At 36.0% G+C, this 72089-nt stretch overlaps 4 protein-coding genes and 1 long non-coding RNA gene across 7 annotated transcripts; 2 read left to right on the plus strand and 3 right to left on the minus strand.

Moving 5' to 3' along the window:
- Positions 1 to 14444: 14444 nt before the first annotated feature.
- LOC117343819 (zinc finger protein 239-like) lies at positions 14445 to 19920 on the minus strand. Of its 3 annotated transcripts, none has more exons than XM_033906336.1 (2): positions 19735 to 19920; positions 14445 to 15819 (listed from the first exon to the last, which is right to left on the minus strand). In XM_033906336.1, the coding sequence occupies exon 2, from the start codon at positions 15798 to 15800 to the stop codon at positions 14895 to 14897; it is 906 nt and encodes a 301-aa protein (XP_033762227.1). In that variant the 5' UTR covers positions 15801 to 15819; positions 19735 to 19920; the 3' UTR covers positions 14445 to 14894. The 3 variants fall into 3 exon arrangements, with proteins under 3 accessions (XP_033762227.1, XP_033762226.1, XP_033762228.1); XM_033906335.1 differs by having other exon boundaries at positions 19709 to 19919; XM_033906337.1 differs by lacking the exon at positions 19735 to 19920 and adding an exon at positions 19361 to 19702.
- A 7779-nt stretch (positions 19921 to 27699) lies between these two features.
- LOC117344303 lies at positions 27700 to 30116 on the minus strand. The gene is made up of 3 exons (XM_033907007.1): positions 29924 to 30116; positions 28530 to 28893; positions 27700 to 28125 (listed from the first exon to the last, which is right to left on the minus strand). The coding sequence occupies exons 1-3, from the start codon at positions 30086 to 30088 to the stop codon at positions 27857 to 27859; spliced, it is 798 nt and encodes a 265-aa protein (XP_033762898.1). The 5' UTR covers positions 30089 to 30116; the 3' UTR covers positions 27700 to 27856.
- A 3490-nt stretch (positions 30117 to 33606) lies between these two features.
- On the plus strand, positions 33607 to 36436 carry LOC117344400 (perlucin-like protein). The gene is made up of 5 exons (XM_033907144.1): positions 33607 to 34019; positions 34692 to 34783; positions 35469 to 35562; positions 35862 to 36091; positions 36320 to 36436. The coding sequence occupies exons 1-5, from the start codon at positions 33968 to 33970 to the stop codon at positions 36350 to 36352; spliced, it is 501 nt and encodes a 166-aa protein (XP_033763035.1). The 5' UTR covers positions 33607 to 33967; the 3' UTR covers positions 36353 to 36436.
- A 9844-nt stretch (positions 36437 to 46280) lies between these two features.
- On the plus strand, positions 46281 to 50741 carry LOC117343503 (perlucin-like protein). The gene is made up of 5 exons (XM_033905876.1): positions 46281 to 46420; positions 47037 to 47128; positions 47963 to 48060; positions 50208 to 50430; positions 50709 to 50741. Exons 1-5 carry the CDS (start codon positions 46369 to 46371, stop codon positions 50739 to 50741), a joined length of 498 nt encoding a protein of 165 aa, XP_033761767.1. The 5' UTR covers positions 46281 to 46368.
- A 12053-nt stretch (positions 50742 to 62794) lies between these two features.
- Positions 62795 to 65367, minus strand: LOC117344056. The gene is made up of 3 exons (XR_004536113.1): positions 65062 to 65367; positions 64431 to 64622; positions 62795 to 63882 (listed from the first exon to the last, which is right to left on the minus strand). It is a non-coding gene; the product is annotated as an uncharacterized LOC117344056 (long non-coding RNA).
- Between the last annotated feature and the right edge of the window lie 6722 nt (positions 65368 to 72089).

Genomic DNA, 72089 nt, shown 5'->3' on the forward strand with positions numbered 1-72089 from the left:
TGATACCCTCTATTATATAGTCCACCTGACGATGATACCCTCCATTTAATAGTCCACCTGAAGATGATAACCTTTATCATATTGTCCACCTGACGATGATACCCTCCATATTTGGGACTGGGGGTAACTGAAAAAGTCTCCACATAGAACTATATTTGGATACCTCCGAAAACCCTTCTGTCATCTTTTGATCAACATATTTCAGCAATTTGTTCAAACTGTTTCTTGCTCAACATGGAAATTTCATCTATTATCAGTACATCAGTTCCTTTAATTCTCTCCAATGTGTCTGTATACTTAGTGTTTGATTTGATAACTGAAATAATCTCTGATGTGGAATAACGCCCATCATCTATACCACTCCACCTGTGGATTGTACATGGTTTTAGTTCACTAGGAAAAATTGTGCACGCAATCCCTGTTGTGCATGTCAAACTAACCTTTTTTCCGATGCTTCGTATGACAATAATACCCCCATTATATAGTCCATCTGACAATAATACCCTCCATTATATAGTCCACCTGACGATGATACCCTCCATTATATAGTCCACCTGACGATGATACCCTCTATTATATAGTCCACCTGACGATGATACCCTCTATTATATAGTCCATCTGACGATGATACCCTCCATTATATAGTCCACCTGACGATGATACCCTCCATTATATAGTCCATCTGACGATGATACCCTCCATTATATAGTCCATCCGACGATGATACCCTCCATTATATAGTCCACCTGACGATGATACCCTCTATTATATAGTCCATCTGACGATAATAACCTCCATTATATAGTCCACCTGACGATGATACCCTCACTTATATAGTCCATCTGACGATGATACCCTCAATTATATAGTCCATCTAACGATGATACCCTCTATTATATAGTCCACCTGACTATGATATCCTTCATTATATAGTCCACCTTATTATGATACCCTCCATTATATAGTCCACCTGACGATGATACCCTCCATTATATAGTCCATCTGACGATGATACCCTCCATTATATAGTCCATCCGACGATGATATCCTTCATTATATAGTCCACCTGACTATGATATCCTCCATTATATAGTCCACCTGACTATGATACCCTCCATTATATAGTCCACCTGACGATTATACCCTCACTTATATAGTCCATCTGACGATGACACCCTTTAATATATAGTCCACCTGACGATGATATCCTCCATTATATAGTCCACCTGACGATGACACCCTCCATTATATAGCCCACCTTAAGATAACACCCTCAATTATATAGTCCACTTGACGATGATATCCTCCATTATATAGTCCACGTAACGATGACACCCTCCATTATATAGTCCACCTGACGATGATATCATCCATTATATAGTCCACCTGACGATGATATCCTCCATTATATAGTCCACCTGACGATGATACCCTCCTTTATATAGTCCACCTGACGATGATACTATGACACCCTAACTTATATAGTCCACCTGACGATGATATCCTCCATTATATAGTCCACCTGGCGATGATACCCTCTATTATATAGTCCACCTGACGATGATACCCTCCATTTAATAGTCCACCTGAAGATGATAACCTTTATCATATTGTCCACCTGACGATGATACCCTCCATATTTGGGACTGGGGGTAACTGAAAAAGTCTCCACATAGAACTATATTTGGATACCTCCGAAAACCCTTCTGTCATCTTTTGATAAACATATTTCAGCAACTTGTTCAAACTGTTTCTTGCTCAACATGGAAATTTCATCTATTATCAGTACATCAGTTCCTTTAATTCTCTCCAATGTGTCTGTATACTTAGTGTTTGATTTGATAACTGAAATAATCTCTGATGTGGAATAACGCCCATCATCTATACCACTCCACCTGTGGATTGTACATGGTTTTAGTTCACTAGGAAAAATTGTGCACGCAATCCCTGTTGTGCATGTCAAACTAACCTTTTTCCGATGCGTCGTATGACAATAATACCCCCATTATATAGTCCATCTGACAATAATACCCTCCATTATATAGTCCACCTGACGATGATACCCTCCATTATATAGTCCACCTGACGATGATACCCTCTATTATATAGTCCACCTGACGATGATACCCTCCATTATATAGTCCATCTGACGATGATACCCTCCATTATATAGTCCACCTGACGATGATACCCTCCATTATATAGTCCACCTGACGATGATACCCTCCATTATATAGTCCATCCGACGATGATACCCTCCATTATATAGTCCACCTGACGATGATACCCTCTATTATATAGTCCATCTGACGATAATAACCTCCATTATATAGTCCACCTGACGATGATACCCTCACTTATATAGTCCATCTGACGATGATACCCTCAATTATATAGTCCATCTAACGATGATACCCTCTATTATATAGTCCACCTGACTATGATATCCTTCATTATATAGTCCACCTTACTATGATACCCTCCATTATATAGTCCACCTGACGATTATACCCTCACTTATATAGTCCATCTAACGATGATACCCTCTATTATATAGTCCACCTGACTATGATATCCTTCATTATATAGTCCACCTGACTATGATATCCTCCATTATATAGTCCACCTGACTATGATACCCTCCATTATATAGTCCACCTGACGATTATACCCTCACTTATATAGTCCATCTGACGATGACACCCTTTAATATATAGTCCACCTGACGATGATATCCTCCATTATATAGTCCACCTGACGATGACACCCTCCATTATATAGCCCACCTTAAGATAACACCCTCAATTATATAGTCCACCTGACGATGATATCCTCCATTATATAGTCCACGTAACGATGACACCCTCCATTATATAGTCCACCTGACGATGATATCATCCATTATATAGTCCACCTGACGATGATATCCTCCATTATATAGTCCACCTGACGATGATACCCTCCTTTATATAGTCCACCTGACGATGATACTATGACACCCTAACTTATATAGTCCACCTGACGATGATATCCTCCATTATATAGTCCACCTGGCGATGATACCCTCTATTATATAGTCCACCTGACGATGATACCCTCCATTTAATAGTCCACCTGAAGATGATAACCTTTATCATATTGTCCACCTGACGATGATACCCTCCATATTTGGGACTGGGGGTAACTGAAAAAGTCTCCACATAGAACTATATTTGGATACCTCCGAAAACCCTTCTGTCATCTTTTGATAAACATATTTCAGCAACTTGTTCAAACTGTTTCTTGCTCAACATGGAAATTTCATCTATTATCAGTACATCAGTTCCTTTAATTCTCTCCAATGTGTCTGTATACTTAGTGTTTGATTTGATAACTGAAATAATCTCTGATGTGGAATAACGCCCATCATCTATACCACTCCACCTGTGGATTGTACATGGTTTTAGTTCACTAGGAAAAATTGTGCACGCAATCCCTGTTGTGCATGTCAAACTAACCTTTTTTCCGATGCGTCGTATGACAATAATACCCCCATTATATAGTCCATCTGACAATAATACCCTCCATTATATAGTCCACCTGACGATGATACCCTCCATTATATAGTCCACCTGACGATGATACCCTCTATTATATAGTCCACCTGACGATGATACCCTCTATTATATAGTCCATCTGACGATGATACCCTCCATTATATAGTCCACCTGACGATGATACCCTCCATTATATAGTCCATCTGACGATGATACCCTCCATTATATAGTCCATCCGACGATGATACCCTCCATTATATAGTCCACCTGACGATGATACCCTCTATTATATAGTCCATCTGACGATAATAACCTCCATTATATAGTCCACCTGACGATGATACCCTCACTTATATAGTCCATCTGACGATGATACCCTCAATTATATAGTCCATCTAACGATGATACCCTCTATTATATAGTCCACCTGACTATGATATCCTTCATTATATAGTCCACCTTACTATGATACCCTCCATTATATAGTCCACCTGACGATTATACCCTCACTTATATAGTCCATCTAACGATGATACCCTCTATTATATAGTCCACCTGACTATGATATCCTTCATTATATAGTCCACCTGACTATGATATCCTCCATTATATAGTCCACCTGACTATGATACCCTCCATTATATAGTCCACCTGACGATTATACCCTCACTTATATAGTCCATCTGACGATGACACCCTTTAATATATAGTCCACCTGACGATGATATCCTCCATTATATAGTCCACCTGACGATGACACCCTCCATTATATAGCCCACCTTAAGATAACACCCTCAATTATATAGTCCACCTGACGATGATATCCTCCACTATATAGTCCACCTGACGATGATATCTGCCATTATATAGTCCACCTAACGATGACACCCTCCATTATATAGTCCATCTGACGATGATACCCTCCATTATATAGTCCACCTGACGATGATACCCTCTATTATATAGTCCATTTGACGATAATAACCTCCATTATATAGTCCACCTGACGATGATACCCTCAATTATATAGTCCATCTGACGATGATACCCTCAATTATATAGTCCATCTAACGATGATACCCTCTATTATATAGTCCACCTGACTATGATACCCTCCATTATATAGTCCACCTGACGATGATACCCTCAATTATATAGTCCACCTGACGTTGATATCCTCCATTATATAGTCCACCTGACGATGATACCCTCCTTTATATAGTCCACCTGACGATGATACTATGACACCCTAACTTATATAGTCCACCTGACGATGATATCCTCCATTATATAGTCCACCTGGCGATGATACCCTCTATTATATAGTCCACCTGACGATGATACCCTCCATTTAATAGTCCACCTGAAGATGATAACCTTTATCATATAGTCCACCTGACGATGATACCCTCCATATTTGGGACTGGGGGTAACTGAAAAAGTCTCCACATAGAACTATATTTGGATACCTCCGAAAACCCTTCTGTCATCTTTTGATAAACATATTTCAGCAACTTGTTCAAACTGTTTCTTGCTCAACATGGAAATTTCATCTATTATCAGTACATCAGTTCCTTTAATTCTCTCCAATGTGTCTGTATACTTAGTGTTTGATTTGATAACTGAAATAATCTCTGATGTGGAATAACGCCCATCATCTATACCACTCCACCTGTGGATTGTACATGGTTTTAGTTCACTAGGAAAAATTGTGCACGCAATCCCTGTTGTGCATGTCAAACTAACTTTTTTTCCGATGCTTCGTATGACAATAATACCCCCATTATATAGTCCATCTGACAACAATACCCTCCATTATATAGTCCACCTGACGATGATACCCTCCATTATATAGTCCATCTGACGATGATACCCTCCATTATATAGTCCATCCGACGATGATACCCTCCATTATATAGTCCACCTGACGATGATACCCTCTATTATATAGTCCATCTGACGATAATAACCTCCATTATATAGTCCACCTGACGATGATACCCTCACTTATATAGTCCATCTGACGATGATACCCTCAATTATATAGTCCATCTAACGATGATACCCTCTATTATATAGTCCACCTGACTATGATATCCTTCATTATATAGTCCACCTTACTATGATACCCTCCATTATATAGTCCACCTGACGATTATACCCTCACTTATATAGTCCATCTAACGATGATACCCTCTATTATATAGTCCACCTGACTATGATATCCTTCATTATATAGTCCACCTGACTATGATATCCTCCATTATATAGTCCACCTGACTATGATACCCTCCATTATATAGTCCACCTGACGATTATACCCTCACTTATATAGTCCATCTGACGATGACACCCTTTAATATATAGTCCACCTGACGATGATATCCTCCATTATATAGTCCACCTGACGATGACACCCTCCATTATATAGCCCACCTTAAGATAACACCCTCAATTATATAGTCCACCTGACGATGATATCCTCCACTATATAGTCCACCTGACGATGATATCTGTCATTATATAGTCCACCTAACGATGACACCCTCCATTATATAGTCCATCTGACGATGATACCCTCCATTATATAGTCCACCTGACGATGATACCCTCTATTATATAGTCCATTTGACGATAATAACCTCCATTATATAGTCCACCTGACGATGATACCCTCAATTATATAGTCCATCTGACGATGATACCCTCAATTATATAGTCCATCTAACGATGATACCCTCTATTATATAGTCCACCTGACTATGATACCCTCCATTATATAGTCCACCTGACGATGATACCCTCAATTATATAGTCCACCTGATGATGACACCCTAACTTATATAGTCCACCTGACGATGATATCCTCCATTATATAGTCCACCTGACGATGATATCTGCCATTATATAGTCCACCTAACGATGACACCCTCCATTATATAGTCCACCTGACGATGACACCCTCCATTATATAGTCCACCTGACGATGATATCCTCCATTATATAGTCCACCTGACGATGATATCTGCCATTATATAGTCCACCTAACGATGACACCCTCCATTATATAGTCCACCTGACGATGATATCCTCCATTAAATATTCCACCTGACGATGACACCCTGAATTATATAGTCCACCTGACGATAATATCCTCAATTATATAATCCACCTGACGATGATAACCTTGATTATATAGTCCATCTGACGATGATACCCTCCATTATATAGTCCACCTGACGATGATACCCTCCATTGTATAATCCACCTGACTATGATACCCTCCATTATATAGTCCACCTGACAATTATACCCTCCATTATATAGTCCACCTGACGATGATACCCTCCATTATATAGTCCACCTGACAATGATACCCTCCATTATATAGTCCACCTGACGATGATACCCTCCATTATATAGTCCACCTGACGATGATACCCTCCATTATATAGTCCACCTGACAATGATACCCTCAATGACTTAGTCCACCTGACAATCATACCCTCAATGACTTAGTCCACCTGACGATGATACCCTCAATGACATAGTCCACCCGACGATGATACCCTCAATTATATAGTTCACCTGATGATAACACCCTCCATTATATAGATAGTCCACCTGACGATGGTATCATCCATTATATAGTCCACCTGACGATGATACCCTCCATTATATTGTCCACCTGACGATGATGCCCTCCATTATATTGTCCACCTGACGATGATGCCCTCCATTATATTGTCCACCAAACGATGATACCCTCCATTATATAGTCAACCAGACGATGACGCCCTCAATTACATAGTCCACCCGACGATGATACCCTCCATTGTATAATCCACCTGACGATGATACCCTCCATTATATAGTCCACCTGACGATGATACCCTCCATTATATAGTTATAGTTATGTCGTATTTGTTATCCATTCTGTAAGTGGACCCCCGGGTCTGTTGAATTGGAAATAAATAAATTAAGCTGACATAATACATAATGCAAAAACAGTTTTTTCAACTTAAGTCAAAATCTATTTAGCTTAAGTCAAAAAACTTTTTAAATGAAGCTACATGTATTATGTATTAAGTATTAAAACGGCTTGCCATACAAAACAGCTACATGGTGCCCTTAGCAACATTGAACAGTCTGAAGAGTTGAAAAATTCTTTTGATCTTAAGGTAAATAAACTTTTGACATTATGGCCAAAGTGTATTTACATTATTAAAAGGTTAAAAAAAATCGTCATTGTTATATACACTTATATTTCTGAATATAAACAATTTAAGAAGCTTGCACAGAGAAAATGAGGAAAGATTGGATTAGTCCATTATGTTCAGGGTACAGTTTGAATCGTGACTTTTGGGTGTATTTTATCCTTAAGGTCAAAAGATTTGACCTTCAGGTCAAATAATGCGACCTTAAGGATAAAATCACATAATGTCAAAAAATAAATTTGACCTTAAGGTAAAAAGACTTTACCTTAAGTGTTTTGAATATTTTATGATAGAATGGCGTGCCATAGTCTTACAAGTCTCCTGATAGGCTTATAGACTGTTATTAAATTAACTGAAAAAGTAAAATCCTGTCAAACTCATCTTTATAATATCCATGCAGACCGCAAATATGAGAGTGCACTTTTTTTTTTTTTTTGCCATCAGGACAGCCTAATCCATGGTACAGTGTATTTGTTTTTTTCTCTCCTCGTTTAATCAAGTTAGAGTGAGAATTAAGATTTCATTTCCATATCGGAATTCTGTTTTTGCGCATTCTTTGTCAAAAGTATCGCTAAATTTTCTGGATTCCCCCCCCAGCAGCTCAAGAACTTGATCTTCCAAGTGGAGTGGCAATAAGGTATTTTTAAAAGCATACACTCGTATTCCATCGAGGTATTTATTTCTGACCTATGTTTTTTCATCTGACTATCATTTTCTTTTCCGCATGCAGCATACATGTATATTAATTTTGATACGGAATATTTAGCTTTTTAAATATAAACGATTCAGGTTATCATTGTAAGGATTCTATATCTTGGTTAAAACATGTATTCCCCTAATACTACCAAGCTTTAAGATGACAAAGACTATGTATTCCCTAATACTACCAAGCTTTAAGATGACAAAGACTATGTGTAGTGACACAACTCAAGGCAACCACAGGGGCATGTCTAGTCTTATATTAAACAAGAGCTGTTGGAGAACAGCATAGCTCGTCTCGCAAATGTTTGTCAATAAATAATTAAAATATATTAATTGGAATGGTTTCGCAAATTTCATTAATAATATTTATATTGTTTACTTGATCAGATTATGTTTTGTGAATTCATGCAATTTTCAAAACCATACCATTTTATATATATATAAATTATTTATTGGCAAACATTCGGGAGACAAGCTATCGGTATATGCTGTTGTTAAATGAATATATTAGATACAAATGTAATTGCTTTTGGACATATTTCTTCAATTTTTTGACAAAATATTATCCTAATGAGAGTTGTCTCCCTTGAAAAATGTGGACCAGTATAAATTGTCTATTGTGAGCATTTCAACATTGTTTTATTTTCAGTTTCACCCCAAGAAGGGATAGTGTAATTCCATAGGGACTCTTTTACCTAATATCAGCACCCTAGTACATCATAAAGTGACGTGTTAATAGCTTTCAACATTTGCACAAAATTTTTTAAAATGTGTTTATTCCCCCAAAAAATCTTTCAGTTTAACTCTGGCAAGGGATAGTTTAACCCCCACAGGGAACCTAATACCATGTATTACTATGGCTTTCAACACTCACAACATAAACTTAACACAAAGTCCAAAGATTTAAAAGCAAAAACAAAAAAAACACAGATTTCAAAAATATGTGTTTTTTCCAAAAAATCTTTGTTTAACTCCGGCAGGGGATAGTTTGACCCCCACAGGGACCATATTACCATAAATTACTTTGCCTTTCAACACTTGCACCAAAAATTTAACATTTGGAAAACCAACGCCGACGCCGACGCCGGAGTGACGACATAAGCTCTCACTCTTCTTCGAAGAGACGAGCTAAAAATCAATTTTTTCTTTTAAAGTTTTACTCCAGGAAGGGATTGTCTTACTCCATATGGACTCTATTGCCAATTATCAGCACCCTAGTACAATTATAAAGTGATGTATTAATACCTTTCAACACTTGCACCAAAAACTTAACGCAGAAATATTCTAAGTCCAAAAATTTGAAAATTCTGGTTTTTTCCCAAAAAAATCTTTCAGTTTTACTCTGGCAGGGGATAGTCTAACCCCAGAGGGACTCTATTGCCAATTATCAGCACCCTAGTACAATTATAAAGTGATGTATTAATACCTTTCAACACTTGCACCAAAAACTTAACGCAGAAATATTCTAAGTCCAAAAATTTGAAAATTCTGGTTTTTTCCCAAAAAAATCTTTCGGTTTTACTCTGGCAGGGGATAGTTAACCCCAGAGGGACTCTATTGCCAATTATCAGCACCCTAGTACAATTATAAAGTGATGTATTAATACCTTTCAACACTTGCACCAAAAACTTAACGCAGAAATATTCTAAGTCCAAAAATTTGAAAATTCTGGTTTTTTCCCAAAAAAATCTTTCGGTTTTACTCTGGCAGGGGATAGTTTAACCCCAGAGGGACTCTATTGCCAATTATCAGCACCCTAGTACAATTATAAAGTGATGTATTAATACCTTTCAACACTTGCACCAAAAACTTAACGCAGAAATATTCTAAGTCCAAAAATTTGAAAATTCTGGTTTTTTCCCAAAAAAATCTTTCAGTTTTACTCTGGCAGGGGATAGTCTAACCCCAGAGGGACTCTATTGCCAATTATCAGCACCCTAGTACAATTATAAAGTGATGTATTAATACCTTTCAACACTTGCACCAAAAACTTAACGCAGAAATATTCCAAGTCCAAAAATTTGAAAATTCTGGTTTTTTTCCAAAAAAATCTTTCGGTTTTACTCTGGCAGGGGATAGTTTGACCCCCACAGGGACCATATTACCATAAATTACTTTGCCTTTCAACACTTGCACCAAAAATTTAACATTTGGAAAACCAACGCCGACGCCGACGCCGGAGTGACGACATAAGCTCTCACTCTTCTTCGAAGAGACGAGCTAAAAATTGCCAGATATACCTATAGGTACATGTATTTCTGGCTATTTCTTTTAATATAAGCCTCTAGACGCCCCTGTGACATATACAGGGCAATGGAAATCTTCCAAAAATCAGGCAAGAGACTTGCACACTATCCAATTTTGACATATACAAATATGTAGTTCATGAAACAGCCATAACTGTTAACAAAAAATGATTAATGCATTTTGTCAGTTTTATAGAATAAAAGGGTGTTGGTGTTAGTATACATAGAAAAGATATTGCTGGTTTGCTAAATCCCAACTGCTCTATTCGCCCCCAGACCCCCGAATGTACAAACGAACTAACAAATGCCAAACTCAAAAACTTTCCATGCATGGATACCAAGATTTATTTCATTTCCATCAAGACAAAGTCAACCATCAATTCAAACAATTACAGTTAAGTAAATAGAGGGTTTACCTGGTATGTTCAATGCACATTTGTAATTTTAAACCTTAAGATACAAGCAGACATTTATCTAGGTACATCTAAGGGAATGTGATAAAATTCAGAAACTGGCTGCTGAACCTACAGATATCAACAGTCCGCTAATTACCATAGATACCATATTACTGATAAATGTCACCTTAAATTTGATCTACAAAAGAGACAAAATATTTTGTTACAAAGTTAAAAATATCTGGTATATATTTTTTTCACTTTTTAAAGTAAATGACACTTCTTTTTCTTTTCATTTTCTTTAATACAGTTAAAAAATACGTTTTTTAAACAGAAAATTCAAATATCATCACAAACCATGAAATTCTAACAATCAATTAAAATAAAATTGACTGTCTGATACATATATTTTAGTTAAAAAAAAGTCAGGACAACTTGAAAATTTGAAATCCTGATCAATACAGTAAATACACATTTAAAGACTGTATACAGTGTATGTATACAATGTTAAGTATAAACCTCACAGTCAATACACTCTATATGGATAATGTATATCATCAAAAACATAAATCTTCATACAATGTCTCCTAAGTAACTGAAATTTATGAATGATTGAAAACCATCTATCTTTTAATAGCATATATTTCAATAGAATACCTTGGTTGAATAATCAGCATTCTCAAACATTTTATTTTAAATATTTGTTCTATATTGCTACCAAATTGTTTTTTCTTTGCACTTTAGAAAGTGGATCAAATACATTGTCAATAAGCTAAACTTCAATCCCAAAACACTTCAAATTGAAATCTCATAAGTTGGAAAAAATGATTATCAAAATCTAAAATGAGAATGTATGTCATAGGCAACAGACGAGAACCATCAAAAAACTTCACATGCATTTCACTTTTATATTGCCGCAGTTTCATCAATATTCCTAAATTTTGTTGTTTTTTCCTTTTTTGTTTGTTTTTATTTTTTGCATATGAGAGCGTTACATAATTTAGATAACTTTCCTTAACTAAGGTTCCTTTTTTTTATCAAATCCAATTTCTGTATGGGAAATTTAAAACTAATGAATTTTGTTAAGTTAAAGGTGCTACACCTTCAACAGATAGTATTTTTTATCAATTAAAAACACAAATAAACTCGTATTTATTTTTGTTCAGGAATAAAAGTTACACACTTGACATTATTACCACCCTCAGAAAGTTCCATCTTCTTATTTATCTTTAAAATTAAAAAAATTAAAATCGCTCCGCCTCCATATTGAATGAAATACTGATTGCACATGCGCCTAAAACAGACAACACAAACTAAAGGTAGTAGGAACCACATGGCGAAGCCAGGAAGGTAGCATGTGTTAGCCTAACATCTTGGGAAAGAAGGAAGCATAAATTAGATTATGAAAGAGAACGAAGAAAGGGAAGGATTTCAATCGGAGACTGCACAGACCGATGGAATTATAAACGACAATGGAATCAGAACTCATGCAGTAATGACACAGCTGAGTTTTTGTTGGAGCGGCAAGTGTGTAACGTACATATGTACGTAGTGTAACGTTCGGTCTGTTGACAGTGTTGTCATCTTTACTGAAAACTCTAAGCATATGATGCAATTGAATCAACGGTAAGGATTTCTTGTGTGATATGTAGTGATTGCAGATTCACTATTTATAGTTCACCAGCTTAAAACTTGTTGATAAATCACACCTGTATCAATTCAGCGAAAGAGGCCAAAGGGGGTAACGCTAAGAAAGCGTTTCGGTTTGTGGGCGACAACAGGCACAGGATCGTGATTTTTTGCTATGGATAATATTGAAATGTTTAATATTTAGTTTTTATTTTCTGTTTCCATTAAAACCTCACAATTAAAAGTTGTAGTTATGTTAGCCAACAGGCAATATATATAATTGTCCCCGCTGAATAGAAATAAGTCCACCATATTTGTTTGTTTTCTTCTGTATGTAAATCTCTCCCAGAATGCACTGCGATCAAGTTCAAGTGTATGCAAAGTAGATATATACATAATGTTCAAAAGTTTGAAGCTTCTTGGCTTCATTCTGACAGTTTTTGACGTTATAACATTTTTTTTTTGTATGTCTTAATATATAAATAGGCATATATATATGGACTAAATGTCATTTCTTGTCAAAATAATAATAATTTATTACACTCTGTCTGATGAGGTGTAGCATCTTTAAGGATGATTGACAAACTTTAGGGCTTTGAGCAACATACAAATCCTGTATCTTACTTTGTATACACAAGTTACAATAAATGAAATGCATATCCATGTGAAGTAAAAAAAAAAAAGAAATAAACATATACAAACTCACTGTATACAGGTAATTAATCTTAATTATAATTGTAATTAATGAAGGGGTAAAACTTGTCTCATATACAACGTAAACACTCTCTATATCTATACTGCACAAGTTTTCACTACTGTCTATCATGTACATACCCAACCTTTATATATACATTTTTGTATATATATATATTGACTGAAAGTATATAAACAGTTCCATGAAGTTTGTTCCAATACTTAGTGACAATTGTATGGACACAGTATACTTATATTGACATTACATCGATCACATCAACCACAAATGTATAAGAGTATTAATTAAAACTAAAGTTTATCCCTGTATAGAGAACAAGTAGGTACAGGTGCTGTCAATCACATTACAAAATTTACACTGCCCTCCTCACACATTATGAATTTTGACCTGATGTGGTAAGATAAAATCTCACATGACAATGACAATGGTAATAAATTGTAATTAAATACATGTATATGTGTCAGATGAAATTTTGCAGTTTAAAACTTGCTGCAACAGTCAGACATACATGTACACTCAAAAACCTCAGATGTACATGTTTCTCCTACAATACGCCATGTTATTCCACTCTCAAGCCATTGTATAAATGTGCTGACTGTTGGATAAATATATGTTATATACCACTAGTGGTATATGACCTTCCAGTCACTGGGTCCCGGACGTCACCGGTACACTTTATTTGCATACATTTAATTATACTTGGCCACATTTCCCTTTGATTTAAGCCGACATTATTGTGGTAGAAACAGGTCACACGACTCGTGATTGTTGGATATGGAATTTATTTCACACGAGTAAGTTATTTTTTAAAAGTTGCAAAGACACTCGCTAAAGCTCATGTCTTTTGTAACTTTTAAAAAATAACTTACTCGTGTGAAATAAATTCCATATCCAACAACCACTCTTTGTGTAACCTCTATATATACCATATGTAAGCTTAAGTGTGTTGGATGATTAAAAATAAGCTTAAGTCAGTTTTGTTGCAAAAAAATAAAATAAAAAATAAAAAGTATCAAAAATTGTTTATTTTTCTTTAATCTAATAATTTTTACATTAAATTGGCATAACAATTGATCTTAGACCTCTAATGATAGGGGTGTAGGATGTTTATACCAGAGATACATACCCCTAAAACTTTCAAGTCTTGTCGTATATGATGTCAAAGCCATTAACACAAACATAACTGCATTAGCTCACAAGTAGCATACATAGTAACTAATAAACTAAAATCTGAAAATATTGCTATTGGTTGGTGACCATTGCTATGTGTACCCGGGTAGTTGCTTGTGATTGCTAAAAAATAGTGTCTTTTCTTTTAAATTTGGTTTCAAATAAACAGACCACAAAATAAAATTTATGATTTTTTTTAGAAATTAGTTCTGCTGAATTTTCAATTATTTTGTCTGAAAAATGTCACAGAGTTATTGAGGGCAGTATATTTTTTGTCTTACATATATCTAAGTACATTCCTTTTGTATGAACATTACCGGTACAAGTACATCTGGTTTAGAGGGTTTATTGTGAACCTTGAAATGTGTGTTCAGACTCCCTGTTTGAGTGAACGCTCGTCCACAAATATGACATTCATACGGTTTCTCCCCCGTGTGAATTCGGACATGGCGCTTCAATCCATCTTTATGGTTGAATCCTCTACCACAGTGTTCACAATGATATGGTTTTTCGCCTGTATGTATCCTACGGTGAGACCGTATGTGTCCTGCCTGTGTGAAACTCTTCCCACATATATCGCAATCATAAGGACGTTCTCCAGTATGGATCATGAGATGCCGCTTCATACACTCCGACTGTCTGAATCCCTTCCCACAAATGTCACACTTGAACGGCATCTCCCCAGTATGAATTCTGGTGTGTACCTCCAATGCCCTTTTCTGTCCAAATCCCCGACCACAAACCTCACACTTGTATGCCCTATAAGTTCCGTGGGTTAATTCATGACTCTGTAAAGTACCCTTCCTGGAGAAGCTGTTCCCACAGATCTGACAGGTGAATGGTCGTTCGCCGGTGTGAATCATGAGATGTTTTTTTAGGTCTCCTGAGGACTTGAACCCATTACCACACACCCCACATTTGTATGGTTTCTCTGTAGAGTGGGTCTTCAGGTGAAGTTTACGTTTCCTTTGAGTAGCAAAGAACTTACCACAGATTTCACAAACAAATTCTTTATTGTCTGATTTGGCAGCCTCTTTGCTAACAGTTGGTTTTTCAGTTGAAGAAGTCTGATCTGTATCTGTCTTATCCTCTGGAACAGAAGACATCAGTTCTGTTGTGAGCTGTTGTCTAGCTAACTCCGTTATCTCTGAAGCTGTTGGAAAAGTGCTCTCTGCCTTGAATTGGCATTCCATCTTTTCTGAATGTCAAAATCTGGAATAAGAAAAAAACACAAAATGTACCACTTAAACTACCCACGGACATTGAGAATTGACGATCGTTTTTCGGTTAAAAACCTTGAAAACATCTCTACCTGTATAAATTTGCCCACCCCCATTTTCATACTTTATTTCAGTACAAAAAAACTGTGCAAATTACATGAGTTTTTACAGTATACGGCAAGCAAATGGCAATGCATCTTTGTATAGTGACACAATATATATCAAGGAAATTTACAATTTTCTAATCCCAATTACAATAACCATTAACAAGGGCCCAATGGGCCCAAATCGCTCACCTGCAATGCAGTGATCTTATCATATATGGATCCTGCAGTTATTTGAAAGCATGCTACAGGACAAATATAATGTCTCTCTGCACTTTGGCTATTCACTAAAAGTCATTTAAAGATTTAAGCATACTTGATTGACGTGACCTTGAAGGTCAAGGTCATTCATTTGAACGAACTTGGTAGCCCTTCACCCCAGCATATGCTACAGGCCAAATATTAGGTCTCTGGGACTGTTGGTTATTGAGAAGAAGTAGTTTAAAGATTTTAGCCTTTTTGACTCTTGTGACCTTGAATGAAGGTCAAGGTCATTCATTTGAACAAACTTGGTAGCCCTTTACCTCAGCATTTTACAGACCCAATATCAACTCCCTGGGACTCTTGGTTATTTAGAAGAAGTCATTTAAAGATTTTAGCCTTTTTGACTCCTGTGCCCTTGAATGAAGGTCAAGGTCATTCATTTGACCAAAGTTGAGAGCCCTTTACCCCAGCATGCTGCAGGCGAAATATTAGGTCTCTGGGACTGTTGGTTATTGAGAAGAAGTCGTTTAAAGATTTTAGTCTTTTTGACTCCTGTGACCTTGAATGAAGGTCAAGGTCATTCATTTGAACAAACTTGGGAGCGCTTCACCCTAGCATGCTGCAGGCGAAATATTAGGTCTCTGGGACTCTTGGTTATTGAGAAGAAGTTGTTAAAAGATTTTAGCCTTTGTGACTCCTGTGACCTTGAATGACGGTCAAGGTCATTCATTTGAACAAACTTGGTAGCCCTTCACCCCAGCATGCTGCAGGCCAAATATTAGGTCTCTGGGACTCTTGGTTATTGAGAAGAAGTTGTTTAAAGATTTTAGCCTTTTTGACTCCTGTGACCTTGAATGAAGGTCAAGGTCATTCATTTGTACAAACTAGGTAGCCCTTCACCCCAGCATGCTACAGACCCAATATCAAGTCCCTGGGTCTTTTGGCTATTGAGAAGAAGTCGTTTAAAGATTTTAGCCTTTTTGACCCCTGTGACCTTGAATGAAGGTCAACTTTATTCATTTGAACAAACTTGGTAGCCCTTCACCCCAGCATGCTACAGGCCCAATATTAGGTCTCTGGGCCTTTTGGTTATTGAGAAGAAGTTGCTTGAATGGAAAAGTTGACGCCGGACGGACGGCCAGATGGCCGGACGGACGACGGACGCCGCACCACGGCATAAGCTCACTTGCCCTTCGGGCAGGTGAGCTAAAAATTATTACAAATCTAATCATACTGAATTAAATAACGATAATTTCAAAAAAAAAAAATAATATCAAATTCTATACTTTATAGTAGTGACTATGAAGAGTCTTTTCTTGTTGTAAGGGCTATTTATAACATAATCATCCTATTATCCAGTGAATTTGCCATGGTAATACTTGTGCATATGTCGCTAGTGTAATACCTGGAGCATTTTTCATTGGCCATCGGAAATTGCCTGTGAGGTAATAATATGGACAATGATTTGATATCATGAATTGAGAATGGTGAAATAAAACGGCTGACTCCATTTGATAAGGTACTCCACACATTATTTATCTAAGGCTTTTTGTTACACAACTAATGAATGTTTAAAATTATATGTGACTTTTCAATGACTAGTACAGTATGTACACAGTCACCTTCAACAGACAAATCACCAGGGCAGCATGTGTGCACAAAGGTGTAAAACATGTACGAGTTGTATTTGAAATTCGAAGATTGATGTACAAATTGTACGTACATACAGTTGTAATTGAAACATCATGTATAACATTCATTGGTTGTGTAACAAAAATCCTTACATAAACCTTACTTCCAACCTGAAGAAAATGTTCAGAAACACTCCACATTATGTCTATAAATCATATTAAAAGTTTTCAGGTATGTAAACAGTTTTTTTGAAACTCATCTCGAAGTTTCAATTTTTGCTTGCCAAGACTAGCAAAATAAAAACCTTCAAGATTTGTTCTATAAAATCTCATGAAATGAAAACTCATAAAATTTAAGATTCTTAAATTTCATGAGTTTTTGTATTTAAAAGACTATATATGTATATATTGAGTTTGTTATTACATTTTCGCGATAAAATTATTGTAAAGAATTTCTTTGTAGAAACAATATACATGTATATTATACAACTCTAATAAGATCCAAATATAAATGGGCAGAAAGATATAACCACACATACACATCACTTATAGTCGGTTCATAACATAGAACTCATTGTTTTTTCACTGGTTTTGGATGGGGCCTTTTTGCTTCCAAACTCATAACGAAAAATGGTGACTTTGAAAGGAGATTATAGGAGTCCCTGGGACATTTTGAAAACTTGACTTAACTATGAAATCTACACAGTAATTGCCTCTCTTTATCCATTTTCTAACTGATTTTCAATCATTATACAGATATTTTGATATCACTTTTTTTTATAAATCAAATATCAACAATATTTCTGTATTTGTTTATTCTTGGGTTTTGTTTTTGTATTTTGTTATTTTTGTTGTTGGTTGAAGCCAAGATTTAAAATTTAAATTTAAATTGAAAATTGAAAATTGAAGCTAATTACCACTAACTATGCATAGATGATATCTCAGAAGCCAAAATTAATATATAATTTAAGACAATTTCACTTCACTTCTGATTGTTCTGAAACTAAAAACTATCTGCAAAAATCTTCAACTGAAAAATACATATGATTCAGTGTTTGTTCATTTCTGAGAATGTTACAAAAGGTAGTCAGTTTCGAAACATATCCTCTAATCAGGTTGATTTTTAATGTGTGGTTATAGAGTCAGATATATTTGGACAGAAAATCAGACAGGAATATGGCAGAGAGGGAGCTTTGTCAACAACAGAATGGTCAAATATAGTTTGGTACTCTATCGCGTGCATACATGCTACATTTGTACGACCAAGGACATGTAATTTTTGTTGATATCTTGTTTCATGCTTACCAGGTGTGCACATACAGCTATTTGGGTTAGTTAAAGTTCACATGAATGCAGGCATATTTCAAAGTATGTATACTTTGCTATAAGCTGCATACATATGCATATAGCTATAATACTCCATGTTTAATTTTGCTGGTAGTCCTATTATAAACAAATGCATTTGAAGGATCACATCCTGATATTCAACGTTTATTATCAAATATTTCCAAAAAATATTTTTGTTATAAGTGGAACCTCAAGACTACTTTTAAATATAACACTGATTTAAAAATAAAAAGTTATTGAGACTGACAGCAGAATGTCACCAAGATCTGGGCCAGATCAGAGGAAATCAACATGTCAGGCCGCGGAGTCCTCCTCCAGACAGATGGTACCGTTGTCAGGGCCAGAGGAAACACTGGCTAGTGTAAATATACATGTTATAATACCATATGTATTGACCAATTCCATGTAGTATAAAATGGTGAAATAAGGAACTATCTTGATGACAATTTTCTTCTGTCACCTTTCAGCTTTCCACAGAAATTAAAGTACAATGTACATCTGCTGTACGTTGAAAGAACATATCATATCACATATTTTGAGATCATGCATACAGTTCTTTTTAAATATGAGATTCAACATCAGTATAGAACCTTACTTCACACACACTCAGCTGATACCTACAGCTGTAATTGTGTAGGATATCGACACAAGGGTTCGCCAGAGTTCAGTCTTCAACCGGAAATTGAAATTATCATTAATACCGGGCGCGTTCGTACAGACTCATCGGATGTTCTTAGGGCTGGTTCGAGTACGTCTTTAACATAGACACCTCCAGCTCGGTATAGCAATATACATACTATAATGTATAGGCCTAGATATGACAGTAATATCAACGAATGAAAGGATAATAATAATAACAAAAGCAACTTGACATGTTCACTTATAAAGCCTTTAGTTACATACCAAATAAAAAGAGGACATAGAATCTACTTTGAAGATTAAGAGGAAATACTGCAAGCGCGATGTCAGAAAACATTCATTCAGTTTCAGAATTGTGGATATCTTTCAGTTTCAGTTTCTTTTATTAGCTTAAGTTTTACAACTTATCACTAAAATGTAACAACCATATATAATAAGCACCCTAGCGGCTAGCACACCCTCACCCACTCACACCCACACGCTCTCCCTCCCTCAACCACCTACCCACAAAACACAGAAAATACATACAGTGTAGACAGCATTATTTTAAGCATTTCATGTGTACATACATTCCATGTATTACAATACAACCTAATATTAATCGTTATTGATTTATATACACACAGGAAATTAACATATAATTTCCCATATATAAAGCTATACAGGAGAGTGTCGAATGGCATATAAATGTATACTACACGTAGATATATATATATATTATATTTTTCTATATTCCTATCCGTTCTTTTCTCCTTTTAGATGCCGACACTAAATATTTACCTAGATTATTTAGATCTTTGATTTTTTCAAAATTTTGAAACTTAATAAACTTGAACATACTGGGATTATTGATAAAAATTGGCTTAAGGTATTTTGAACGAATGTCCGCATATAATGGACACTTAACTACAAAATGAAACTCATCTTCTATGTCATTAATATCACATTACATACATACTCTTTGGTTCCTATTTACATTTCTATATCTACTCCTTTCAATTTCCAAATCATGTGCTGATAATCTTAGTTTAGCGATTGCCTTTAAATATTTAACATCTTTAGGTTTTTTCAGATATGTCTGTAAAGATAGTGTTTCTACAAGATGATGGTACAGGTGACCTTTCGAAGACGTTTTAATAGTATCTAAACATTCTTGCTGGAAAATATCAATAAGCCTAGATTTAAACAGTTTACAGTGTGAATCATTTACTATAGTTAAATTGAAAATATATCCCAAACCAGCTTGGTTTAAATCTTGTCGCAAATTTGTGATCCATGGATCATTTCGTTCCACCATATCATCATAGCAGGATTTTAATATACAAGTATTTGTATTACGTAATTTTGACCAATATTTGAATATTTTTATCTGGCACGGTCTTCTCAAATCTGTTGTTGTTTTACCAACGATTAAAGACTTTGACATTAACCTTGATAACCACGGGCAGAACCTGGAAATAAAATACAACTATCTGGCGGGCTATAACACAATATCCGAAAGAAACACTAATTAACATTATATTTAGATACGGATATAGATGCATATATTGCCTGCATCCATTAATCATATCATCAATATAGAGGCTAGCCCGAGATTTCTCTGGCCCTGTCACCATGTCTGGTGTAGGGGCCCTACACCAGACATGGTGACAGGGCCAGAGAAACTGAAACTTTTGTAGGGTGGTAATACATGTAGTGTAAATTATGTAACTTTCGGTATTGCATAGAAACATAGAATAACCTATTTTTGTTTTCAAGCGATCACAACTATCTTTTGTCGGCGACCCCAGCAAGCATAAATAGAATTAAGGAAAAGTTTAATGTTTTGGATTGTATGCAAAAACATTCATAACAAAGACATTTGTAGTTCGGAAAAGCATTGGTATCGTATCAATAATATGTTGGATATATTATGGCGGTAGTATAATTATTGGGTATGATAGGGTAATATGGGGCATAGAGTAAATCGTCTAACCGCCCCAACAAAATCAATTTAGTATAAAGTGTTACTGTCAAAATTTGGCATCAAATACATTTGTAGTTCAATAATTTTCCCTGCTTGAAACCCGGACTACGGATATGCGTACAATGCGTGGTGTGTGAGGGCGTGTGGTGTGTAAGGATGTGTGAGGGTGTGTGGTGTGTAAGGATGTGTGAGGGTGTGTGGTGTGTGAAAGTATGTGGTGTGCAAGGATGTGAGGTGTGTTGTGTGTGTGGTGTGTAAGGATGTGTGGTGTGTGAGGGTGTGTGGCATGTGAAAGTATGTAGTGTGTGGTGTGTGAGGGTGTGTGGTGTGTGAGGGTGTGTGTGGTGTGTGAGAGTATGTAGTGTGTGGTGTGTGAGGGTGTGTTGTATGTAAGGATGTGTGGTGTATAAGGATGTGTGGTGTGTGGAAGTATGTTGTGTGTGGTGTGTGAGGGTGTGTGGTGTGTAAGGATTTGTGGCGTCTGAAGATGTGTGGTGTGTGAGGGTGTACGTGCTGTGTGTAAGGATATGTGATGTGTGAAGGTGTGCTGTGTGTAAGGATATGTGATGTGTGCTGTGTGTAAGGATATGTGATGTGTGAAGGTGTGTTGTGTGTAAGGATATGTGGTGTGTGATGTGTGAAGGTGTGTTGTGTGTGAGGATACGTGGTGTATAAGGGTGTGTGTGGTATGTGAGGGTATCTGGTGTGTGGTATGTGAGGGTGTGGGGTGTGCGAGGGTGTGGTGTGTGAGGGTGTGTGGTGTGTAAGGGTTCGTGGTGTATAAGGGTGTGTGTGGTATGTGAGGGTGTGTGATAACTGACGTTATTCCGTGGTGTTGACAGTCAGGCGTATATAACATGAGTTGTAATAAGGTGAATTATGTACAATGTTACTTGAAGCCTGGATTATATATTAATACATTGTAACTATGTTTATTGTTTTATATTATCGATTGATCAAAAACAGCTGTTGCTTAATCCTACACATCACTCCAAACAGCGATATAGCAATACTCGTCAGCCAATCACAGACTTATATCAGTATCCACATTTAATATTCGGAAACAGTTACATGTAAAAGGACAGGATCGCAAAAGTTGATCAAAGACATTACATCGCCCGTGAAATACCCGAATTCCCATACACTGTGTTAAAACACCGGTAAAACACTTTACCGAAACCCGTGTTGAACACCTATTGTATTAAACACATTTCCCGTACACATTATAAAAACACCCATCAGACATCTTTTCCCGTACACAGTATAAAAACACCCGTCAAACACTTTTTCCGTACACCGTGTTAAAACGCCCGTCAAACACCTTTTCCCCGTACAAAGTGTTAAAACACCCGTCAAACACCTTTTCCCGTACACAGTGTTAAAACACCCGTCAAATACCTTTTCCCGTACACAGTTTTAAAACACCCGTCAAATACCTTTTCCCGTATAAAGTGTTAAAACACTCGTCAAATACCCTTAGAGTACACAGTGTTAAAACACCCTTCAAATACCATTTCCCGTGCACAGTGTTAAAACACCCGTCAAATACCTTTTCCCGTACACCGTGTTAAAATATCCGTCAAATACCTTTTCCCGTACACAGTATTAAAACACCCGTCAAACACCTTTTCCCGTACACAGTATTAAAACACCCGTCAAACACCTTTTCCCCGTACAAAGTGTTAAAACACCCGTCAAACACCTTTTCCCGTACACAGTGTTAAAACACCCGTCAAATACCTTTTCCCGTACACAGTTTTAAAACACCCGTCAAATACCTTTTCCCGTATAAAGTGTTAAAACACTCGTCAAATACCCTTAGAGTACACAGTGTTAAAACACCCTTCAAATACCATTTCCCGTGCACAGTGTTAAAACACCCGTCAAATACCTTTTCCCGTACACCGTGTTAAAATATCCGTCAAATACCCTTTCCCGTACACCGTGTTAAAATATCCGTCAAACACCTTTTCCCGTACACAGTATTAAAACACCCGTCAAATACCTTTTCCCGTACACAGTGTTAAAACACCCGTCAAATACCTTTTCCCGTACACAGTATTAAAACACCCGTCAAACACCTTTTCCCGTACACAGTCAGTGATTTTTTTGGCATTGATTTGGGACCGAATACAGGCCGCTTCCCCTAAAGAAATTTTGCTGTATTTTTCCCATTTTTAGTTCATATTTTCCCAATAAGAAATTGTAAGTTTCCTTGTATGTTAATAAATATGAAGAAATATTGAACATAATACATTTCACATAATGTTTTAACAAGCCAATGCTACAATTGATTAATCATAGCTAAAATATGCATATTTAAAATGATATTAAACCATTGATTTGATGAATTTTTTTGAGCTTGGAAGAAAGTACATTTTTCCCCAAATTAAAAAATACAGCTATATTTTCCCAATGGAAAAGGTACAGGCCCCTGTGTAATTAGGATAAGAAAATCACTGACAGTATTAAAACACCCGTCAAACATCTTTTCCCGTACACAGTTTTAAAACACCCGTCAAATACATTTCCCGTACAAAGTGTTAAAACACCCGTCAAACACCTTTTCCCGTACACAGTATTAAAACACCCGTCAAACACCTTTTCCCGTACACAGTGTTTAAACACCCATCAAATACCCTTTCCCGTACACCGTGTTAAAATATCCGTCAAATACCTTTTCCCGTACAAAGTGTTAAAACACCCGTCAAACACCTTTTCCCGTACACAGTGTTAAAACACCCGTCAAATACATTTTCCCGTACACCGTGTTAAAATATCCGTCAAATACCTTTTCCCGTACACAGTATTAAAACACCCGTCAAATACCTTTTCCCGTACACAGTTTAAAAACACCCGTCAAATACCTTTCCCGTACAAAGTGTTAAAACACCCGTCAAACACCTTTTCCCGTACACAGTGTTAAAACACCCGTCAAACACCTTTTCACGTACACAGTTTTAAAACACCCGTCAAATACATTTTCCCGTACACCGTGTTAAAATATCCGTCAAATACTTTTTCCCGTACAAAGTGTTAAAACACCCGTCAAACACCTTTTCCCGTACACAGTGTTAAAACACCCATCAAATACCTTTTCCCGTACAAAGTGTTAAAACACCCGTCAAACACCTTTTCCCGTACACAGTGTTAAAACACCCATCAAATACCTTTTCCCGTACAAAGTGTTAAAACACCCATCAAATACCTTTTCCCGTACACCGTGTTAAACAACCGTCAAATACCTTTTCCCGTACACAGTATTAAAACACCCATCAAATACCTTTTCCCGTACACCGTGTTAAACAACCGTCAAATACCTTTTCCCGTACACAGTATTAAAACACCCATCAAATACCTTTTCCCGTACACCGTGTTAAAACACCCATCAAACACCTTTTCCCGTACACAGTGTTAAAACACCCATCAAATACCTTTTCCCGTACACAGTGTTAAAACACCCATCAACCACCTTTTCCCGTACACAGTGTTAAAACACCCATCAAATACCTTTTCCCGTACACCGTGTTAAAACACCCATCAAATACCTTTTCCCGTACACAGTGTTAAAACACCCATCAAATACCTTTTCCCGTACACCGTGTTAAAACACCCGTCAAACACCTTTTCCCGTACACAGTGTTAAAACACCCGTCAAATACCTTTTCCCGTACACAGTGTTAAAACACCCATCAAATACCTTTTCCCGTACACCGTGTTAAAACACCCATCAAATACCTTTTCCCGTACACAGTGTTAAAACACCCATCAAATACCTTTTCCCGTACACCGTGTTAAAACACCCATCAAATACCTTTTCCCGTACACCGTGTTAAAACACCCGTCAAATACCTTTTCCCGTACACAGTGTTAAAACACCCATCAAATACCTTTTCCCGTACACCGTGTTAAAACACCCATCAAATACCTTTTCCCGTACACAGTGTTAAAACACCCATCAAATACCTTTTCCCGTACACCGTGTTAAAACACCCGTCAAACACCTTTTCCCGTACACAGTGTTAAAACACCCGTCAAATACCTTTTCCCGTACACAGTGTTAAAACACCCATCAAATACCTTTTCCCGTACAGTGTTAAAACACCCGTCAAACACCTTTTCCCGTTCACCGTGTTAAAACACCCGTCAAATACCTTTTCCCGTACACCGTGTTAAACAACCGTCAAACACCTTTTCCCGTACACAGTGTTAAAATATCCGTCAAATACCTTTTCCCGTACACAGTGTTAAAACACCCGTCAAACACCCTCTGTCCCGTACACGTTACATCACCATAAAAACGGGTATTTATCGCGTAACGTAAATAATTTATATACCAAGAAATAATTACCATTGAATACCAAAAACAAACGAAAGATCGTTCTCCAATTCAAAGCTAGCCAAAGTCATCATCACGGTCCGCATTGCCCTTGCCCTAGGCAACATTGAAACACCTAACACCATTGACTGTATACCCTGCTTTAGTATAGAGAGGAAAATGGCATTCTCTAAGCCACCAGTCAAATTCACATCACCTAGAAAAAGGGCAGAGTTTTAAAACATTACATGTATATCATGTCCTCCACATTATGTCTCACTATGTACGCACTGATATAAATTTGATTTTCTGACAGAATTTTGTTGGCAGCCTTATTGGAATACTGGTATGATAGAAATCTCACCTGATAATTGAGGAATAAACTATCTATATTTTCGTTCAGTATTCCGAAATTTTAAGCTTAATATAAGTTCTGCGATAAGCATAGTGCCATAATGAGTTATCTAATACGTTCAATTAATGTAGACAACCAACATAACATATCCATACAACCCTGAAAGTAACTACCAATATGCCAGCTCATTAAACAGAAAACCTACAGGTTATCAATACATAGTTGAAATTAGGTTGAATATTTTGAAAGCTTTATATCCCAACGACCCAGTCCTTTTTATCTTGTCTTCTGAGAATCCAATAATTAAGGCAAATGTAACAGCCCCAAATCTGGAGGTATGAGACTTGTAGTCATGGGAACGCACGCTTCGGGTACTTTTTCAAAACAGCCTAGAAATGGTAGCGTATGACAGGGGTACTGTTGACGCGACAGAAAAAAATACCGAAGGCCTTGCCTCGAAAGGATTCACATTGCTTAACTAGCTTTAAGAGCAAGTTATCAATTCATTTCCTTCCAATGCTATCATGACACCCGAGCCATCTTGGTCCGATTCAGAAGGTAGCAACCTTAACCTAGCTAAGCCATTCTGGTCTCAAGCTGAAACATAGTGGAACTAGTGCATGCCCTAACTCACCTCGCCTAGCCCCCAACACTCAAAAAGGAAACAAAAATGCTGTTTAAATAAAGGCAGTGAGCAGATTTGCCTCATATCATTGGATACATACCAAAGGGAAAATGTTTATAAATTTATTGAGAAGCTCTGGGGCAATGAAAACGAATTATGAAAAACTGAATTTCATCAAAAAAAAAAAAAAGACATTTTGCATTTGAAGCTTCAGTCAGCAAAATATGTGTTAATTATGGCAAGCCAAGTTGTATTTTATTCACGGAGCAACGTTGATCCAGGATTTTACCGAAGTATATCAGAACTTAACTGTCGCTGGAGCGGCCTTACCCTGATAGGACGAATATGCTATGACGTCCATGGCTTGATGTTGAGTTGGTGGCCATAGCAATCATGACTTCCAAGCTCAACAATTGTAAGTCACGTCTAACGAAGCAAACTGCCAGTACCCTAGTTAGAGTTTATATCTCCGACTTACATGATATACAGGTACATATATGAAGGTGAATATTGTATACTGTGCTATATACTCGACTTCCGGTTTCGAATCCTATTCCGTGTGTGCAATCTTCATCTTTTGAAATTATAAATAGATGAGGTCAGAGACCTTCTTCAAAATGCATTGTAAGAATGAGTGTATGAGCAGTATATACCAACAAATAACCGGTTCGTCATTGTTTTTGTTGAAATTTGTGATGGATTGTTAGATATCTAAAGTCTGATAAGAAAGTAAGATACAATCATTAGTATATCGGGCAGTCTTTATTTAATAAACGAAAATCCTGATCTAATTGGAGGATCCAACCGTTTGGACAGCAATTATTGAAATTGGCCCAGCCTTTATGATATAGAACACGAGTCTAGAGTTGGTGGTGTCGTAGTCTGCGTTGCTGTTGTTGCTGCTGTTTTTGTTGCTGTTGTTGCTGCTGTTGTTGTTGCTGCTGTTGCTGCTGATGATATTGTAGTTGGTCCCGAAGTTGGCCCAGAAGTTGTTTCAGCAGTTGGTCCAGTACCGGAGATGCTGACGTCGGCACAGTTGATGAATGTTTCCTGATTACCACATCCAAGACAGCCCTCTCCCGTTACTTCGTCAACGCCCCAGTTATTTCCTGGTAACAAGCGTGAGAACATGTACAAACTATATTACCAATTACAATATAAATAATACCGGCTATGTGATATTTAATCATTTTTATGGAGATACAATAGACAACGAACATGACATTTTGAATAGATGACGCCGTCACGATAAATATCAAAAACAGTAATCAGATTATCTACTCTATTTTAAGCATTACTACCTGTTTCACTCTCTGTTGATGTTTTGTAACAAATGAACTGCCCCTATCTCATAGCATTTGATTCGTATGTAAAAGGAAATTAAAGTTGCGTATACATATACGTATATATTAGTTGTTATAAATCTATTTGTAATTCATGGCGCATGGAGCATTTGTTACTATAATGATACTAAGCCAACCTTCTGCCTATAACTGACTTATAATCACTGTACCTGCTTTGTAATACCATTGAATGACGCATTGTTCACACGTCATATCCGCCGGAAGTTGAACCTCGAGATCATAAAACCCAGTGTAGGTAGCCGGCCATTTTGAATCGCCGTTCGTGAATTTCAGAATATGTTTGTCCAAACACTCAGGAGAAACTGGCATGGTGACGTCATTGTTTGGACATATTCTGATCTCGAAGAACCCCATGTGTGACGTTGTGAGTTCAATCGATATATCGATTATCTGCCCCTTGTTGTAGTTTCTTGTGATGAACCCAGTTGCGTATTTGCCTCCAGCCTCATTTTCTCGTACCCCGTCGTAAGGGTCACCACATGTACCACATTTCCCGCCATTACTCAGCATTCTCTAAAGAAGAATATTAAGCCACCATTTGCATTTCAATGTCAAAAGAGAATCGATGTTTTTGTTTTTATAAAGTAAAACCTGGTCAAATAAGAGCTCGCACTACCTGCTATAGACACTTGCAAGCATAGCGGAATGTTTATTTTGTGCAGTATGTCTGATCTACATGAACTTTCTGTGTTATCCTTAAACTGGCGTTTTACGCATGTTTTTGCTGAAATTAACAGGTACCTTAACAAATTAAATGTCACAAGCAAGACCCATATCAAGTTACTTTCGTTCCATTGCAACAGAATAGTGATTATATGCTTGTAAAATATCACTGGATATGTTACCTCAATGAACATTTCAAAATAATGAAGATTTGCATTTGAATCATCTACGATTAATTGTATTGTTCTACTTTTCAAAAGAGTTTGTTTCGAACTACCATTACCATCAATAACTATAGTTTACATGATTTTTAGTTTTATTTTTATTTTTGAATTCCGATGAAAATGAAAAGCCTTTAACGTCTTAAACAAATGTCAGTATACTCTCCGAAAACATAACGAGATTTGTAATAGCAAATATTAACTAGGTACTTTATTGCAACCAAAGGAACAAGGTGACAAAGGACAAATCGTATTGCAACTTTCAAACGACAAATTAAGACAGTTATAGGTCGTTTACTTGGCTCAATTAGTTCGTATTTCAATTAAGAAACCAGCCGAATTGGTTTCCTTACTATGTAAGTGCAGGGGTGGCAGAAAAAGGCGCTTAAAGAAACTTCTTTTTGATTTGGTAAAAGAAACACCTATTTAAAATGGTTAAAAATAACCTATTTTGCGTGGTTAAAATAAAACCTATTTTGTGTCGTAAAAGAAACTATTCCTCGGTGTGAAAATGAAAATTCTATTTGGTTTTACGAATCCCGTCAAATCCTGATTATGTCATTTCATTCGAGGAAGTACAGAAGACTACTTTGATGTAAAACGTATATGGATTTCATATCCACAAAACACCGAAAAAGGGTAGGTCGTACACCACTTACCGGGAATCCCCCACAGAACAGTTCCATGTCATTATAGTTAGGTGTAAAGCGGGAATCTCCTGGGTAAAAACGCCATACAGTGGACCGCTGAGGGGGCTCAAGCATTCGACCGTGTCCCCACACAGACTGACAAAGGGCTAAACATAAGAGCGTGAACCTCATCATTGTAAAACAGTATGATGAATGTTGTGAGGGGTGTCTGTCTTTTATAGTCATAAACAAATGAAGATTAGATAGTCATTTACTAATAACATATTGGTAAACAAAATAGTCATTTACTAATAACATATTGGTAAACAAATTGAAGATTTAAATCAGAACATCAATGCCGCTATCGATATCAGTTCTTTTCTAGGTATGTTATACCCTATGTGACACCAGAGGATAGCGTAGTTAGGGTTATCTTTAATTAATATATCTGTATTTGTAAAACTAGCCTAGATATACATGAATGTATATATAGATGTAGATCTTGCACCTGTTGTAGCCTGTAGTGCTGAAGTTGTATAGGTAGTAATACATATGAATTTGATATTCAATAGAAATGATTAATCGCTTAAGGCATACAAACAACGCATGAATGATAAGGAGCATTGCTGATTATGATAGCAATATATAATACCATCTGCTACAGCGTTGACGTCACTCATACTTTGAGTGGGGACACGTGCTTTACACTAATGATTAGATTGTGTTGAAACGACAACTTCGAAAAATCTTAAATAAAAAAATGACAAAGGCTTTCGATTTCTTTATTACTTATTATTAGATAAACTAATAGATAGTCTATTATTTACTTGGCCAGGCGATATATGTTCTATTGTTTTCTTTACCAGGCGATATAAGTTCTATTATTTTCTTGACCAGGCAACGCCATGCCATTATGTATTACTTTTAGTAGACTATTGAGGAAACATGGTTGGAATTAACTACAAACAATCCAACGAACCACCGTTCTTTATTCTTCAGCATCTAATGTTTATACACCATGCTCCTGATGCAGGAGACAATGCGACAAACAGGAAATCTCCCCGTCCTTTCATTAGTTATCAACCGACTCGAGTCCGTCCTGCCTCCTGTACCTGTCATCGTCCATTGTACCTTGTTTGATGCATTGCAACATTCGTCTTCATGTAGTGTAAACCTTGTTAAGTTCTAGTGCAGCAGGTTCACAAAGGTTAGTCCCAGCTGTGCTACCTTTATTTTAGGTCATACACCTGTCACTTTTATACCCCGACTATGTGCTCTAATGCATGTTGTCTGTGATGAATTACACAAAGTTCAAGTGTATATCACCTTTATATATGAATTCAGTATGCATGTACCGAATACTGGCTACAACTGCTTCGTCTTTCCTGAGCTTCTCAGTGACGTCAGGGCGACAAAAGTGTAGAATTCCCGAAGGTAAATTAGGACAAATCAAAATCTGTTTGAATCTTTCTTAAAAGATTATACATAAGAAACACAAAACTTTCAAAACAAATGAAGAAATTAGTAAAATTAAACGTGACGATAATCTCCAGGGACTAAAACCCACCAGCAGGGTCTACCATCTGCAATATAAAAAAAACACAGAATATATTATCACCTTTAAATACAAACTGACAGTTGGATCCAGTTGGAGCCAAAAAGAACACTATATAGCTGTTTCATCCTCCTTTGACTCGTCAGTGATGCTAAGGACCTAAAGACTGATAGGAAACGACCGAAAAACTCGAAATAGGCCAAAACCAATGCCAACAACTATATTGGGAGCTGCAAAAGACTATAAAAATAAAAACAAATAAAAATTTAAAAAAAAAAAAAAAAAACCAGCAGTGTCTACCACATGCAATCTCAAAAGACCCAAAAGTCTATTCCAACAGTTATTAATTCGGTACAATTGTGTTGAGTTGGCAAGAGAATAATGACCCGTGAACGAAACTGTAGGCCTAACTCAAAGCAATGAAAATGAAATTGGATCAATTTACGAATGAAATAGATACAAAAAAGAAATAAGACCAGGTCTTCCTACAGGGTATGTTCATGTCGATAAATTCGTAGAAGTCCGATAAAATCGGAAATTGCTCAATATCCTTACATAAACTATAAAGGAATGTTCAATATTTAATTGACAACAAGAGGCAATCTACATTAGAATGAGCTCTGTACAAAGAGCATATAAAATGCTATATTCATAGCCAACAAGGAGTAATTATGCACGATTCAAAACAAAAAGGCTTTTGTGAAAAGTGTTTTATTAATAGTTCCATATTTTACGCTATTACCACCTCTCAAAAGTTTGATCTTCTATTTTTATCTTTTAAATTTAAAGTGAAAACATATCCCGAAGAAATTTTATCATGTTCTGTTTTACTTTTAACTTTCTGTCGTAAAAGCGCTAATCATTTTGGATCTTTTTTTTAATATTTTTGACATTTGTTGGTATATATTTCTATACTGCGTGTTTCATGTCCCATTTTATTCATTTGTATCCTTATTTACGTTGTCGGCGATGTAACGTCTTTAACACATTTCAATACAAATAAATGTTAGATACAGAGCAGCCAAACTTTTACCATTGAGAGCTTTTTGTGCTTGTAGGAATCGTCAGTGATACTAAGGGCCGAAAGTGTTGATATACAGAGTGTACGTTTACCTAGGGGGCGACTGTGGAAACATGTAGGTCGAAAATAATAAAATCTAGATGGGGCCACACAGTTGATTATTGTCCATTTCTAGATAGTCATTCCTGCATTCACACAGTGTTTACATGCCCTAGTTAATACGATAATCAAGGGCTTGTTCCCGTTACCACGATTTCCGTGACAAATGATGCAGCTGGACAAGACAATGGTAAAAAGACTTATGATCAATATTCTGATCTCATCAGGAAAGTCAGATGTATTCAATGTTGTTAATATGCCTAGTGGTTCCGTTGTCGCAACCCTAACTCTATTTGTGAGAAAACCGGATTTGACATAGATTTGTATGGCAGGTGCCGTCGATGAAGCAGACGACACTTATTCTTCCAGAGCACCTGCAGTTTTTCCTCTGGCACTTTTCCTGGAGTCTCCGTGCAAATCTATGTTTTTGTTTACATTCTTCCCTCGTTTAATCGATTTTGAGTTTTGAGTAATTGCGTCAAGTAACGAATCTCAATCGTGTCTGTATTCAATTAAATCAAAACGTGTCATAGAGGTAACGGCAGTTCATCAGCAGTGTCTGCCACCTGCGATCCAAAAGGATGATATTTTTTAACAAATCAAGAATAGTGAAATAAAGACCAAAATAATTAAAACGCCCCCATGCTTGTCACATCGCTGTGTGAGTTTGTTTTCCATTGAGTTGTTTTCTTTATTTTTGAAATTGTCCACAATTAATGAACTTTGTAATTATGATATGTGACTGCTCAAAATAATTTGAACTTTACGTTAGGATGACAGTAAACGTCTGGGACTGATAATGCCAACAGAGTCGACCACCCTACCGTCGAAGCATTTTACAAAAGACAATTAATAAACTTGAATTGTGTCATTGTTAATTAATTCTGGGAACAGAAAATATTTCAATTACAGCCAATTTCAATTGAATTTAAAACTAAGCTGTGAAAAGATTAAGCTTATGAATCGAATTATTAAATGATTGATTCATTTTCCATGAAAAGCAGCAAGAACATGTTTCTATCCTCATTTTTTCCCGGGCATGACCAGACAATGTGAATCACGTGTATTGGTTCAAATAACAGCAAAGGCTTTATCATATTTCGAGAAAAACAAGATGAGCGTATTTCCAGTGCAATACGTTTTCGATAAACACATGTCGTATATAGGTAACAGGTGTATTGTTAATAAGGTCGGTAGAACACAATTACATGTAATCTCGGTGTTCTATTGTAAATCAAAAGTAAATTAAATCACAGATGAAGATATCATAATTTCTACATAAGAGGACGCAGATTTGCGTAAACCGATTTATGTCGCCAGATGTAAGGACCTGCCTATAAAACAGTTCCTCCTTCATCTTTCGTTGCGTTCCTTTCAACAGCCTCTGAACACATCCACGATGAATGCTCTGTTGGTTTCGCTGCTGTTTAGTGCCGTCATGTACACGGAAGGTATGGTTAATGATTGAACGTACCGATTTTCTTGTGATAATATTTGCTGATATCGTATTTGTCTTTGTGGCGAAATTGATTTTTTTGTTATTTGTTTTTGTTATCTATATTTATCAATTATATTTTCTTTTCATTTTTTTTTTTTTTTTTTTAGTTTTGTTGATTGATTACTAGAATACTGTTTATTGTAGTGTCAATCCTTGGTTCTGACATTGTCCAAGTATGGAACTGATATACATATATATATTTGTTTCTACAACGGTGTACAAGAAACATGGCAGTATCAATAGTTAATTCCAATTTGACACTTTGAGTTCTCGATTTGTTAATTTCTAAAAGGATGTAACTTTGTAGCATCAATCATTTATTTAGTTTTCTTTTAGTTATCTTTTAGTTTCTTTTTACATTTTGCAAGTCAAAAGTGTTACAAGATTCTAGAAGACGAATCAATCTTGTTTTCTTTCTTCGTGAGTCCTTGCTATAATCACATGCTGGTTATGAAGTAGATTAGTATGAGATTCATCATGTTGTCTGTTGGTGGCAACATCCAATGTATTAGCTTGTTGTTGCCAGATCTTTTAACGACGTGTTTTATTGGGTAATTATAACATTGCATTGTCTATCTTTTAATTGAAAATTAGATATTTTCTTACAAGCGATCGTATATTTCAGTGGCTGGCTGGGGCTGCGGCAGCGGCTGGGTTCCATTCTGCAACCACTGCTACCTATTCAGCCGCGATACCAGATCCTGGTATGATGCAGCAGTAAGTATCTGTTTTCGATATTGTAGTACTAATAATATATAGCAGTATGTTTTCTTGCTACTGAATTTATTTTTTCTGGGCGCTTTAGAATTATAACATGTACGATAGTTTAGTACATATTATTATGCGACAACCATGTTAAATTTTTAATACATCAGAAATGTTAAAAGCAAAAATTCCATTATAAATCAAAACAACATGTAGCCTTAAGCATCAGGCGCTCTCATTCCTGGGCCGCGGTGGCCGAGTGGTTAAGGTATCCCAACACTATATCACTAGCACTCCACCTCTGGGTTGCGAGTTCGAAACCTACGTGGGGCAGTTGCCAGGTACTGACCGTAGGTCGGTGGTTTTTCTCCTGGTACTCAGGCTTTCCTCCACCTCCTAAACCTGGCACGTCCTTAAATGACCCTGGCTGTTAATAGGACGTTAAACAAAAACAAACAGACCAAAAAGCTCTCATTCCTGAATTTCTATGATGCTTCACTACATTAACTGTCTAGATACATAGTAGTTTTAATGACTATGATGCGTGTATATATTCAGATATTCTTGTAGTAGTATATTATATATTCTAACATTATACTATATCAGACATTTTAATTAAATAGTTAATTGAAAAATGCATTACGTATTTGCCATGAGGCAAAAACGCCATGAAGAATTTTTTTTTAATATTTCACAGTACACATGTGCTGCTCTTGGAGGAGCCCTGGTTTCATTTGATACTCCAGCCGAGTTGCGTTGGGTCAAAGGGTACGTCACAAAGCTTTGTAGTGGTAAGTATTGCTATAAGTAAACTGTTTACTTAACCGATACGTAATACTGCATAGTATTAATGAAACAATTGGAAAGCCAATATTGTTAAATATTTCAGATAAATACTATACAACACTACTATGTATTATATTTAAATGTTTAGAAGCATACTGTCTTGGGATGCTGAGGTCTATAAACTAGAAATAAGCTTAATTTGATTTAACGGTGGGCATGAAGTGGCGTGGGAACATTGTTGACTTGTACTTTATGTAGATAATATCTAATGATTCCTAATATATCTGTATGGCTTTGTTTTAAGGAAAGAGTTACTGGACGGGCGGAAATGACATCAGACACGAGGGAAGATGGGTGTGGAATCCAACCAATGGACAACCCATCAACCGAGACTGCACTGACTGGGCGAGCGGAGAGCCAAACAGCTGGAGGGGACTCAACCAGGACTGTATGTTGATGTGGCACCACAGGTCATACCAATGGGATGACGAACAGTGCCATCTTGGAAAGGGATATATTTGTGAAAAATACATGGTAAGTATAGGAATGTCTAGGTAAATTCTGGTATAATATATTCCACTGCTTACCACTAAAATACTTGGTAAATGTATAATTTATGTTCCGACGCCTGGATTCATGAAAACCCTTTGCGGTAATTTCGAAACATAAGAAAGGAAATTCTAGAAGTTAATGAACTTAGGATATGATCCTCTTGCCAAAACTCAAACATGCATATATAATTAACTCTAGCCCTGCTTTTAGTTTTCAGAAAAAGTTTGCAGTTGTCGGATATGAGGGAATCGCACCATTGCAGTATATCGGATCTGTGTACACATCGAAATTTACCAGAAACACACATTAAAGTATCGTATTATATAAGTCACTGTTATGTTGTTTGTATTTAAGTCACAGATTTCACGAAAGAGTTGAACAACAGGGGGTTTGTTACGTGATAATAACAGAAAGGTAAAACCTAGCAGCTTAAGTGCAAAACACATTTTAATGATATATACAACTCAGCAATTTACAGAGATTATTCACAATTAAAATTAGTGGTGTACAAGGTGGTGTATTAAATCAACACTGTTAATTACTTATCTAATAACAGCTGTCCTTGAGTAATCCTTTCATATCCGTTTCTCTAGAATTAAGAATGTTTATATATCAAGCAATTCACAGTTCTAAGCAATGTATAGTCCAACAGAATTTGCAAAGCTTTCCTTGAGAATTGTAAACCAGTTCTGGATAACAATTTGTCTCTCATGACATTTACACTATATTGTCCAATCTCAAAAGTACACTCTTCAACCATATCTTTTCTAGAATTCTCTAACACACTTCATGTAACCAACCACTTGTCACTAAATACTTGTAAGCAAAGTATTATGACATATCTCTCTTCACAAAGATTTCAGAAAAATCTATTTACATATAAGTTTGCAAGAGTTTAATATTTTTGTAAGTGTGGTGTCCCTTTAACCACTGGTAAATATAACACATTAAAGTCCGAACTAAAAATAGTTGGTCGCAAAACCCAAACTAATTTACATTTGGCATCGCAGCCCCCAGTCTAGATCATTGTTGCACCAATTTGTAGACTGAAAAGCCTAGAGTAGTTTCCTCTTGGCTTTGGTTTCCAAAATACCACCATATTTGTTTGAGCGCAACATACTGAGAGAAATGTAATAAGATTTATCGGTTCGACTACCTGCCGTACTTTTCCTACTCTCCGCTAGGCTTCGCTTCTCCGAAATTCTTTACCGATTACCTGCGTTACGCAGCCTAGCGTAGATAAATCGTACTAAGTCGGCAGATGATCCAGTCTACTCTAATAGTTGATCACTCTCACGGAATCAAACGCAGCGAGGACTGTGATTGAGAACATGTGCGTTTTATGACTTCATATTGCCATTATGTTGATCTTCGTCACGACAGGTAATCTGGTCGGCTCCAATATTTGATCAACGTAACGGAATCAAACGCAGCGAGGATTCTGATGGTCATGTAAACTATGTGTACTGTGTGTCAGAGGATTGCGAATCAATTATTATTAAAGTTGAATAATTTGTTTAACCAGACACTTTATTACTACGCATTCATATCTATGTGGCGTAGCATGCGCAATCAACAATAGTCTTGTTGAACGAGATTATATATATTTTTATCCATTCCCCTGTATGAACATAAATTTTAATAGATGTAAATGTAGATATACTATTTTGATTGTATTTAATATCATTATATAAACATTTGTCTGGCATTGTCACTATATAGTCTGTTTGAGAGTTCTGGCATTGATGTACGTTTAAATGCCATCCATCACGCGCTACACTTATCAGCCTATTAATACAACACAAACCGGAACTACAATATCCAATAAACATTGTTTATAATTAAGTTTAACGACTAATTGTTTTGTCTACATCACTTGTTATAAAAAATATGCCATTTGCGAATTACGTTGATAATAATACAATTAATAAAATTGAGTATTTTTTAAATTTTCCATATACTATTTTGTTTGCCAATAAGCACGCGACCATGTTCCGGCTGTTCTAACGACGGGCAAAAAATCAGAGAGCTTGAAATCAAAGACACTTCAAACTCTTCCACATCAGCCACTTATCCCGATCTGAACTTATAACATTACGCAGAGGGACAGCTCATGGCCAAGCGTGTAGACATTAACTCAGTGATAGTAACATTTCTTTCCCCAGCCTACATTTATCAGATTTGCACATTTCACGGTTGTTTTGATCGGTTTTCGATATAGATTGATTCGGCAATGGGCAATGTCTCCTAGCTTTCACTTAGCAGATTAGCTAAGATTACCTATTAAAGATGCAAATTATGTTAAACATACATCACAAGATCAGTGGACTAAGGTCTCTATAAATATAAACATATACAAAGATTTTGTTTGGTTTGGGTTATTTTGTTTAACGTCCCATCAACAGCTAAGGTAATTTAAGGACGGCATCCCGTGTGTGCGTTATGTATGCGTGTGATGGGTGCGTATGTGTGTTTTGGGAGGCTGCGGTAAAGAAATCACACGATTCGGATGGTTTACAAAGTCTTTCTGTTTAATACAATTAAAAAAAACCAGTAAATGATAAAAATGATCGAATTCTGATGTACCAATAAGTAGTCAGGAAAACATAGCCAACAACAAACCGGAGATGGTCCGTATAGATCGGCAGATTCGTGACAACAGCACTTCCAACCATCCATGCTGCAGCAGCTGCAGTGGTCAAACATACAGAAAAGCGGACAGGGACCAAGGCAATCATCATTGTATACAGACAAATAGATATATCTACTCATCCTATAGGCAGTAGCGATACGACGGTATGAACAGACACTTTTTGTGCCATCAACGCTCCATTTTTCTTGATTTGATCAGATCAATCTGTGGAACAACCTCACAGTCAATGACGTAGCGTGCAGTTGCAAAACATCAGGCTTCGATAGACATACAGCGCAATTTTCCAAAACCGACCATTTTCTAAAGCGATCAACTATTGTTACCGATCAAAATGGTGAAGTACGGAATTAATAATTCTTTATCATGCTGATAAAAAAAAAACTTGCTAACACCGACCTATCTAAATAGCGGACTGATTGTGTGGTTAGAATGGTTAAAATATTACTAAGTTATTCCTGTTGACCGGTTTAACCGGAGCGAACATTTACACGAGGTCCTGTCAGCCAACCGTGAAATCAACACATGTGTCAGCTGTTGTAGTAAACTTTTGTCTCGGGGCATGTTTGCAAGTAATGTGTACGCAGCACCTTCCCAGAAGCGGTATAATGATGAAATCATGAAATTGTATAATTAACAAAGTCAAGATGAAACAATGTCAAACCACATGTAGAGCTATATGAAGACCGAGTAGATCACATGATCTACATGTACTTAGGGATGATATCATGGTTCAGAGCAATGTAGTAAGTAATAATCGACATTGAACATGTTTTTACCTTAGAGTTTAAGAGACTTACGTTGTTTCATCTGAACCTACGTTAACACACCAGGTTGCGGACTGAACATCACTGGAAGAAAATGAAGTCAATATTATAAATCACAATGAATCTCTTACTTCATATCACACTTTGTATAATTGCAACCTTTATCATTTCCGGTTATCACTAACATCGTATAGATAACTGTTTGAAAAAAACCTGGGTCTTGCAAATTAAAAAGTGTCTTGGGTCCGCTGGGTGCAATGTTTGAAGAATAATTTCCTTAAAGACATACATTTTCACATCATTTCGTTACTTATTATGGTAATTAATCGTTATAATACAATATATATATGATTAAAGTGAATACGGGAAGTTCATTATTAGAGTTTAAAAGTCATAGAACAAAGGAAGCAAACAGTAGTTTTAAATACAGTGTGAGTGGATATTAATTGGTACTGATGTTCCCCAGGGGTCAATATTAGGTCCTCTGCTCTCCATTACTTTTTTTTATTAATTATAGAGTTAATGGTATCAATGCTAGTATTTTCTGATGACATCTCACTTTATGCTATCGTAGATCTCCGTCTCAGTGTTAAGATTTGTTGATTAGTTGTAAACTTAAGCAAATAAAGAATCTGAATGAATGTGTGGATGCCCTGTAACAATCGTCTCCCTGTAGTGTAAACCTTGGTCTGTACAAGTGCACTGGGTGTAAAGTGTAGTCTAACTCAATTGTGCCCTCTTTATCTCTGGTCGTACACCTGTCACCCATGTACCTCCACTAAGTCCTCCCGCGATTGTTGTCTGTGATGAATTACGCAAAGTATAACACCTTTATATATGAATTCAGTACGTACACATCAAATGATGGATACAACTACTTCACACAATCTGTTTCGTCCTTCTAGAACTCAGTGACTTTAGAGAGACATAAGTGTGGAATCTCAGATGGGAAAATAGGACAAATCAAAATATCTCTGAATCAATCTTAGAGGATTGAACAAAAGACACACAAATACTATCAAAACAAATTAAGAAATATAAGTAAAACAAAACTAAATGTGACAAGCAAGTAACGAGGATTTTCAGGGACTTCAAACCTGTAGTGTTTACCACTTGCAATCTAAAATTAAATCAAAAGGTGATGTTTTCACTACACAATACAAACTGAGAATAGAGGCACAAAACGAACATAAAGCTGTTTCGTCCTCCTTGGAGTCTTCAGTCAAAATCGGAATTGGTCACAACCAATGTCAAAAACTGGGTGTAATCCTAACTCCAAAGCAATAAATATACGAGTATAAAATAATTACAGAAAGGGAATGAGACCAGGTATTCCTACAGGGTAAGTTCATGTCAATAAATTTGTAAATTGCTCAATATCCTTATGATCAACTACTAAGAAATATTCCATAAATAATAAATAATAAGAGAGTTAAAAGATTAAATGTTTATCAAAATGCTAAAACCAAACTTAAATGCAGAATAAGTTTATTGAATGTACAGTATTCCATCTGTTCCGACCTTGTTTATTACGTTGCTTAGATATGTATAACGTCATCACAATTGATGACGTCATACATATCTAAGCAACATACAAATAAACAAAAGTTCAGTCCGCCTGAAGAAGCCTGAGAGGGCAGAAAGGCCTTGCGGCAAAGTCTGTTTTTTGTTATTTTTTTATACATTCACCTTCGCAAGGACAGATTTCAATTTCTTATATATATAACTATATCTGCACTCAAACGGATCTTTCCAGAACCACCGTTATTGGCCTATCGTAGACCAAAAAATGTAAGAGATCTGGTGGTAAGCAGCAAATTACATTCATCTGCCTCTGTCGTTACAACAGGCTCCTTCAACACATGCAGCAAAAAAAAACGTGCAAATTGTGCCCATACACTGAGTCCACAGACACGTTTAAATGTGTAATAAACAACCGTGTTTATCACATTTTACAAACACTGACATGCACATCAGCCAATGTTGTATATCTCCTCTCCTGCAAAAAATGCAAAATGCAGTATGTTGGAGAAACCAGCACAAAGCTCAACATCAGAATCAACAATCACCGTTGCTCCATCAAGCAAAACAGACCAGACTTTCCTGTGGCAAGGCATTTCAATTTACCTAGTCACAGTTGGAAGGATATGCAGGTGGTCGCCATTGATCACTGTCCTACCTGGAATGAAACGAAACGTCGTTCCAGAGAAAGATACTGGATCACCAATCTCCAAACCTGCTACCCTCGGGGTATGAACGAACGTTAAAGACGTCTTCTGGATATACTCTCCATCTGACCATTATATCTAACTATTCATGTAGTTAATTATTCAATTTGTTAAATTTTTCATAATTGCTGTACTTTTTGGGGCATCTATTCATTGTTGCTCTTTGAGACTCACATTTAGTCGCCTCCCGCCATCATGCAACAGCATCTTGAGACTCACATTTAGTCGCCTCCCGCCATCATGCAACAGCATCTTGGTCCGAGTTGGTCCGAATCGTCTGTTTCCCGTAGCGTCCTGTAGGGACACTTCGGCATTCGTATTTCTTATATTTTCAGTCTTGATAAATATTTGTAGCAGTTTTTTCACACCACTCTCTATAATTCTTATGATCTAACACATATTTTTCTAAAGTTTTTCAGACTTTGTACACGATATTTAATCAATCACTGTAGAGACGATAATGCAACATTTTTTATATAAATGCAATGTCGTCCACTAGCAGTCTTTAGGGACGAATCGTCTTTGAACTCTTCGGAATACTTTCACGTGCGGGGGAATTCAAAATATCTCTGCCGTTGGTCGCATAGCGTTCTAGTGTTTGAACATGATGCAGTCACGCTAGTATCCGCCTTCGGCCCACGTTTGCCGAAGGGTTCATTGTGGTTTCTCCAGTTACTAAAACATTATTCTTATTGTATTTTATTGTATTTCCAGTACTTCTTATATATATTATGTGATTGTATTTGTGATTTTTTGTGTTTTGATAAAGGGGCGGATTGCCTCGAAAATTTAACAAACCTTATTGTTTACACTGTTTGAATTACTTCTTTGCCCATATATATATATATATATATTTTTTTTTTGTATTTGTTTTATTTTTTCAGAGATTTTCATACAGTGTAAAGTACATAGTATTCAATTGTATTCAGAATAATCATTATTACAGCACCATAGAACTGTAGATGATCCAACACAAATACACACATCTTAATCCAGATTCATAAAATCATTTACTTTTGATGAATTTTCTAAATGTTACTTTCCCACTGTATTTAAAGAAAGGAAGAAAGCAGAAGAAAAGGTGTAGAGCAGACAGAAAAATCATAGCAATAAAGCAATAGGGACGAAACAAGAAACATGGACAAAGACATATATATAGTAACAAAGACAGACATAGAGACAGAGAGAGAGGGAGAGAGAGACAAAGAGAGGTGTCAGAAAATCAAATATTTACAGTATGGTCTGTAGTCTAACCCAGATGTACACAGGATAAACAGAATTGCTGGTAAGACAATTTAGGTCTGACTTATAATTATATATATATATATAATAAAATAAAAAGCCAAACACAGATCTGCTGTCTCCCTAGTACTTTCGCGGCTACATTCTGCCGCTCTTCAGGGGTTATGAATTTTATTCGGGACATCCTATGTCGTCATAGTTTGATGACGTCATAATAGTAGGGTACATAATTTATAAAACACTTATTTGTCCAGTTTACAAGGGTTGAGATCAACTATATGATACGGTTTAAACAAACCAATCCATTAAAAACTTGATTGGAGCAATTACATCGTATAGATCTGTACAACAAATCTATAGATCCGTACTCCGTACTCAAATTAAAACCGGTCATGGTATACAAAGATTTTGCCGTATAGTACATGTAAAATAGATGCGGTAACTTGAAATAATCTAAATTTTCAATATCTCATTGTGTTAGTAAACACTATCAAACATAAGTTTCATATTTGAACATAAAAACATTACACACGAAATGTGCAAGATAGTATAAACGTTGTGGGACTTGTAACAATATTATACAAGGAAGTGAAATTGAGTTAAGAGAAGGCTTTATTTTCAAGGTTAAAAAGAATATGAATTGAAAATCAAGCAATGTCATTTATGCTTTAATTTGTAGTAACTGTTCGGATTTTTACATTGGCCAAACTGGTATAGAGTTAAGAACTAGAATGACAGTACATAGGCAACAAATACGCACAGACCACTTAAGATTTCTACCGGTTAGTAAACATATACATCAATGTTCAAATGGTGAGTTTAAATTTTTTTCCTATTTATCAAATGAGTAATGCGGATGTAATCAAACGCGAAGCAAAGGAATCTGAATTAATTAAACTTCTCAAACCCAGTTTGAACAGTACAACAAATATGTAACATATCGAGTAATATCAAAGTATCAACACACACAAACATATATATATATATATATATATACATGTATCATACTTACTTAAGCATAATCTGTGCATATTTGATCTATGTAATTTTTTCATTTTCTAGTATTTTATTGCACAATGCATGTAATACAGTTGATAATTACAATATATATGAATTATTTCCTAACTTTAGTTGTAACCTCGCTAGCTCATATGGTAAGGTACATCGTCTTTTGGTTCCGATATCACCTCTATTGTGGGTTCGAACCCCGCCGATTGTATATATTATATACATGTATATATATTTTTTTAAATACATTTTTTTATTATCATCAAATCTTTAAATCTCCACTTCATTGTTATGTCCCTTAGAATGTATAGTGACGTCATACATTTATGACGTCACGTCGACAATTTTAAAAAATAAAACATTCTGAAGAGTCACCTAGACATGACGAAAGCGCTAGCTGCTGTGTCGTGTTTTTTATTCTTTTTAAATGCATATTTTTCGTCCGTAATGTTCACCTTAAACTTTTTAACTGATATATCGATCGTGTTCCGTCACTGTATTATATGTATGCCTTAAAAGCGCTCGTTATTTGGATTCCGTTACTATTTTTGTCAATTTTTGGCATGTACTTCCATACTGCGTGTTCCGTGTCCTATTTAATTCATTCTTTTTAGTAGCAGTGTTTAAGTTGTCTGCGATGTAGCGTCTTTAACACATTTTAATACAAATTAATGTTAGATACAGAGGAGCCAAACTCATCAAACTTCACCATACAGCTGTTTCGTGCTTCTACGAATCGTCAGTGGTGGTTAGGGAGGAAAGTGTTGATATTCATTTCACAAGGGCTGACTAAGGAAATTCGATAATCAAGGGCTTGTTTCCACTATCACGATTTCCGTGACAAATGTCGAGTACTGATGGAGAACATTCGAGAGATGCATGTTAATAAGACCATGATAAAAGATTGATGGTCAATGTATTGATCTCATTAGAAAGTCAGATTTATTCTATATTTGTTATTATTCCTAATGACTCCATTGTCACTGCCCTTACTCTTAACCAAATTTTGTCTATATTTAAATGACAGGTGTCGTCAATGAAGTAGAAGACGCTTTCTCGTCCAGAACACCTGGTCTTCTCCTTTTACGTTTCCAGGAGTGTCCGTACACATTTCCCCTTTTGTTTGATGATTTTGAGTTTTGAATTATGGTTTCGTTATTATATCGATATTCTTTGCTGATTTTCAAACGAACGATAACTACATAATTATGATTATTTTGAAATGTGACAATATTCGATTGAACCAAAACTTGACAAAGAGGTTACAGCAGTTCACCAGAATAGTATTATATTACATATATTTTCCAACGAATATCAACAGATTTCATTACAAATCGAATAAATAAGTTAGAGCCAAACAATAATTAAAATACCCCATGATTGTCACATCCGCTATATTAGTTAGTTTTCTATTGTTTATTTTACATTGTACACAAATTATGAATTTCCATGTGACTTTTCATGTGTGACTACTAAAGACAAAGGCATAAGGACCACAGGAAACACCAAACACGTGGAACTTTGAATGTCAACAAAGCTTACCTTCTTCCCGTCAAATCGTCACTCAATTGAAACAAGTAAGTTCGGATGTTTGAATAAAAAGAAAATCTGTTTCGCATTTAATAAATATGTTATATTAATAATCTATTATCAATCTAAAAGTACATGTTAAACATATTACGAGGAATAAGAGCTAGGATACAATTGTTTTCAGCTTATAAAACGTACTCCGATTGTAACACTGTTAATGAATTCTAAGAACAGTTAATATTTCAATAACAGCTAATATTATATTACGATATTATCGTTAAATTTACAAAAGACGTTTTTTGATACAAGCCACAATACTTCAAAAATCAAGTTATAAAATGATTGATTCATTTTCCGTGAAAAAAATGACATGTTTCCACCGTCGGAGTTTTTTTCCGCGTGAATTGGTAATTGTAAATGGTAGATTAACTTTTATATAAAAAGTCAGTAAGATCGTGTTTCCCACCCCCGGTCGTTTTCAGACAAGGTAAATCAAGTTTATTAGTACAAATAACAGTACATGCTTTATCATGTTACGAGAAAAACAAGATGAGCGTATTTCCAGTGCAATACGTTTTCGATAAAAACATAGTATATAGGTAACAGGTGCATTGTTAATAAGGTCGGTACAACACAATTACATGTAATCTCGGTGTTCTATTGTAAGTCAAAAGTAAATCTAATCACAGATGAAGGAGATAAGAAAATATCTACACAACCGGACACGGAGTTCGTGAACCGATTTATGTCGCCAGATGTAAGGACCTGCCTATAAAACAGTTCCTCCTTCATCTTTCGTTGCGTTCCTTTCAACAGCCTCTGAACACATCCACGATGAATGCTCTGTTGGTTTCGCTGCTGTTTAGTGCCGTTCTATACACGGAAGGTATGGTTAATGATTAATTTCACTGATTTTCTTGTGACATTATTTACCACATTGTCTTCACTACATTGTACCATATCTAACCTGATATTTCTATGTAGGGTCATATTTTTGAAGCTGCAGGACCATAACATTAGATATTAGATAACTAAAGTAAATGACAATTACTGAATATGTCCTGATATGTATTATGGCCAGTATCAGATGTAGCGCCGCTAACAGAGATCATTATTAATAATCTGATATCCTATGTGTCTTTGTGTCAGTCTTGATTTAGTTATTTTCGTGTTTTGTTTTTCGTGTCTCTTTTCATATTGTCTATATCTATCAATAATGGGCTCTCACATTGTCATGTCAATAACATTTTGTTTTCAAATATTCCATAGTTTTGTTAATTACCAGAATGTTGTTTTAGTATTAATATTGGGTTCTGACACTCAGGGACTAAACTGAAGTAGATTAGTATGAGATTCAACCTGTTGTCTGTTGGTTGCAACATACAATGTATCAGATTATTGCTGCCAGAGGATCTTTTAACGGCGTAATTTATTGGATAATGGTATCTTTGGTAATCAAATTCAAATTCTTTTTTTTTTTTACAAGCAAATGTATATTTCAGTGGCTGGCTGGGGCTGCGACAGGGGCTGGGTTCCTTTCTGCAACCACTGCTACCTATTCAGCCGCGATACCAGATCCTGGTATGATGCAGCAGTAAGTGACTTCAGAGCAGTTCCGTTTCAATGTTTTCTATGTTGTAGTACTAGTAATAGATACGTGTATCAGTCAGTTTTCTTGCTACGGAATTTATTGGTCCGGGCGTTTTAGAATTATAACATTTACGATTCGCGCGATTTTAATATACAACCACTATGTTATGATGTTGGTACATAAGAGATTCTAATATCAAAATATGACAATAATTCCATAATAAATAAAACAACACGTAGACTAAAGCATCAGCGCTTTCATTCCTAAATTGTCATGATGCTTCACTACATTAACTGTCTAAATATATAATTACTAAGTAGTTTTCAATGACGTATGATGTATTTATTTTATGATGCTTTCACAATAACAACAAACTCGAAAGGTTTGGATTAAATTGGCCGTAGCACATTTAATTCTATTTCTTCTCAAATATTTCCCTCCCCCGTGGGTACGCCAAAGCGGATCGGAATTTTACCCTAACTTATATTGATATTAGAAATATAGGTACATGCAATGGTAAGTACCCCAAACTGAGTATCTACCAACTGGTACCGGACACATCAGCAACTTGTGTTCCAATAGTATGCTCCTAATACCGAGGTAGCACACCACTAATGAACATTGATTAATTATCAAACTCAAAAATAAATGTGTTTAATTGCTAGCTTTAAACTGTAGTATATACTTATATAAGATGTTGTAGTAGTAGTAGTTTGTGATATATTCTAGCATTATGATATATCAGACATTCTAAGTATTATAATTAACACAAGTACAAGTAATTATTTATTTCCCTGTTGCAAAAACACCATGAACATTTTTTTTAACATTTCATAGTACACTTGTGCTGCCCTTGGAGGATCCCTGGTTTCATTTGATACTCCAGCCGAGTTGCGTTGGGTCAAAGGGTACGTCACAAAGCTTTGTAGTGGTAAGTATTGTTATAAATAAACCGTTTACTTACTTACTTTACTTAACATAATACTGCATTGTATAATTAAAACAAATGGAAGGCCAAGGGCACGTCGTTAACGTCAAATAAAGTGAAATATTTCACATAAAATATAACATATTATATTTATATGTCACATATCGATATTACATTGAACCAAGATGTATTGCAAAACGTAAAGGTAATTTCAGAATCTAAAACAATCAGATATCGACATTTAGCGATATCTGGCTGATCAGGCACTAAAAGTTATCTTCACGCCTCAAAACAAATAAACCCACTATCAATGTACATGCATGATTACAATGTCTATGGATTTAAAACATAGACACCTACGATACAACTGATATAAAGTATCAGGTAAAATATTTTTGGAGTCCTCATTACAAATGCAGTTAACATTTATCCTCAATCTCCTAAAAGTGTAAGGTAAAAACAAGAACGTTAGAGTAAATATTGCCTCTGATGTCAGAGTAAAATTGACACTTAATTCAAAAGCTAGTTTCGCCTTCATTACTATTAGATGTACACAGACTAAAAATCGAGATTGTGAAGGTACAACTGGGCGAGAATAACGACCAGTTTTGACTTTCAGCTTGGGACTACTGCAACGGAACTTTACATATGGTTATAGTATAAGACGTGTCTATGCGACGGATGTTCCAAGTAATTGTTGGGAACTGTGATTGCTGGGAGGCACATCAACCAGTAGTGAACTGCTTGGGGTATAGAGGTCTATAAACCAGTATCAGACTGTCTGGGGATGGAGAGGTCAATAAACCAGTATCAGACTGTCTGGGGATGGAGAGGTCTATAAACCAGTACCAGACTGTCTGGGGATGGAGAGGTCTATAAACCAGTACCAGACTGTCTGGGGTATAGAGGTCTATAAACCAGTATCAGACTGTCTAGCGGATGGAGAGGTCTATAAACCAGTACCAGACTGTCTGGGGATGGAGAGGTCTATAAACCAGTACCAGACTGTCTGGGGATGGAGAGGTCTATTAAATAGAAGCGGATTGTCTGGGGGATGGAGAAGTCTATAAATATGTAGCGAACTGTCGGAGGGACGGATAAGTCTATAAATCAATATCGAACTGTCTGGGGGATGCAGAGGTTTATAAACCAGTATCGGACTGTCTGTTGGAAGGAGAGATCTACAAACCAATATCGGACTGTCTGGGTGATGGAGAGGTCTATAAACCAGTATCGGACTGTCTGGGGATGGAGAGGTCTATAAACCAGTATCGGACTGTCGGGGGGTGGATAGGTCTATAAACCAGTATCGGACTGTCTGGGTGATGGAGAGGTCTATAAACCAGCATCGGACTGTCTGGGGGTGGATAGGTTTATAAACCAGTATCGGACTGTCTGGGGGTGGAGAGTTCTATAAACCAGTACCAGACTGTCTGGGGATGGAGAGGTCTATAAACCAGTATCGGACTGTCTGGGGGTGGATAGGTCTATAAACCAGTATCGGACTTTCTGGGGATGGAGGGGCCTATAAACCAGTATCAGACTGTCTCGGGGATGGATAGGTCTATAAACCAGTATCAGACTGTCTGGGGGTGGATAGGTCTATAAACCAGTATCGGACTGTCTGGGTGATGGAGAGGTCTATAAACCAGTATCGGACTGTCTGGGGATGGAGGGGCCTATAAACCAGTATCAGACTGTCTGGGGTATAGAGGTCTATAAACCAGTATCAGACTGTCTGGGGATGGATAGGTATATAAACCAGTATCGGACTGTCTGGGGGAAGGGGTTCTATAAACCAGTATCGGACTGTCTGGGGGAAGGGGTTCTATAAACCAGTATCGGACTGTCTGGGGGATGGAGGGGTCTATAAACCAGTAGCGGACTGTCTGGGGGAAGTGGGGATCTATAAACCAGTTTTGGAAATGGATTTATCTTTAAACAAGTAGCGTCTGTCTCGGGGATGGTAAAGTGGTCTTTACCTGTAGTAGACTAACAAGAAGCCTACTGTCTTTGGGGCGGTGAGGTCTATTCCAGTAATAAGCTTAATTTGATTTAACGGCGGATATGAAGCGACATTGTTGACCTGTACTTAATGTAGATAATATATAATGATTCTTAATATATCTGTATGGCTTTGTTTTAAGGAAAGAGTTACTGGACTGGCGGAAATGACATCAGACACGAGGGAAGATGGGTGTGGAATCCAACCAATGGACAAACCATCAACCGGGACTGCACTGATTGGGCGAGCGGAGAGCCAAACAGCTGGAGGGGACTTAACCAGGACTGTATGTTGTTGTGGCACCACAGGTCATACCAATGGGATGACGAACAGTGCCATCTTGGAAAGGGATATATTTGTGAAAAATACATGGTATGTATAAGTAAGTCTAGTTGAATTAAGCTTTGGTATGCTATATGCCACTTTTGGTTTGGTTTATTTTGTTTAACGTCCAACTACATGCCACTGCTAAGCACAAAAACTCAAGGTAAATGTATACTTTGTTTTCCGACGCCTGAATTCATGACAGTCCCTTCCCCGTTGTTTCGAAAGTTAAGCTAAGGAAATTATTGAAGTTAATGAAACCAGGATCTTATCCTCTTGCCAACACCCCAACGTACATAAATAATTAATCCTGGCCTTGTTTTTAGTTTTCAGAAAAAGTTTGCAGTTGTCGGATATGAGGGAATCGCATGATTGCAGTATATCGGATCTGTGTACACATCGAAATGTATCAGAAACGCACATTAAAGTATTATATTATATAAGTCAGTGTTTTGTTATCTGAGTTTAAGTCACATTTTTTCACGTAATTGTTGAATAACGGGGCATTGCTACATGTATATATTTACATTTGATACCGCAGCCCCCAGTCCAGATCATATGTCGTGATTAATACACCAATTTGAAGACTGAATGGAGTAGTTTCCTCCTGGTTTTGCTTCCAAAATATTTGTATGAGCGCGAACTACCGAGAGTAATGTACTAAGGATGATCGACTGGATTACCTGTCGTAGTTTTCCTACTCTTCGTTAGGCTTCGCTTCTCCGACAATCTTGACTGGATTACCTGCCTTTTTACCATTTCACTAGAGGAAAGATTTTTTTTACTACAACTGCAGGTAATTTCTGACGACACTTCACTTTATGTCAATGTAGACACTCAGTCTCAATGTGCAGATTGTGTTGAATGGCAACTTAAGAAAAATATATGCCTGCTCTAAAATTCTTGATTATAAAAGCCCAGCTAAAATAAATCTCTGATGATTATATGGAAAATGAATAAGCCCCACTACCCACACCCCCTTCATCTATAAATAACGTTACTGTTAATGAGTTGAAACAACACAAATATATGGTAGTAAATAAAGTATATTATACAAGTCTTTGCGGAAGATTATATCTTGAATGTATGTATTCCGAGGCCCTTTAGATGAGGTAACCTGCAATTGGCAATAGAACGTTAACCCGGGAGATATTGTAATCTTAAAGTCACACTGGACCAAAGGATATGTAAATATTGTATGTCAAATGTGTTAGAAGATGAAATACATTCTTTAATTGACTATGAATTTTATTCAGACATAAGATATCAATTGTTATTACATATGAAAAATAAAATATTTTAAGGTTTTTATGATATGAATAATTTGGTCAAGTTAGGGCGAATAATGAACTTTGCTGACCGCAAACTTTATCATATATTCTGTCCAAATGTTATTACTATATATTTTATCAATAATTTGTAGACAGTTTTTTTCGATAGTCCACAGTGCTCATGCAGCATGAAACCATTGTTAATTTTGCTCTTTCTGGTCCAAATTATACTAATACAAGAAATGAATGTTTTGCAATTGACCTGAGAACTACATTTTTGACTTTTGACAATGATTCATGTTTATCTATTGTTGAGAACATCGTTTTTATCCTTTCTTAAACCAAACGGTTTATAAATTAACAATATTCACTGGGAGACACGAATGTACTAGTTTTTTCATATTTTCTACTAATTCTGAAATTTTCACCAATTTTACCAAAAAAGATCTAATTTAACCCAACCCAGTCCATTTTTTCAGCATCGTATCTAATTATGAATTTTCATGGCTAATTTTCGACGGTCAAAGCTAGTTCTGTGAATCATATCCAATTTAACATGACCACCGTCTAATTCTATCGAGCTATCTAGAAATCATGAACTTTACACTATTTATTTCATGACTATCTAAAAGTTTCCCCGACAGTCTAGAAATGTCCGACAGGGTCTATTTTGTTCTCCACTGACGCTAATTCTGCTCCTCGAATCTAGTATTGACGGAGCAATCCAGTTTTCGTGAAAATCGCCTAATATTAAACGTCATGACGAATATTGCGAGATTCGCCTCGGGCGGTTCTGTCGCGCGGCAATACCAGCACTGCCAGCCGTAGACTACTTTACCTGGACACCAGCCATCCGTGACCATCGAGTCCCGCGGCTAGCCTCGACTTGGGAGCGCTCAGCCGTGAAGCGGTCCTACCATAATCACCTATACGGTGTCGGTACCAACTCGAATTAAGTGTTCAAGCTATAAATATGCGATACATACACGATAAGATACATACATTATGTATATCACATGATGTATATCTATATTTCTGATATCACATACGATACATTCACTTTTTTTGCAGATTGTTCCAGTTAAATTTTCATTAAATGTGCTGCATGTACATCAATATCATAAGACACCTGAAAAAATAAAAGTATTACATTCACAATACGACGATTACATATTTATTGTTATTCAATTGAGGCAAATTTTGTATCAATAAACGATTAAGTTGCGTACTTACCGTACGTTTAAATCTGTTTTTACCCCAGAATCATATATATATACTGTTGTAAATTTTAAGCATAGGCAAACGTTAGCCAAGTTCCGTTGTGGTAATTTGAAATTGAAAATAGAGACAGGCCGGTATTCTCGTCCTCCCTTAGCATTACATGAGAGGAAATGTATGTTATGTCAGTCAGGATTAGTAGAAGACGAGCGCCATTTTTTAATTGACTGTGAGTTTTATTCAGATATTAGGCGAATTTTATTTAGTGAAGCAAGCAATTATTGTCCAAACTTTTTAGAATTAAACCCATATGAACAATTTCATTATCTTATGACAAGTGATGATCTTCAGCCTATTTTAGCTTCTTCACTCTATCTGATGTATCGCAGAAGATCCTGTTTTACCTATATTTAACAGAACTTTTTACTATATTGTGTCTCATAAGTCTGGATGTGAATATAATTTTAATGCAACTTGTAAAGTTTTTATGACTTCTACTGTATTTTATATATCTGTAATATTGACACGTGACACGTTAATAAAATATTTTGTATTGTATTGTATTAATAAAAGAAAGAATATTGTATCGAAAACCTCTTGTCATCCACTTCACAAGGACACCTGGACAGTTGTTGATTACAAGGCCTGGGGCATTTCTAAATTGAACCTGCTGGTTGGCTTCCTGCCTTAGGCGAGAGCACAGGTAAATCCCCGCCCCCTTTTTGGGATGAACTATAAGCTGGTTCTGTATTTAACATGACAAGTATATTAGTCCTACAATATAAGACTTCGAAGGTACAAACGTTATCTTTTACGTTTATTGTCGGGTATCAACATTTTTTTTATTTGCCGAACCTCTAAGTACATCTTCTTTGGAACAGATGCCTGCATCAGAGACCTATATATCCGCTATATACGTCCCTGGTTAAATATAGAGGAATATTGTAATTAGCAATGGGTTACACTATCCGAGCTCTAATATATACAAGCTTACTAATAAGAAAATTTGAAACTTTATGTATCACATCGATGAGATTAGAGACTTGTGATATACAAGTCTCTGATGAGATATAGAAAAACAACTAAACTATAAATCCTATATAGTGTCTCCGATATTCTATAGATGTTTCTTACTGAATATTGAACTGTTTTTTATTATCCATACATTTATAATGACGCCGAGGGTATAATATGTATGCATTTCATGTAACATGTTGAAACCGACTTCTCTGTGCATATTTTGTTGTGTATAGTGTGACCAGTATAGTCATTATGAATCAAACATGAAATAGAAGATTTGTAAAAAAAAAAAAAAAAATGTGTTGAACTATCATGTCTTACGTTTGACATAAAGAAAACAACTGTGTTATATAATAAAATCTTTCAATTCAATTCAATTCATTTATTACTTTAAACCTTACGGTTTATCAGTAGTATTATCAGCAAAGCGTCGTCGTTCCAAGCCGATGTTTTTAATTCAATTTGTGAAACACCTGATAATAATAATATGTTTATAATATGTACTTATGGGCCGTATGGCCTAAAGTCAATAAAGAATTTGAAATTTGATAAAACGTTTCGTGTTATTAAAGATATTCTTTCCTTATATATGATCAGTGATAATCCTATATAGCTTTATGGATTCGTACGTGCTAACTTCGGAATAACATATATTGATATCAGAGAATTTGAAATTGTGTTTTACAGCACGTTCTAGATATCGCCTGAATTAGCTGTTTTTGATTTCACTCTTATCAGTTTCTATGTTTGCAATATGACTACACTATTGTATACTCCACACACCACTCATTCATTCGATATTACCGCTCAGAAATGTCATAACATCTGTATCGTCATTACATTGTATATTGATGCTGTCTATCTTTCGTTAAATTGCATTTTAAAAATAGTGAAGATAAAGAATTGTATTCTGTCATTTTCAGCATGCTTATAAGTCGTAAGGATTGAATTGAATAAACATTTTAAACAAAAAAAGACCGGTCTATAATCCTTTAATGATTCGATCGCTGTATAGAAAACCAAGGTACCGTTACAAAAACTAAATTGTACGGGTTAATGCCGGGGGCTAAGATCTCGCAGCGGTTGCTATGACTACTCTGTGTGTCAAGCGACCGCGATCTACTACCTGTTCACCTGTCGACACGGGTGACCAACTCAGACTTTTTATCTATGTGATGAGAAAAACGTCCGGATTACTGCTGGAATTTTACTTAACTAACATTTCGTTTCCGATATGGAGCTCCGGATTCGGAATCAGAACTTCCGGACTTGTGAGTACAAATATAACGTTACGGAAATTCGTTCCCCGACATTTCCGTCGGGATTGTGAGTTTTACGGACTATCGGCGTCCAGATTTAGCGGGTCAGCTGTATTGGTATATATAACAGAAATACAAACACAAAGTGGAGTACGGGTTAGATATATACATATTATGTACAATTTGGATCTCATGGGATTCGAAAATAACCTACACATATTTATACATATGATCCCCCCCCCCCCCCCCCCCCCCCCCCCCTACACAGAACAATAGAATATTTTCACTAAATACATATACACATACAAACATGTACATGCACAATTATATTGATATTATCAAAAACACGTTCATCTTTATAATACCGTCAGATATGTCATATGTCTCCGATACCGTGAATCAAACGTTTGTATTCAAACTTGTGATGTACAGTGGACCCTCGATAATCCGAACACCTTCGTTCCCAGTCCAAACCGTCCGGATTACGAGTTTTCCGGACTGCCGAATTTCGTCTACCAGGTCAAAAAAATTGTCGTGTAAGAGTTATCTCCCTTGATTACATACAATCCGGGACGTTTCATAAACACGTCTAATTGTCAGACTTTTTAACAATAAATATACTTATGTTTCTGATATGATTTTTGATTTCTTTTGTAGAAAGTAAAAAATAAACTTTGTTTTTAAAAGAACATGTAAAGTGAAAGTTGTTTTATTTATAGCGGGCATATGTGTCCTACAAACACCACACATGTGTCACGTCCCGGAGGTTCACAAACAAGTAGAAATTACAAACGTTAAATACCTAAAATAAAAGACCCGGATTTTACAACCTACCATCAGTCCATGTTTTTTTTATGATTTTTACGTACCAGAAACCCCAAGCTATGTATCTAAAAGTACGCTACACCAGCGAGAACTACCGAAGAAGTCCGATAATTATTGAACCCGTATTAACTTAACAATGTGACGCTGAATTAAGTATCATACGACTATTGACTAATTTGTGTGTAATCAACCCAGTTCTTGTGATCACTGCTTAATACGTAAATGTGTATGTAATTAATAACGTGCATCTTTCAATGAGTCGTCGTTTCACGTAACGGTGTTACAAAGCCGATATCCGTGTTTACCCAATACAAGTGTTCATGATGTTAATTACCGATCATAAATTTATTACATGTATTTGAGATTGATTAATTATGGTATCACGTACTGTATGTTTGTCCGTAAATTCTTGCTAATTACGAAATAGCAATATGTGTTCCTATAAAAGTTGCCGTCTGTAAAATAACTATAATAGATATTGTACGTCAAGTTCATAAAAGCAAGACCAGGCTATACTATAAAATCCTTTAATACTGTAAAGTTTAAAAAGGTCGTAGAGAAAAAGTAATGTACCGTTATAAAAACAAAAGTTACACTTTGTAACACAGGTAAACACCCGGGGCTATGACCTGGCAGCGGTCACTATGACTACGCACAGTGTCAAGCAATAGTCTGTGTACAGCTGTCGACACGTGTGACTTGCTCCGACATTTTTTCTCCTCGTGGTGAAAAAATCGTCCGGATTATTGCGGGAAATTTACTAATGAAAAGTACGTTCCGTTCCCAAAATGGGCTTCCAGAATAGGGATCCGAATTTCCTGACTGGTGAGTACAAATAACGTTACGGAAATCCGTTCCCGTGCATTTCCGTCCGGACTATCGGCGTCCGGATTATCGCGGGTCCACTGTACACTGAATGGTCAACAAATGATAAACGTTCTGCCTGATGAGAGTCGCCGAGCGAATACTTGGGTTAATACAGTAATACTGTGGGATGCATTTTGAACGAATAATTTTCATTTCAATATGTTAAAGTGTACCCTGAATGAAAAATTACATTTTAATATGTTATTGGTATTGATTAATAAACAAGAATGCAGAAAACCGCATCAAAATCGGCCGACCCATTTCCGAGTAATTGTGATTTTTCTCGAAAACACACCTGAAGCCCAAAACCGAATACCTCGTTTTGGTGACCTCTGACCTGTGACGTCACAGGTTGAACACGATCGGAGCCGCCATATAGGAAATATATAGAAACAAACGTGAACACGTGCCTGTAATTAATGCGAATAAGACAAAAAAAAGGAAAGTGCTGAATAAACTCTCTGAGTTATATTTGTGAATTAGTTAATAACAAGTGCTACCGAAACCAGGGACATATAACTTTCTTTTTAAACGGTGCCATATATAACATGTAGCATCTCACTAATTTTCTCTCATAACGAGCCATACACAACATGTAACATCTTACTAATTTTCTATTATAACGGGCCAAATACAGCGTGTATCATCTTACCTATTTTCTATTATAACAGGTCGTATATAACATTTATATTAAAATATTTTATTCATATTTTTTTTATTTTAACGGGTCGTTGTAACATGTATGACATTTGAATAACCGGCCCGTTTATAATGACTTACATCATATAGCCTTTATTATGGGGGCATGACAGGCTTGTTACATACACATGTACCAGTATTGATTTCGGTTATAATACTTCTAGTAACACAAGTTTAAAATGCAATTCATTCAAGATGTGAAATAAATGCTGATCATTTTTTTTTTTTTTTATTAGCCAAAACAGAAATTATACCGTTATTTGTGATTTTTGGGTAATTGTCCGCAATTGATAAAACGTGTCCATGAAAGCTCAGTAACTCCCAGACAAGATTCATAGAGTAAATTTCAACATCATGGGTACATATATGAATGAGGTAATTTAGGTTAATTATTCTATAGACAAACGTTTGAGATATGATTTTTTATTCGTTTGTATAGAAAACGAAACTCACTGAATTCCAAAAATAATGTGTTTGATTTCAACAAAATGTATTCCCTATAGTATAAACGCAATCCTTAATAAAATTCAAGCTCAATTTATGTACAAACAACCTGTAAAACCATGTTTTCGGAACTCCTTTGAAGTGCACAGAAACCAAACGCGTGAACTCACGGCGTGTGCTGATTAGAACACCAGAAATCACGGACACCTGTGGTGCAGTGCCAGGTGTGATGAGCTTGTGGACCGTAATTTCACACCTGGTAATTGTTTAGCTGTATACTAACCAATTCAAACTTGAGAATTCGTAATTCTCCGAACATGTTTATACATCTTTTAAAAGTCCTTTTTAAAGTGAAGATATGACTTGCGACACGAATTGAAAGCAAAACCACCAGGGTCTCGATCACTTCATAATAATGACACAATTACAAAAATAAAAGCAAAAAAATACATAAAATTTGGAGGGAAAAAAAAATCATACACGAAAATCATTACGAGTTTATAAATTTTAGTATTAATTATGATTAGTCACGATGAAATAAATTGTTTGTGTTTTATCATTAAAAACGGAGCTAAAATAATGGTTTTAATAAGTACCTATGCTTTATACCTGTACAGAAAGTATCAATTATATTATAATTGTTGCGAATCACTTTTATATAATTTCACTGACAACGATCGTATATAAATTATGTCTTTCTCAAGCATTTAATCGTCCTTGATCCCTGAGACCATGACATGTAAAATAAGGGATAAAATCTGTATATGTAGAAGTTTGTTGTAGACTTTAACACTGGTATTCATACGGGAGAGAGATTTAGTATATTGTAGATCATGATGATTATAATATATTACTTTCTAAATTAAGTGTCCTTCATGACTAAAGCGGGTTTTGCATAGAATATAACGCTTGAATTTACTGTACGTGTGTTCGTCTTTTCTCACAAACCAGAGTATCCAGAACTGTTGTATTATTGGTATGTTTATTTGAATATTAATTTGCGAATGAAATGGCACATTATTTTAGTTTAATTTGTTGATGCTGTGTTGCTTTCTTTGGTAACGAGTAAGAAATGGTAAACACATAACTAATATACATTTATTGGTGATTGACCGATTATTACACCAGTCTGTGTAAACCAAGCGGTCATTTTCAGAGTCAATTTCACTATGTTATTTTTTTTTTTTTAACTCAAACTTATATTGTTGGATTCCGACTTCTCGTCGGCAATATTCGCCAAATTCAACAACCTCAAATCTCATGTCCAGATCGTATTCGAACATATTTGTACTGATACTGTTCACACTGTCCTCTATGCTACTGGCCACCATACCAGTCACTCTGTTCAACCTGTGACGTCATAGACTGAAGAGTTCCAAATCAGCGTGACTGACCGATACGCTGATTAGCAGTCGATCGACAGGTGCAAATCGCGTACTTCGATGTGCGATATCTCGGCACTCGGCCAACCGATTTTGATGCGGTTTTCGACATTCTTCTTTGGTGGTTACAAAGAATAACACATTTGATTATCGTTTTTCGTTCAGGGTACACTTTAACATAAATAGATGATGGAACTCGTCTCCAATACTTTCATTGCAAAAATCTCCTTTATATATATATTATACCACCTTCCTGTCATTATACGAATTTTTAAATTAGACGTATGAAATTTAGTTAAATGTAGTGTATTTATTTCCGATAATATTGTTAATTGTGGAAGAACGAATCGTCTGTATCATTTGAGTCGGTACCGACATCGTAAGTATAGGTGATTATGGTAGGACCGCTTCACGGCTGAGCGCTCCCAAGTCGAGGCTAGCCGCGGGACTCGATGGTCACGGATGGCTGCTGTCCAGGTAAAGTAGTCTACGGCTGGCAGTGCTGGTATTGCCGCGCGACAGAACCGCCCGAGGCGAATCTCGCAATATTCGTCATGATGTTTAATATTAGGCGATTTTCACGAAAACTGGATTGCTCCGTCAATACTAGATTCGAGGAGCAGAATTAGCGTCAGTGGAGAACAAAATAGACCCTGTCGGACATTTCTAGACTGTCGGGGAAACTTTTAGATAGTCATGAAATAAATAGTGTAAAGTTCATGATTTCTAGATAGCTCGATAGAATTAGACGGTGGTCATGTTAAATTGGATATGATTCACAGAACTAGCTTTGACCGTCGAAAATTAGCCATGAAAATTCATAATTAGATACGTTGCTGAAAAAATGGACTGGGTTGGGTTAAATTAGATCTTTTATGGTAAAATTGGTGAAAATTTCAGAATTAGTAGAAAATATGAAAAAACTAGTACATTCGTGTCTCCCAGTGATTATTACTAGAGTCCTGTTAGAGTCTATCGCCAAATACTGAAAGAATCTACAAAATACGCCGAACCTATCCTGTCATTCCTCTTTAAAAGATCTTTCGATTCTGAAACTATACCGAGGGACTGGAACCAAGCAAATGTCTGCCCAGTACTCAAAAAACACATTGCCATTAACTACAGACCGATTTCCTTAACCTGTATCTGCTGTAAAATTTGTGAACACGTCATAAGCAGCTATATCCTGACCCACCTTGAGAACTACAATATATTATATGATCTTCAACACGGTTTCCGATTATCAAGTTCTTTTGAAACTCAACTTATTTCTTTTATACAAGATTTGCCTTCTGCTAATGATAGAGATACATTTTCTGATGTTATGATTATGGACTTCGCTAAAGCTTTCAAAAAGGTTTCAAATCGTCATCTTCAATTCACTAGAACATATTTGAAGGTAAAATGTGTGCCTCAGTCTCTATCACATAAGGTGTCCAACAGGGAACTTTTCTTGGCCCCATTCTATTTTTTATCTATATGAATTATCTGTCCACATACATAAAACACAAGAATCTTCGTATATTTTCTGATGATAGTGTTATCTACAGGAATATCAAAACCAATTAGGACGCCCATAAACTTGGAAAAAAGATTGGCTTATGTGTAAGTTTTCGGAAAGCTTGTAAGTACAAAAGTATACACCTAAATCATTTTTAATTTTGTTTCTACATTCATTATAGGTCTAGCAGTGATGCTATGGCAAAATCATGCAGAACAAAAATGTGATATTTTCCATTTTGGGGACTTAATTATTTTGGCACCAAAGCCCGCTTAAAGATTTTGAGGTAAGGTTTTGGAATGCTTGTAAGTCCACATCCATCTAATTCCGTGTATACATCCATTATAGGTAAAGGAGCGATATTATATGACGTATAATTTGAAAATGACATGCTTAGTGTGATCGCTGCCGCCGGTGAGCTGACGCAATCATTGATTGCACTTGTTTATCTTTTCAAATATTAAGCAAACATCGTAAGAATTTCAGAAAGTTTCCTGGTCCGAGATCAAAGGTCAATAGTCACTGAGCAAAAGAGTAATGGTCAAGGTCAAGTTTGTTTCTTTTCACTGATTAACATTTTGTTTTTACATCTTAAAACAACGTTTGGGACATCGAACAAGGAGTCAATTGAAGAAAGGCTTAAGTCACTAGTAAAAGCATCAAGGCCAAGTTTTTTTATCTCTTCTTTAGTAAACATTTTGTAATTGTAATAACTAAACAAAGTCAATACCATTGGATCAAAGGTCAAGGTCATTTGGATCCGAAGGTGAAGGACAAAGCAGATCTCTGGCAATGACCCTAGTTGGTCAAAAAATATCACAAAGAAGTATTTTTTTCTCTAATGAAACTTTTATTGAACAAGAGAATTCAACAGACCAATGTGAAAAGTCAAGGACAGAGTGAATCTGACAATGACTCTGGTTATTAGTTGGGAATTTAAAGGGTTACACACATGAAATATAACAAAGGACTATTATACTAGTATTTACATTTCCCTAGCCCAGCAAATATGGATAACAAAGATCATATAGTGCATTCATAAAGTTGTATTAGTAGAATATGAGCGGTACAGGCCTTTTGGACATCTTGTTATATGGTAATGTGATGTTCTATATATATGAGTCACTTGTAGCGAAATGAGACTGCGCTTAACACTGATGGTTAGGCAACTCGTTAGTGTCCACCAAGTGATTGAAGGTCCTTTTTTCGCTGGTCAGCTGTCAACTGCATTTCCCTCTCCAACATGTATTACTATAAGACTCTATCATATGTGGTCATGTAGGATAGGGATATTCCACCCGAGGGGTCACAAAATGTGGTAAAACCCGAGGCTCCGCCGAGGGTTTTACCACATTTTGTGACCCAGAGGGTGAAATACCCCTTTCCTACATGAACCACATATGATTGAGTATTTTTCGCTCATTCCCCAACCTAAAATATGCAAAAATAGGCACTATCTGTCGAGAGCTTTCTCAGATAGACGCCATTTTTTCTCAATCCAAACTTTTTTCTACTGCATATAGTAAAAAAAGAACAGCGCCAATCGATTTACCATACCCCATATATGCAAACGACGTTTGCTGTTCTAAAAACGAAGGAAGCCATTCATTTCCACAGTCTAACGTTGTTTCAGCAGCCCTGTCATTGCAAGCGAAGCCAAATCACTTGATGTCGGCCAAGCTAGTGTGTCCTTTCGCGTGAAAATATAGTTCTATGATAAATTAATAAAAAACAATAAAAGAACGTGTTTTTTACATAATTTATATCATAAATAAAAAAATTATTAGATCTGGCCTAGCACATGGAGCAGACGATGTGTTTACAAATCTATAGATAGATCTACTTTCGGTTCGGCGACCTACTTTTGTATCATTGCGCGCGCGTGGCTATCCTACACCGGAAGCGAGGTAATACACACACAGCAAGCATGGGTGTATTTACCTGGACAGACCAATATGATACCGGTAGGGATGAGAGAAATAATGTACTTTTTTATTTGTTTGAGTTTACGGCCCATCGACAACTAGCGTCATTAAGGGCAAAAAAAATTATATCGTTAAGATTTTTTATGTTAAAATTAGATAACATAGGTCATTTTTAAAAGCATTCGTTTTGTATGTTTAGATCATTATAATATAAAAAGGTTGGTTAAAAATGGTAATATATATATATATATATACGAATAGATTATGACTTGTGAACTTTGATATATTTAGAACGTCAAAGGGAGTAAGGTAAAATACATCAACGTCTATAGAATAGATCGAGTTCTTTCAAGTAGCTAAATATTGTTTTCGAATCCACGGAACTAAAAAGGGTTTTTCATATCCTTGACTCGAAAGTATTTATCTCGAATATGCTTCAAATCGGAACATTCTATTAAAAAATGTCATATTGGTGGATCTTTTCGTATTAAAAGGAACGAATGAGTAGGATATGTGTTCCGGTACGGAGCCGAGTGAGGACAATTTCCTCTCTACGATCCCTCCGACTTGTATTACACAGAATTACCCACCTCCGAAAATTTCATTTTTACATGATACAGATAATATTACAAATGACGTATCGGTTAGCTTGTAATAATGATAAGAAGAAACAGAGTAAAACATTAATCCACCACGTACAATAAAGCGGTCATAGATCTAACCTTAACGAGTTAAAGGTTTACAATACATAGAAAGGAATTTTGATTTCCAAAAATGTTTCGTTTCTGAGCATTTTTGCTACGACATCTGGAAGATGTAGGCTTTATATGTTATTTTTTCAAATCATTCCATAAATATTAAAGATATCTCTTCGAAATCACCCGACATCTTTACATCAGACTCCACTTATCAGCTCGCAAATGAAATTCCGTTGGGCATCGCAATGCGTGTCAGCAATTTCGCCGGAATCATACAGTGCAAAGCAGAATTCGTCCTCACCGTTTTGGACAGATGTTGATTGCAATGGTTCTCCCGAAGACCACTTAACTTCTCCAGAGGATTTGTATGCGCCAATTACTCCGTACTGCACTGCAAATACAATGTAATATCCTGTTATATTTTCACAGTTATTTTGTCATAACGATACAATGAATATTGCTTTGTGGCTTACAATCAAAGCAAAACTACAAACGTATCATATTGAATATGTACATTTGTTCATAAAATAAATATCGACCATGTTTCGATTTGTTATATGGTATTTTGAATAGCATTTATTCAAGATGATTTATGTGATAATAGTCGAAACTCTTCACAAAGTTGAAAAGCGCCGTGTAGAAAAGACATCTGAGCAAATTTAAATACTTCAAGTAACATTATCATAGACTTGAGAGGCGATAGACAATAGTAAAATAATCGCGTTATAATCATCTCTTGTCGAATGCTCGACAAATAAAGTATATAGAACTCGTATCTGAAATCTAAAGAGAAATGAAACGAATACGGTACCATAGCCTGTTTTGATGAGATTCAAATCCGACTAAAGCCCTATCAGAATACCATGTTAATGTAATGATTTCTGAACAAAAATAAATATGTAAAGCAATTGGAAAATGGAGATAATATTTTGGTCTTACTTTGAATTCCTTGCATTGCGGTACTCAGCATCCATATTTTCCTCTGTGTGTTCAAAATCGCCAGTCTTCCTTCGTAGGAAATGCATGCATTTCTTGCTTCACCTTCAGTCAAATGTTCGTTCACATGCATTCCGAAAAATACCCCATCGACTTCAACAGAACTGGCATCAACTGAATAGTATTGAGCTAAAACTGAAAAGAAATATTTTTGTAACTTACAAGAATATAGGATTCTCATAATTAGATTGAATTAAGACGGGCAGTACCTGAACTACAGTGATAATGCTACATCTTTGAGTCATTTTGTGTCAGAAGGAGACCAATTAGTCGGTATACACCTTCAAACCATCCTGGGAATTCGGCATACATAATTATATACATTTTATCATAAGCGTATAGTTACCGAATTCCACAAATAGGTTTTATGTTCTGTCTATGAATCATACAATTACCAACCCGAGGAAAATACTTCCAAATCATGGTGCGTTGTATCATGTTACATGTAAATATTAGTTTTAAAACGATTACATGAATAATATTTGTGGAGCTCTAACGGAAAAAAAATAAAGATGTCGAAGATCCAACCTTAGCGAGTGAAAATTAATATGAGAAAAACAGAACGCTGTTATACCTCTATCAAAAACACAGGTGGGTTGTCCATCTCTCAGGCGTAAACAAGAAAACGGACAGTCTACACAGCCTCTATGGACTTGCTAAAACAGACAATACAATAGGGATATGAATTATTATGGTGATTTGTGGAGCTCAGATATCATCGACCTCCTTCCTCGGTTATCTTCGCTCCATAAATCATAATACCGATAGAAACAATGTTTCATAATGTCACTGTCTGACACGAGGATGAAAATACAAGTAAGTAGAAACCTTAGATATAAATTTAATGTATAATTCCAAGGCGTTGCTCTCTGTTCGACCGTTGTAATTTGGCCGGGTGAGTGTCCTACCGGATGTCTTTTTCACTAGGCTTCAAAATAGCACAATGAAGTTGACATCATATGCCATAAAGAGGCAACACGAATTAACCACAGCTTTCCTAAAGGCACTCGCTACACGTATGTATCGCAGGGGATACCGCCCTTAACAAAACAAAACCAAAACTGCTCTGTATCCCTGCACAATGCTAAAAGGTACTCCGAAATCAAACTAGTAAGGGCGACAAATATACCGATATATCAACGCTATTGAGTTAAGATTTCCCTCTAGTTATAGTTTTACTTCATGTTTTTATCTTATCATCGTTTATCACCTTCCCGAAAAGCTGATTAAGTCAGTATATTTATTGAAAAGTTTGTGAGAGTATCATTTTTGTGATGTTATGATGCATTTCTAAGATATAAAAAGCAAAATAAAACGTTACTGCGTTGTGAGAAGTATCGATGAATTTTATCAGCATCATTTAAACGATTTCAGATATATTCTGTCCCTACCTCATTGATATCGGTTCTCATTAGGTATATATTATGATCCGGATTGGTATAACAGTTAGAGGCAAGATATAGACGACATTCCAGCTGGTCTGCCTTGAATTGTAAAACATCACAGATTAAGTAGCGGGCGCACTCCCTCTGACACTGTATATACCCTATTGTATTCAACCATAGAAAGGGTTTGGTACAGGTTATGTCTTCAGGAGAACCCAGAAGTGAGGACACCACATCGCCAGCGTCCACGTGTAAGAGTTGGATCAAAAGCGAAACCATGAACACGTAAAATAGATCCATTTCAATCCTTATCTGTTGACTACGTAAAATGTTATATGTTTTATATCCGTATGCGTTGATTTGTCCGAGAAGAATTTTTGGATATATAAAATATATGCACAAATAGCGGATTCTTTTTTATCAAATTTCGGAAGAAATAAAAACAAAACCTTAATATATTGAACGGTGTCAGAAACGTATTAGCTTTCCAACGAAACAGCCGTCAAAACGTCGAGAGAGTAACACCGTTTGAAATAAACTGTGATTCCAACTAAAGTAATGAAAATCACTTGTTAGAGAATCAGTTAAAGCTGTAGCTAACTTGGATCTACCTGTGGAAGTAAACTTGCATGCACGCACTGTATAAGTTGTTTTATATCTAACTAGGGACGTGTTATCATCCGTAACGTTACATCAGCCAATCCCTGTTCAGCACCTGATCAGCATATCGTATATAGTATATCAAGATATGACAATTTTGCATAAACATTAATATTAAAAATGTTTTGTACTGAAACCTTTTTTATTTGCTTCAAAAGCATAAAGGATTAGGCACAAGTTATTACAACATTACTAAGGCCTTCTCAACAATACATATTACATAAATTGAGAAATAGCATAATGTGATCGCAATGCATAACATTTGTTAGAAATAATTCCAAAAGATGTATATCATATCATATTACTGAAACATTTCGCTAGATTTTAAATAATTTTGCACACTTCAAAGATATTTGTGTTTACACGTACTGGCAGATATTCATTTCCTTTGAGCAGTATATCTTAATCAGTGACAACATCCAAATTTAAATTTTCTTAATTAGAAAAAAGGGTATATAATAAGGACAGATGAAAAAAAGAAATGATAGGCATTCTCTCAGGGATTTCCACAAGAATACTCAGAAGTTTCAGTTAGATTTACCCTAAGAAAACCATAGTTTAAAGAACTACATTTGTAATTCAAGTTAGTATGCAAAATATATAACTTTCTTTCCCCAAAACTGAAGAAAGAAGTTGCGTTTTGGCGATTTGTTTAAGAGGTAAAATGGACAAAGTGTTTCCGTTTTATCATTTGAAAGGAACAGGTGTAAACTCGCTATTTTCCGATGACGATATTGCGAACATGAAAATAGAGCTGATGTATGAAATAATCATGTAAAGTAAAACTGTCGCCGGCATAGCCGACTATCACCGCCAGTTCACAGTCCATCCTGATTCTTATTGTCGTTTGGATGACTGACTAATGCCGCCGGTCAACAATCCATCCTAATTCCAACAGTCGCCTAAATGGCTGCCTATCATCGCCTGTCCACAGTCCATCCTAATTCTAACTGTCGGCCGGGATGACTGAATATCACCGCCGGTCCACAGTCAATCCTAATTCTTACTGGCGCCGGGATGGCTATCAACGCTGGTCCACAGCCGTCCTTATTTTTACTGTCGCCAGGATGACTGACTAACGCCGTCGGTCCACAGTCCACCTGATTCCCACGTTGCCTCAAACAATTGTTGATAGGGTATAAATGGGCAAAAGGCTATAATCACAGGTATACAACTTCAGTGCACATGTCTGCTGATTACGTCATTTTGGAATGGTTATGGTGAGACTGGTGAAAGATTATTCCAGGTGTTTGTTCAGAAACATTGACTTCAGGTCATACATATACCTTCAATGCAAGCTGACTACAACAGTTCAGTTTCAAAAGGTTTCGATGAAAACAGTAGGAGCCTAGGTGTTGTCCGTTTAGTTCAATCTTCGTTCAAAGTAAAAGGGGCCCAACCTCTGTCCCGAGGAGTTGGACCAGCCTCATGTATGTAATCATTGCCCTTCCCAAGCTTCCCTAATGGTGTTTCAGCCCAAGTTTTGTTGTAATCCACTAAAGGGTTAAGAAGGAAAAGGTTTTAAAGCAAAAGTTCTTATTTTGGAGCCAAGTGGTCAGATGACCTAGAAATGTAGGACGAGTTGCTTGGTCAACATTTGGCAATCAATAGTAACTTAATAAAACAGGCGGATTCAACAATAAACATAAGTAAACAGCCTCTGTGTATGATGACTTCATCTGAAGAGTTCCACATAATGAAAACTAAATCTGGAGTTTTCCAGACAAAATCACGACGCACAGATAGACGGCAACATGATTTTCCAGTTTATATTCACCTCCCATTTGTGCGGACCGGGCGCGTTGGCCGACTGGTTAAGATGTTCCGACCATTTAACACTAGCCCTCCAACTCCGGGTCGAAACCCACGCGGGGCAAATGTCTGGTACTCTCCGTGAGCCGGTTATTTATCTCCGGTACTCAGGCTTTCCGCTACATCTAAAACCCGACACGTCCTAAATGACCCTGGATGTTAATAGGACGTTAAAGAAAATAAACCAAATGCAGGCGGGGTGTTGAGTTAAACTAAAATATGTATGTCATCAAACTGTTGCTGACCAACTCACCGCTTATCAATGGTTTAAACGATAGATGTATCTTTTCTTCAATGAAAACGTAAGCATTCAGCTAATCAATACATAAATTAATAAGAGACTAAAATAAAAAAAAAATGAAATTTATTTATGATCACGATGAAATATATCGCGATAATTGGCATTTTGCTCCTCCCCTCCTGTTCTGTCATCACTTATTGCGATTTTTTGGTCGCTTCCTTGCATCATTTTTGGTGCTTAATGATCAATTTTAGAACGACGAAACAGTTACATTATGAAGTTTAATTAGTTTTTGCTACATTATCTTACTTTTGATTGGTTTTGAAAGGACCTAACATCTTGTATTTGGTTTGAACCATACAAGGAAGGGATACCAATTAATTTCAACTATGAGAGACATAGAGACAGTAGTCCGGAAAACTGAATCAAAAAAGCAAAAATGAAAACGTTAAATGCTAATTATTGTTCAAATTGGGGAAATAAAATCACATATCGTTTTCAGGAGTAGCAAACATCGTATTTAGAATAAAAGAAAATAGTATATATTGTGTTTGAAACAAAAGAAAGTTGTACGTATTGTGTTTTCAACTAATGAACGTAGAACATATTGTAATTGGAACAAAAAACTGCATCACCTATTATGTTAGGAACAAAAGTAATACGTGTTGTGTTTTAAACAATAGAAGGTATTACGTATTATGTTTGCAAGAATAAAAAGTAGTACGTATTGTATTTGAAACAATAGAAAGTAGTAAATATTGCGTTTGGAACAAAAGACAGTAGAACCTATTGTATTTGAAACAATGGAAAGTAGTACTTATTGTGTTTAGAACAGATTAACCATCAGTCTGATTCACCAGACATATTTTATGTGTCGTTTTCTTTCTGCCTTTGTAAATAAAATTGCTCTCTTGGAAACAGTGTGTTGAAAAGAAAGACACTCCATGTAGTTGATGTAATATCTTAGGTTTTCACCACAAGTATTTTAAGGATTGTAGTAAAAATTACTACAATACAAACCGCACATTTGATGTATGATACGGTATATAATTCATTGAATACCCCCTTACAAGATGATTCTTCCAAAATATATTTAAATCCTGAAATATGTTTGTAGATGGTGACAGTGTGTAGTCACTGGAACGTCACGCATCAGATCCAATACTGGTTTTTGTATAACAAAACCATCTCTCCACATGCATTAGTAACAAGGAAGCAAGGTTAATTGTTTTCTATCTATTCTGATAAGGGACAGAAAAGGATTTTATGACAACGAGATGTTTTTACGTGATAAATAGACATGTACACTCCCACGGGACCATGCGTTCAACCAGTATCGTACCAAGTCGACGTTTAATCACAAGTTTACTTTGAAAAGTAGTACCATTGTGCTAAGAACAAAAGAAAGTAATACTTATTGTGTATTGGAACAAAGGAAAGTAAGTCGTATTGTGTTTGGAACTAACGAACATAGTACATATTGTTTTTGGTACAAAACAAACCTATTTTCACCTATTATGTTTAGGACAAAAGAAAGAAGTACGTATTTGAAACAATGGAAAGTAGAATATATATCACTTTTTGGAACAAAACAATTTAGGACCGATAGTGTTTGGTGCAAAAACAATTAGTACCTATTGTGTTTGGAACAAAACAATTTAGTACCTATTGTGTTTGGAACAAAAACAGGTATTACCGATAATGTTTGGAACAAAACAATTTAGTACCTATTGTGTTTGGAACAAAAGCAATTTAGTACCAATAGTGTTTGGAACAAAACAATTTAGTACCTATTGTGTTTGGAACAAAACAATTTAGTACCTATTGTGTTTGGAACAAAAACAGGTATTACCGATAATGTTTGGAACAAAACAATTTAGTACCTATTGTGTTTGGAACAAAAACAAGTATTACCGATAATGTTTGTAACAAAACAATTTAGTACCTATTGTGTTTGGAACAAAAACAAGTATTACCGATAATGTTTGGAACAAAACAATTTAGTACCTATTGTGTTTGAGACAAAAACAAGTATTACCGATAATGTTTGGGACAAAAACAAAGTCTCTTGAAAACAATGTGTTGAAAAGAAAGACACTGTATGTAGTTGATGTAATGATTTAGGTCTTCTCCACATTTGATGTCTGACACGGTATATAATTCATTGAATACCCCTTACAAGAGGATTCCGCAAAAATATTTTAAAATCCTGATTATTAATGTGTTTGTGGATAAAGGTGACAGTGTGTAGACACTGGAACGTCACGCATCAGATCCAATACTGAATTTTGTATAACAAAAGCATCTCTCCACATGCATTAGTAACAAGGAAACAAGGTTAATTGTTTTCTATCTATTCTGATAAGGGACAGGAAATGGTCTTATGACAACAAGATGTATGCGATAAGTAGACATGTACACTCCCAAGGGACTACACGTTCAAACGGTTTCGTACCAAGTCGACGTTTAATCACAAGTTTACTATCCAAAGTAGTACCATTGTGTTTGAAACAATAGAAAGTAACGCATATAATGTTAGAACAATAGAAAGTAACACATATAATGTTTGAAACAATAGAAAGTAACACATATAATGTTTGGAACAATAGAAAGTAACACATATTATGTTTGGAACAATAGAAAGTAACACATATTATGTTTGGAGCAATAGAAAGTAACACATATTATGTTTGGAACAATAGAAAGTAACACATATTATGTTTGGAACAATAGAAAGTAACACATATTATGTTTGGAACAACTGATGATAGTATCTATTGTGTAAGGAACAAAAGAAAGAAGCACCTGGTTTGTTTGGAACAGTAGGAAGTAGTATCTTTTGTGTTTGGAACAAAAGCAAGTAACACCTATTGTGTTTGTTAAAGAAAATAAATGCCATTAGTTCTAGAGATGGCCCTGACATAACATGTAAGAATTATAAGAAACATTCGACAAAGGATCGAAATATCTACCCGGAGTTAGAAGCAACATCTTATAGTGAAAACGTACATTACGGAACTACGGACTTATAAAACAATACTTAAATATTTGCATGAGTCGTTCGCTATTTCTTGTAAATTAATGATTATCCGTTGTCGGTAGGGATTTAATTTAATACAAAATTATAACATTTCCATTTCATTTCGTTCTGCAAGGCTAATTTCATCAAATTCTTTCGGGGCCATTTCATACATCTCTTTAAAATTTAATGCTACAAAAGAAATTTTAAAAAAATCTTCTTAGTTATGTGAACACATGTCAGAATTATAATTAATTACCCACCAAGAATTATAGACACAGGAAATCGATCGATATGTCTCCCCGGTGTTAAAAGTAACGTAAAATCTTATAGTGAAAACAGACACTACAAAACTACGGACTAATAAAACAGTGCTTAAATATTTGCATGGTCCGTTCACTATTTCTGGTAAATTAATGATTATCCTTTGTCGGTAGGGATTAAATTTAATGTGAAATTAGATTATAAAATTTTCTCTTCTTACG

Source organism: Pecten maximus, chromosome 15 (assembly GCF_902652985.1).
Source record: "Pecten maximus chromosome 15, xPecMax1.1, whole genome shotgun sequence".
NCBI lineage: Eukaryota > Metazoa > Mollusca > Bivalvia > Pectinida > Pectinidae > Pecten > Pecten maximus.

Excerpts from the sequence above, each read along its gene's own strand:
- LOC117343819 (XM_033906336.1), bottom strand. The coding sequence starts at position 15,800 with ATGGAATGCCAATTCAAGGCAGAGAGCACTTTTCCAACAGCTTCAGAG.
- LOC117344303 (XM_033907007.1), bottom strand. The coding sequence starts at position 30,088 with ATGATGAGGTTCACGCTCTTATGTTTAGCCCTTTGTCAGTCTGTGTGG. Across the intron at positions 28,894-29,923 it reads TGTTCTGTGGGGGATTCCCG|AGAATGCTGAGTAATGGCGG; the intron begins GTAAGTGGTGTA and ends ATTCTTCTTTAG. Across the intron at positions 28,126-28,529 it reads TCAATGGTATTACAAAGCAG|GAAATAACTGGGGCGTTGAC; the intron begins GTACAGTGATTA and ends GCTTGTTACCAG.
- LOC117344400 (XM_033907144.1), top strand. The coding sequence starts at position 33,968 with ATGAATGCTCTGTTGGTTTCGCTGCTGTTTAGTGCCGTCATGTACACG. Across the intron at positions 34,784-35,468 it reads GATCCTGGTATGATGCAGCA|TACACATGTGCTGCTCTTGG; the intron begins GTAAGTATCTGT and ends AATATTTCACAG. Across the intron at positions 36,092-36,319 it reads ATATTTGTGAAAAATACATG|TTTTCAGAAAAAGTTTGCAG; the intron begins GTAAGTATAGGA and ends CCCTGCTTTTAG.
- LOC117343503 (XM_033905876.1), top strand. The coding sequence starts at position 46,369 with ATGAATGCTCTGTTGGTTTCGCTGCTGTTTAGTGCCGTTCTATACACG. Across the intron at positions 46,421-47,036 it reads TGCCGTTCTATACACGGAAG|TGGCTGGCTGGGGCTGCGAC; the intron begins GTATGGTTAATG and ends TGTATATTTCAG. Across the intron at positions 47,129-47,962 it reads GATCCTGGTATGATGCAGCA|TACACTTGTGCTGCCCTTGG; the intron begins GTAAGTGACTTC and ends AACATTTCATAG.